General features: G+C 39.6%; 2 protein-coding genes across 2 annotated transcripts; both read left to right on the top strand.

Moving 5' to 3' along the window:
- Positions 1–9,640: 9,640 nt before the first annotated feature.
- On the top strand, positions 9,641–22,558 carry LOC110487450 (ligand-gated cation channel ZACN-like). The gene is made up of 9 exons (XM_036939223.2): positions 9,641–9,821; positions 11,709–11,950; positions 12,060–12,104; positions 12,381–12,487; positions 12,693–12,862; positions 15,194–15,315; positions 16,933–17,143; positions 20,686–20,835; positions 21,644–22,558. The coding sequence occupies exons 1-9, from the start codon at positions 9,734–9,736 to the stop codon at positions 21,865–21,867; spliced, it is 1,359 nt and encodes a 452-aa protein (XP_036795118.2). The 5' UTR covers positions 9,641–9,733; the 3' UTR covers positions 21,868–22,558.
- A 6,441-nt stretch (positions 22,559–28,999) lies between these two features.
- On the top strand, positions 29,000–58,733 carry LOC110485276 (5-hydroxytryptamine receptor 3A). Its single transcript, XM_090197430.1, has 9 exons — positions 29,000–29,196; positions 31,625–31,914; positions 32,022–32,066; positions 32,613–32,719; positions 33,410–33,579; positions 39,417–39,538; positions 55,608–55,818; positions 56,175–56,324; positions 58,417–58,733. Exons 1-9 carry the CDS (start codon positions 29,106–29,108, stop codon positions 58,680–58,682), a joined length of 1,452 nt encoding a protein of 483 aa, XP_090053556.1. The 5' UTR covers positions 29,000–29,105; the 3' UTR covers positions 58,683–58,733.
- The last annotated feature ends 3,828 nt before the right edge of the window (positions 58,734–62,561 follow it).

Below are 62,561 nucleotides of genomic sequence, written 5' to 3'. Positions count from 1 at the left end.
GAGTCTGTTACCAAGACACAACATGACTGGAGATGGCATCTATGTGTTCCTTTAGTGTTGTTATTAGAGTCTGTTACCGGGACACAACATGACTGGAGATGGCATCTATGTGTTCCTTTAGTGTTGTTATTAGAGTCTGTTACCGGGACACAACATGACTGGAGATGGCATCTATGTGTTCCTTTAGTGTTGTTATTAGAGTCTGTTACCGGGACACAACATGACTGGAGATGGCATCTATGTGTTCCTTTAGTGTTGTTATTAATGGATATTAGAGTCTGTTACTGGGACACAACATGACTGGAGATGGCATCTATGTGTTCCTTTAGTGTTGTTATTAGAGTCTGTTACCAGGACACAACATGACTGGAGATGGCATCTATGTGTTCCTTTAGTGTTGTTATTAGAGTCTGTTACCGGGACACAACATGACTGGAGATGGCATCTATATGTTCCTTTAGTGTTGTTATTAATGGATATTAGAGTCTGTTACCGGGACACAACATGACTGGAGATGGCATCTATGTGTTCCTTTAGTGTTGTTATTAGAGTCTGTTACCAGGACACAACATGACTGGAGATGGCATCTATGTGTTCCTTTAGTGTTGTTATTAATGGATATTAGAGTCTGTTACCGGGACACAACATGACTGGAGATGGCATCTATGTGTTCCTTTAGTGTTGTTATTAGAGTCTGTTACCGGGACACAACATGACTGGAGATGGCATCTATGTGTTCCTTTAGTGTTGTTATTAATGGATATTAGAGTCTGTTACTGGGACACAACATGACTGGAGATGGCATCTATGTGTTCCTTTAGTGTTGTTATTAGAGTCTGTTACTGGGACACAACATGACTGGAGATGGCATCTATGTGTTCCTTTAGTGTTGTTATTAGAGTCTGTTACCGGGACACAACATGACTGGAGATGGCATCTATGTGTTCCTTTAGTGTTGTTATTAATGGATATTAGAGTCTGTTACCGGGACACAACATGACTGGAGATGGCATCTATGTGTTCCTTTAGTGTTGTTATTAATGGATATTAGAGTCTGTTACCGGGACACAACATGACTGGAGATGGCATCTATGTGTTCCTTTAGTGTTGTTATTAATGGATATTAGAGTCTGTTACCGGGACACAACATGACTGGAGATGGCATCTATGTGTTCCTTTAGTGTTGTTATTAGAGTCTGTTACCGGGACACAACATGACTGGAGATGGCATCTATGTGTTCCTTTAGTGTTGTTATTATAGTCTGTTACTGGGACACAACATGACTGGAGATGGCATCTATGTGTTCCTTTAGTGTTGTTATTAGAGTCTGTTACCGGGACACAACATGACTGGAGATGGCATCTATGTGTTCCTTTAGTGTTGTTATTAATGGATATTAGAGTCTGTTACCAAGACACAACATGACTGGAGATGGCATCTATGTGTTCCTTTAGTGTTGTTATTAGAGTCTGTTACCGGGACACAACATGACTGGAGATGGCATCTATGTGTTCCTTTAGTGTTGTTATTAGAGTCTGTTACCGGGACACAACATGACTGGAGATGGCATCTATGTGTTCCTTTAGTGTTGTTATTAGAGTCTGTTACCGGGACACAACATGACTGGAGATGGCATCTATGTGTTCCTTTAGTGTTGTTATTAATGGATATTAGAGTCTGTTACTGGGACACAACATGACTGGAGATGGCATCTATGTGTTCCTTTAGTGTTGTTATTAGAGTCTGTTACCAGGACACAACATGACTGGAGATGGCATCTATGTGTTCCTTTAGTGTTGTTATTAGAGTCTGTTACCGGGACACAACATGACTGGAGATGGCATCTATATGTTCCTTTAGTGTTGTTATTAATGGATATTAGAGTCTGTTACCGGGACACAACATGACTGGAGATGGCATCTATGTGTTCCTTTAGTGTTGTTATTAGAGTCTGTTACCAGGACACAACATGACTGGAGATGGCATCTATGTGTTCCTTTAGTGTTGTTATTAATAGATATTAGAGTCTGTTACCGGGACACAACATGACTGGAGATGGCATCTATGTGTTCCTTTAGTGTTGTTATTAGAGTCTGTTACCGGGACACAACATGACTGGAGATGGCATCTATGTGTTCCTTTAGTGTTGTTATTAATGGATATTAGAGTCTGTTACTGGGACACAACATGACTGGAGATGGCATCTATGTGTTCCTTTAGTGTTGTTATTAGAGTCTGTTACTGGGACACAACATGACTGGAGATGGCATCTATGTGTTCCTTTAGTGTTGTTATTAGAGTCTGTTACCGGGACACAACATGACTGGAGATGGCATCTATGTGTTCCTTTAGTGTTGTTATTAATGGATATTAGAGTCTGTTACCGGGACACAACATGACTGGAGATGGCATCTATGTGTTCCTTTAGTGTTGTTATTAATGGATATTAGAGTCTGTTACCGGGACACAACATGACTGGAGATGGCATCTATGTGTTCCTTTAGTGTTGTTATTAATGGATATTAGAGTCTGTTACCGGGACACAACATGACTGGAGATGGCATCTATGTGTTCCTTTAGTGTTGTTATTAGAGTCTGTTACCGGGACACAACATGACTGGAGATGGCATCTATGTGTTCCTTTAGTGTTGTTATTAGAGTCTGTTACTGGGACACAACATGACTGGAGATGGCATCTATGTGTTCCTTTAGTGTTGTTATTAGAGTCTGTTACCGGGACACAACATGACTGGAGATGGCATCTATGTGTTCCTTTAGTGTTGTTATTAATGGATATTAGAGTCTGTTACCAAGACACAACATGACTGGAGATGGCATCTATGTGTTCCTTTAGTGTTGTTATTAGAGTCTGTTACCGGGACACAACATGACTGGAGATGGCATCTATGTGTTCCTTTAGTGTTGTTATTAGAGTCTGTTACCGGGACACAACATGACTGGAGATGGCATCTATGTGTTCCTTTAGTGTTGTTATTAGAGTCTGTTACCGGGACACAACATGACTGGAGATGGCATCTATGTGTTCCTTTAGTGTTGTTATTAATGGATATTAGAGTCTGTTACTGGGACACAACATGACTGGAGGTGGCATCTATGTGTTCCTTTAGTGTTGTTATTAGAGTCTGTTACCGGGACACAACATGATTGGAGTTGGCATCTATGTGTTCCTTTAGTGTTGTTATTAGAGTCTGTTACCGGGACACAACATGACTGGAGATGGCATCTATGTGTTCCTTTAGTGTTGTTATTAATGGATATTAGAGTCTGTTACTGGGACACAACATGACTGGAGATGGCATCTATGTGTTCCTTTAGTGTTGTTATTAGAGTCTGTTACCGGGACACAACATGACTGGAGATGGCATCTATGTGTTCCTTTAGTGTTGTTATTAGAGTCTGTTACCAGGACACAACATGACTGGAGATGGCATCTATGTGTTCCTTTAGTGTTGTTATTAGAGTCTGTTACCGGGACACAACATGACTGGAGATGGCATCTATATGTTCCTTTAGTGTTGTTATTAATGGATATTAGAGTCTGTTACCGGGACACAACATGACTGGAGATGGCATCTATGTGTTCCTTTAGTGTTGTTATTAGAGTCTGTTACCAGGACACAACATGACTGGAGATGGCATCTATGTGTTCCTTTAGTGTTGTTATTAATGGATATTAGAGTCTGTTACCGGGACACAACATGACTGGAGATGGCATCTATGTGTTCCTTTAGTGTTGTTATTAGAGTCTGTTACCAAGACACAACATGACTGGAGATGGCATCTATGTGTTCCTTTAGTGTTGTTATTAGAGTCTGTTACTGGGACACAACATGACTGGAGATGGCATCTATGTGTTCCTTTAGTGTTGTTATTAGAGTCTGTTACTGGGACACAACATGATTGGAGTTGGCATCTATGTGTTCCTTTAGTGTTGTTATTAGAGTCTGTTACCGGGACACAACATGACTGGAGATGGCATCTATGTGTTCCTTTAGTGTTGTTATTAATGGATATTAGAGTCTGTTACTGGGACACAACATGACTGGAGATGGCATCTATGTGTTCCTTTAGTGTTGTTATTAGAGTCTGTTACTGGGACACAACATGACTGGAGATGGCATCTATGTGTTCCTTTATTGTTGTTATTATAGTCTGTTACCGGGACACAACATGACTGGAGATGGCATCTATGTGTTCCTTTAGTGTTGTTATTAATGGATATTAGAGTCTGTTACCGGGACACAACATGACTGGAGATGGCATCTATGTGTTCCTTTAGTGTTGTTATTAGAGTCTGTTACCGGGACACAACATGACTGGAGATGGCATCTATGTGTTCCTTTAGTGTTGTTATTAGAGAAACATGTGGACGTCCTGCCTAGAGAAATGCCTGTGTATATATGAGTCCTGAATTAACACATCTGAGTCCTGAATTAACACATCTGAGTCCTGAATTAACACATCTGAGTCCTGAATTAACACATCTGTGTCCTGAATTAACACATCTGAGTCCTGAATGAACACATCTGAGTCCTGAATGAACACATCTGAGTCCTGAATTAACACATCTGAGTCCTGAATTAACACATCTGAGTCCTGAATTAACACATCTGAGTCCTGAATTAACACATCTGAGTCCTGAATTAACACATCTGAGTCCTGAATTAACACATCTGAGTCCTGAATTAACACATCTCTAAAGGTGAAAGTTCTTGAATTATGGTGGCACTTCATTTCTCTAGATTATTTTAGATTTAAAATGTATTTGGGTACATCTTCCCATTTTAAATCAACTCATATGATTACTTTTAATAATTATTTTACCATTATGATAACTGTGCCAACAGTAGGAGTAGTACACCAGGTCATCAATCCTTTTCGTCAATGCCTGCCCTGTGTGCTGCCAGGGCAAATCTTCTCACCTCCGCCCTCAAGGACTCCTTCACCCTTTACCTGTTCCCCACAGACCCTGGTCCCATATCTCGTTGGACTTTATTACTGGCCTTCCTCCATCCCATAGCAATACTACTATCCTAGTCATAATCGACAGGTTTTCTAAGGCGGCCAGGTTCGTCCCTCTGACTAAGTTACCTTCTGCGAAGGAAACTGCTGAGTTGGTAATTAATCATGTGTTCCGAGTCTTCGGCATTCCTCAAGATATGGTTTCTGACAGAGGTCCCCAGTTCGCCTCAAGGTTTTGGAAGGCCTTCTGCCAACTCATGGGGGCTTCTGCCAGTCTATCTTCAGGGTACCATCCGGAGTCCAACGGTCAAACAGAGAGGATGAATCAAGAGCTGGAAACCACCCTCCGATGTATGACTCGTAACAACCCGTCCACATGGTCGTCCTTCATTGTTTGGGCCGAATACGCGCACAACACCTTGCGCTCCTCCTCCACTGGTATGTCCCCGCACGAGTGTCAGTTTGGCTATGCCCCTCCATTGTTCCCGGACCAGGAGGCAGAAGTCAGAGTGCCTTCAGCCTTGAAGTTTGTCAGACGCTGTCGGCTTATGTGGAGGAAGACCCGTCTTAATCTTATGCGTTCCTCACAGAGGTACCAACAACAAGCCAACAGACGTCGCCGTCCCGGGCCTACCCTGCGCCCCGGCCAGAGAGTCTGGCTCTCCACAAGAGACTTACCACTACGGGTGGAGTCTCGCAAGCTGTCCCAAAAATACATCGGTCCCTTTAAGGTTGCCAAGAGAGTTAACCCAGTTTCTTATCGCCTACACTTACCCAGATCCCTTAAGATTAATCCGACGTTTCACATTTCCTTATTAAAACCTGTTGTTTTTTCTCCCCTTGTCCCGGCAGACAGACCTCCCCCTCCGCCTCGTGTCATTGGAGGCCAGCCGGCTTATACCGTCCATCGGATACTGGATTCCCGCCGGGTGCAGCGGTCCTGGCAGTATCTGGTGGACTGGGAAGGCTACGGTCCCGAGGAGCGCTCCTGTGTTCCTGCCAAAGACATACTGGACCCTGACCTCATTCGTCGGTTCAGGGCCCTCCACCCCGAGAGAGCTGGTAGGAACGTCAGGAGCCGTTCCTAGGGGGGGGATTCTGTCAGGATTTGGCCAGGGTTGTTCCGGTTTTTGGTCACTAGATGCCCCCATTGTGCTTTTTGACCTTTTGTTTTCCCTTGATCCCCATTATTATTTGCACCTGTGCCTCGTTTCCCCTGATTGTATTTAAACCCTTAGTTTTCCTCAGTTCTTTGCTCTGTGTTTGTATGTTAGCACCCAGCCCTAGTATTCTGTGAACTCTTGTTGATCCCGGTGGACTCTCTTGTGGAATTCTGTTTTTGTTCTTGTTTATTTATTTTTGAGTATCTTTTGAGGCTTTTTATGCTATTCCTACCACCTTGTGGATTTACCTTTTTGTCTTGGAGGATTACCTTTGTTCTTGTGGAATTCCTTTTGAGGTTGTGGAGTTACATGTTTTCCTGAAGGACTTCTCTTTTTACTTCATTAAATACACCGTCTCAAGTACTGCTGTGTCTGCCTCATCTTCTGGGTTCTGCCGACTATTCGTGGCTCAGTAGGTTAAGTGACTGTTTCTCACTCCGGAGACCCGGGTTCGTAACCGCTGCTGACACTTTTTATTGATCTATACAAAATATTAAATACTTTAGCTGACTGTCTAGCATAAAATAAGAGATATCTCTAAATCCCCAAAACATCACTACAACTCTACACATCAATACTGGAACAAGGATATTTGCAGACCCTGAGCTTTTAAAACAATGCATACACATACAGTTGTGCTGTATAAAGGACTTGCATTAGGTCATTAATAAACAGTTCAATACAAACAAAGACAGTTATGATATGTAACTATTTGTCATTTTAAAGTGTTTTTCATGGAAGGGACCCAAATGCCACTGTAATTCAAGAATGACCCAAGTGTAAATAAGACGCTGGGTTTGATCTTGAATAATCAAACCCATTAGGTTTCCTCACCATTTAGTGTACACATGGAAAGCTAATTGTCATTCCTGTAAAGCACTGCTCAGCACAAGGCCCTGATTAATCAATCCATTTACAATATTTGTTTTATATTTGTTTATAAAATTGGTCAGAGAGGATATACCAAGTTAGTTGAGTTTATCTCTGCCCAAACCCTGACACATCTACTACTGTAATTTTAACAGTGGTATTTTAGTAGCAATAGCTTCAGAGGAACTGGGCTGGAGAGGGGATGGTTCAGGCCCAACCAATTTGTACTGTATTTGGCAGTGTGCTGGACACCTCTGACTGATTCAGGTCAGGTCAGGGTTACGACTCATTTGTGGCACAAAAATGAGAAGCTAGTTTTGAAGTGGGACCGGTTTGTCGGGTTGAAGTGAACATATTGGAGTAAGGGAACCGTGCTCACATCTACTGTATGCGTTGCTCATTTCACCCCAGAGGACTTCGTTGGCTTAATATATCCAGTGGACTGCAGCACACAGAATGATACTGTCACATCTGCTCCTGCTACTCCCCCTAGTGGACATCCGGTGTCTCCTTGACCTGCAGCCTTTCCCCCAGTTCTCTCCCTCTTCTTCTCTCTCTGTGTGTGATTGTGTGGTTGGAGACAGGTGTGCTGGACTCAGAGCAGTTCCCCACCAGCTGCAACCCGTTCCATAATCAAGACCTCTACAAATACTCAGTCCTGCCACTTCCACTCTGCCAGATCGTAGTCTCCGTTCACTCGGTCATGCGTCTAGCTATTTGTTGTTATTTAAGATCCTGTATCCTGCTGTGCCTATTTCCTTGCCTGACACTGTTTCTCTTCTCACTGCAGTTTTGCCGCTCTAACTCTGGTTCCTGTCTCCTGTTCCACATCTCGCTACCCTGTTCTGGATTCAACTCATCACTTCCTTGGATTCCCCTCCAGACCTGTTTACCCTGTCCCAACCCAGCTCACTCCAACCTCAGCCTCCATAACTGGTTTCCTACAACTCATCACTTCCTTGGATTCCCCTCCAGACCTGTTTACCCTGTCCCAACCCAGCTCACTCCAACCTCAGCCTCCATAACTGGTTTCCTACAACTCATCCAGGCTTTGCTGGATCTGCACTTCATCTCTATTAAGCATTAAGAAGGAAAGAAATTCAACAGATTAACCTTTAACAAGGCACACCTGTTAATTGAAATTCCAGGTGACTACCTCATGAAGCTGGTTGAGAGAATGCCCAATAGCGTGCAAAGCTGTCATCAACGCAAAGGGTGGCTACTTTGAAGAATTGCAAATATAAAACATATTTTGATTTATTTAAATAGTTTGTTTACTACATGATTCCATATGTTGTATTTCATAGTTTTGATGCCTTCAGTATTATTCTACAAATCAGAGTTTATTTGTCACGTGCGCCGAATACAACAGGTGAGATGTTTACTTACAGGCTCTAACCAATAGTGTGAAAAAAAGGTGTGTGTGTAAGGAAATAAAACAGTAAAAAGACATTTGAAAATAACAGTAGCAAGGCTATATACAGACACCAGTTAGTCAGGCTTATTGAGGTAGTATGTACCTGTATGGTTAAAGTGACTATGCATATATGATGAACAGAGAGTAGCAGTAGCGTAAAAAGAGGGGTTGGCGGGTGGTGGGACACAATGCAGATAGCCCGGTTAGCCAATGTGTGGGAGCCCTGGTTGGTCGGGCCAATTGAGGAGGTAGGTACATGAACGTATAGTTAAAGTGACTATGCATATATGATGAACAGAGAGTAGCAGCAGTGTAAAAGAGGGGTTGGGAGGGGGACACAATGCAAATAGTCTGGGTAGACATTTGGTTACCTGTCCAGGAGTCTTATGGCTCGGGGGTAAAAACTGTTGAGAAGCCTTTTTATCCTATACTTGGCACTCCGGTACCGCTTGCCATGCGGTAGTAGAGAGAACAGTCTATGACTGGGGTCTTTGACAATTTTTAGGGCCTTCCTCTGACAATGTAGAAAATAGTCCAAATGAAGAAAAACCCTTGAATGAGTCCAAACGTTTAACTGGTACTGTACATCCACAAGTCCTAATTGTCTCAGACCACGGGGTCTTGGTCAAAACATATTTTGCGAAACACTGACCCAGCTGCTTCATGAGCCACTAGTGAGGAGATAGCAACCTTTCTCCATTACCCAGAGAGGAGACAGCACCACTGAAACCACAATGCTGTCTGGTGTCCATGCATGATGACATTTCAAATAAACCAACTCAATCCCTTTTGTATTATTGTCTGTATGAAGTCTGTATGCTCAACAATATGATAACAGCCTACGGTCCTATTGAGGTCCAGTGAAACATATAGCCAACTATAGGGTTTAGAGGCAGGTGGAGGTGCAGTATATGCACTTCTGACTAGTCACAGTAATTAGTAATTACCTGTCTGTTGTGGCTGTTGTTTACACAAGATGGTGAAATGAATCCTGGGAGGTTCATTTAAAAACTCATTATTTGGGGATTATGGCCAAGCACATCCTGTACAATACCGAGGATAATATTCTAATGTAGACAGTTTGTGGGGGTGTGTGTGGCTGTGGAAGACTGGGGCAACAATGTTAAAGAGCAGAGCCTTTATAAGGGTCAGCCCTGGTGAGGCTTTGGCTTGAGAGGAAAGTAGAAGGCAAGCGGTGATCACTAAGCATCTAAAGGTTTGTTTTCAGTCCTTCTAACAGTTTCATTAGAGGAAACTCGTCTTAATTTATACTAAGACTGTGTGTGCTGACTCTACAGTATGTGCTTTGTGACAGGAGGACGTGCAGGGATGAGACCCATGGACCACAGTGTGCTGAAATGTCTCTTCTCCCTATTCTTGCTAACAGGTAAGATATTGGGCTCCATTTTACTCTTCTTAAAACAGGTGCGAATTGTGCTAGAATAATGTCATCTTTGTTCCTATTAGCAGGTGTGAAGTAAAGAGTGTAAAACACTTATTATATGCGATTCCAAACTGCAATTTTCATTTTTATTTCTTGTCACAAACAGATATTATTAAAGTAATGAAAAAGAAACAAGTCCAATGAAAAATAAAATAAATATAACCCAGCTAGCACATTTGGTTCCTTGGAAGTTGCGGGAACGTATGTTTTTGGTTTTAGATTGGTTGTGGGAACACAGTCATACGTTTCCTGACTGGTAAAACTGAACGTTTTTTAAACATTCTGAGAGCAGAAGTGAAAATGTTATCTGTTCTGAGAACATTTATTTTTAGGTTGCAGGAAGGTTCTGATAACGTTTTACTCTGGTTCCTTGAACATTTTCCTGGGAGTTATTTTTTATTATAATATCGAATGTATTTGATTAAATATGCAGACAGACAGATTAAAAGTTAGTTTACATTTTAATGCCTCTGACAGCCAACTTTCTAGCTCCGTCCATAACTTTCGGACTTTATAGCATTCCCAGAAAGCATGGATTATTGAGTCATTGTTAGTTTTACACTTAAGACATGACTGAATTTGTTTAATTTTTAAGCATACATTTTCATTAACTGTAATTTCGTTAATTAAGCTCGTACATTCCCTCTATCTTGTGCCAACATCAGTTATTTTTAAGCCTTGGTTCCAATAGTTTATATATATATTTTAAGAGATTGACAGTTGTATATGCTCTCTCCAAGGTTTTGTATATCTTATATCATACGAACATCATTTTTTGACTCATATAGATTTCCTCAGGGTTGCTCTGATGTCCAGAAGATTTCAAATCTAAATTTCGTGATATGTAACTTTTAAGTTGCAGGTATTTGAAAATATCTACATTGGTCAGTCCAACATTGCATTTTAATTCTGTCATGGAAATAAATATGTTTCCTGTTAAGCAAGTCATTTTATCAAATCAATTCATTTTATGGTTTCCATTCTTTTAGATTTTCATATGGACCAATTTATCGGAGAATTCTGAAAAGCTATTCAATGATTGTTCCATGGGGTTGTTTTTTTAGGGAGTAATATTTCTTCTTGTAAAATACGTTTCATTTTCTTCTATATTGTTATATTGTTCTGAACTATGAAGTTGTTAATGTTCTTAGCTTTATCCATTGAAAATAGACAAAAACAAAAATAAATACTTTTTTGGGATGAGGATGCATATCTTTTTTACTCATATAACAGACCCCATTTCAAAGGTAACAAGCACTCATTAAGATCAGGTGTGGTCAATTAGTGGGCGCGACCAACACACTTTTACAAGGTAGAGGATAGAGTTTTGTTGATGCTGAGATCAACATCTATATGTTTTTACATAACAATCTTCAAACATTCTCATTACAACAATTTTCTTGTGGTTTTTATAGAAATGTTTCTTGTATTTTTTAAAAATTGTATTACTTTCTCAGAACGTTCCAAATCCAAGCAACTATCCTGCACCATTCCCAGAAAAGTTGTGGGAAGGTTGTAAAATAACCACAGGACAATCAAGCACTTACCAAGCTCTTAAAACATATTGTTCTCAGAACGTAACTGATAATGGACTAGTGATAAGAGTATCAGGTTTAGATACAGTGCAATATGCAGAGAGCATGATCACTTTTCACAGTGAGTCACTACTTTGAAGACATGCAACAACCTCATCCCATTTCATTGTGACTGTGTAAATCATTTATTGTACTGTGTTGTTGAACTATTGAAAAGCCTCTTTGGTTCCTAGAAAAGCGCTATTTAAATCCAATGTTATATTCTGAAATTAAATACCTGTCTCTGGTTCCACAGTCTCTGCATCAGGCACTCTATCCAACGCAGCAGTTCCTACTATCCAACCACTATCTAATACAGCCAGTGCCTCCCAACCAGCCAACACAGCCACTTCATCCAGTGCAACGACACCCTCCTGTACAACACGTCGATGTCTGGCCAGCATGCTGATTGCGAAAGAAGCTCGGAGTCCGCCACAGTCTCCACGGTGCATCTCAATTATCCGTGTGCCGTCAATCGTGTACGAAACTCTGTCTGTCGTAAGTCCCTTTCCTTTCCTTTTAATTGTTTTCTACAATGTGATGAGTTTCAGAGATAACATATTGACATTTCTATCACTGTGTGATGAATTATCCTGTTCCTAATAAGGATACAAAAAACCTCCGCTTCGAGAGTCGTCTGGAAGTCCCGCTGGTAAGTACCCTCTTAGGAAGAAAAAAAAAGGTGCTATAACCTAAAATGGTTCCCCGGCTGTCTTCATAGGATAACCTTTTGAAGAACCCTATTTGATTCCAGGTAGAATCCTTTCCACAGAGGGTTTACCCTGGAACCAAAAAGAGTTTTCCTATGAGGACAGCTGAAGAACCCTTTTGGAACCCCCTATTATAAGAGTGTAGGCACAAAACATCCAGGGACATTCAAGTAAATGTGACATTTTGTAATACCACTCATTATGATTATACACTACAGTCTTGGGAAGACCCTGATTTATCATGGGACACATCAGTCTATCATCATGATGTGGTGGTCCTGCCTGTCAGCAAAATCTGGACTCCTGAACTCCATGTGACTAATAGGTGAGTCCACTTACAACAGAATACAATTACTTATGTTATGTTTCATTTTATAACAGTCAATTTATGTGTAATCTTCTAAATAGCAAGTGAAACATGGACAGAATTAGAGACAGTACTAATATGTTTTAAGTGGCCAAATGTTTAGTTGTGACAGTTTCAGTAGATCAATCCTCAGTTGTCTGTCCTCAACCTCTCATGTCTAAAGAGTGCAAACAACGATGAAGCACAGCAACAAGGATTTGCTGGTGCACAGCAACGGGACTATAGAGCACATGGTCATCATGAACACTGTGGTGGGCTGTGAGGTCAATCTGTACAATTACCCCTTCGCTTCAGATTTCTGTGCCATCGCCCTTAATGTGTGGGCAATTAGTGGTAAGTGCATCATTTCAAACCTCATTTTGTCTGCTAAATGGCTCTTGCACACCATTATTTACCAAAGCTCTTACTAACCAAAAACAACAAACCCAAAAACTTTTTTGTTGTCCCCTACTAAAGATTCCATCTTTAACTAAAGTTATCTCCCAAATTAAATAATGTTAATTCATAAGTTAATAACAAATCATAATTATATTAACAACATGACAAATGCAAGCTCTAATTCGTTGTATAGCCTAGTTGAAGGTGGTGGCGTGAAATAGACACATGCGTGGGTAAATGGTAAGCTTTCACCTAGCCTCAAAGCGGAAGTTCAGGATTTTACAACTTAATGTTAGATGGTTCCTCACCCTAAAAGTAGTATGGGCAAGGAGAAACTGTAATCCATGGTTCGGTTTTCTCTGAACAGCCACTACAAACTTTAGCCACCGCTAACAAAAAATCTATGCGAGTGAAAGGGGAAATCATGCAATTGTCAAAATGTCAATTTTACAAAATATTTTTTTAAATTTGTGGTAGTTTTTCCATCCCCTCCTGAGAACCAAGCTAAAACCGAACAAAGAGCCTAAAATCAAGGAATGAACGAAAGCAAATATGTTGTGGACCGTTACACCCCTAATGCCTATTGATATAAAACATTGTTTTTGTTATAAACTATGGTATGATCTCTGAGTGAGAGAACTGGTATCAAATACAGTGCCTTGCGAAAGTATTCGGCCCCCTTGAACTTTGCGACCTTTTGCCACATTTCAGGCTTCAAACATAAAGATATAAAACTGTATTTTTTTGTGAAGAATCAACAACAAGTGGGACACAATCATGAAGTGGAACGACATTTATTGGATATTTCAAACTTTTTTAACAAATCAAAAACTGAAAAATTGGGCGTGCAAAATTATTCAGCCCCTTTACTTTCAGTGCAGCAAACTCTCTCCAGAAGTTCAGTGAGGATCTCTGAATTATCCAATGTTGACCTAAATGACTAATGACGATAAATACAATCCACCTGTGTGTAATCAAGTCTCCGTATAAATGCACCTGCACTGTGATAGTCTCAGAGGTCCGTTAAAAGCGCAGAGAGCATCATGAAGAACAAGGAACACACCAGGCAGGTCCGAGATACTGTTGTGAAGAAGTTTAAAGCCGGATTTGGATACAAAAAGATTTCCCAAGCTTTAAACATCCCAAGGAGCACTGTGCAAGCGATAATATTGAAATGGAAGGAGTATCAGACCACTGCAAATCTACCAAGACCTGGCCGTCCCTCTAAACTTTCAGCTCATACAAGGAGAAGACTGATCAGAGATGCAGCCAAGAGGCCCATGATCACTCTGGATGAACTGCAGAGATCTACAGCTGAGGTGGGAGACTCTGTCCATAGGACAACAATCAGTCGTATATTGCACAAATCTGGCCTTTATGGAAGAGTGGCAAGAAGAAAGCCATTTCTTAAAGATATCCATAAAAAGTGTTGTTTAAAGTTTGCCACAAGCCACCTGGGAGACACACCAAACATGTGGAAGAAGGTGCTCTGGTCAGATGAAACCAAAATTGAACTTTTTGGCAACAATGCAAAACGTTATGTTTGGCGTAAAAGCAACACAGCTGAACACACCATCCCCACTGTCAAACATGGTGGTGGCAGCATCATGGTTTGGGCCTGCTTTTCTTCAGCAGGGACAGGGAAGATGGTTAAAATTGATGGGAAGATGGATGGAGCCAAATACAGGACCATTCTGGAACAAAACCTGATGGAGTCTGCAAAAGACCTGAGACTGGGACGGAGATTTGTCTTCCAACAAGACAATGATCCAAAACATAAAGCAAAATCTACAATGGAATGGTTCAAAAATAAACATATCCAGGTGTTAGAATGGCCAAGTCAAAGTCCAGACCTGAATCCAATCGAGAATCTGTGGAAAGAACTGAAAACTGCTGTTCAAATACTCTCCATCCAACCTCACTGAGCTCGAGCTGTTTTGCAAGGAGGAATGGGAAAAAATGTCAGTCTCTCGATGTGCAAAACTGATAGAGACATACCCCAAGCGACTTACAGCTGTAATCGCAGCAAAAGGTGGCGCTACAAAGTATTAACTTAAGGGGGCTGAATAATTTTGCACGCCCAATTTTTCAGTTTTTGATTTGTTAAAAAAGTTTGAAATATCCAATAAATGTCGTTCCACTTCATGATTGTGTCCCACTTGTTGTTGATTCTTCACAAAAAAATACAGTTTTATATCTTTATGTTTGAAGCCTGAAATGTGGCAAAAGGTCGCAAAGTTCAAGGGTGCCGAATACTTTCGCAAGGCACTGTATCTGCTTTTCCAGGATGTGGCATGTTCCTGGACTTTGGGAATGTGAGCAAAACTAGTGCAAACCGTGGGGACTGGCTAACCGAGGAGGTGGAACTCAATGCTAAAGGAGGCAGAGATGATCGCAACTATCTTTGGGTTAGTGAGTGTTCCTGGTGATTTCAGTTGTATTTTATTTATGTGGGACATGTAAAGGTACCTTCTTATTTTTATGGGCAAAGCTTAAACATTTACACTCAAAAAACAATACACTTATTCAAAACAAATTATTTCTGCCTGGCTTTTTATTTTATTTATTTAAACTTTATTTAACTAGGCAAGTCAGTTTAGAACAAATTCTTATTTACAATGACGGCCTTCCAAAAGGCAAAAGGCCTCCTGCGTGGACGGGGGCTGGGATAAACACAACACTACATATAGAGAGACCTAAGACAAAAACATAGCAAGCCAGCAACACATGACAACACAACATCATGGTAGCAACACAACATGGTAGCAGCACAAAACACGGTACAAACATTATTGGGCACAGACAACAGCACAGAGGGCAAGAAGATAGAGACAACAATACATCATGCAAAGCAGCCCCAACTGTCAGTAAGAGTGTCTGTGATTGAGTCTTTGAATGAAGAGATTGAGATAAAACTGTCCAGTTTGAGTGTTTGTTGCAGCTCGTTCCGGTCACTAGCTGCAGGGAACTGAAAAGACGAGCGACACAGGGATGTGTGTGCTTCGGGGACCTTTAACAGAATGTGACTGGCAGAACAGGTGTTGTATGTGGAGGATGAGAAGTGCAGTAGATATCTCAGATAGAGGGTTTTATAAATAAGCATCAACCAGTGGGTCTTGCGACGGGTATACAGAGATGACCAGTTTACAGAGGAGTATAGAGCGCAGTGATGTGTCCTATAAGGAGCATTGATGGCAAATCTGATGGCCGACTGATGAAGAACATCTAGCCACTCGAGATAACCCTTACCTACCGATCTATAAATTATGTCTCCGTAATCTAGCATGGTCCTCTGAATCAGGGTTAGTTTGGCAGCTGGGGTGAAAGAGGAGTGATTACGATAGAAGAAAGTCTAGATTTAACTTTAGCCTGCAGCTTTGATATGTGCTGAGAGACAGTGTACCGTCTAGCCATACTCCCAAATGCTTGTATCAACCCCTAAACACACCTGTGGGGAGAGGGGCATGAACAAGGAAAGCTTGCTGGACACTAAGAAAGCTTTGTTGTAGAGCATTTAACAAACTCCTGGGAGGGACCAGCTGACTATAAGACTATCATCTACATATTTTTATTTTATTTTTTTACCTTTATTTAACTAGGCAAGTCAGTTAAGAACAAATCCTTATTTTCAATGACGGCCTAGGAACAGTGGGTTAACTGCCTGTTCAGGGGCAGAACGACAGATTCTGCCCCTGAACAGCTCTGGGATTTGAACTTGCAACCTTTCAACTGCTAGTCCAACTGCTAGTCCAACTGCTAGTCCAACGCTCTAACCACTAGGCTACCCTGCCGCCCCATATAAATGGATGAGAGAGCTTCCTACTGCCTGAGCTATGTTGATGCAAATTGAGAAGAGCGTGGGGCCTAGGATTGAGACTTGCGGTACTCCCTTGGTGACAGGCAGTAGCTGAGACAGCAGATTTTCTGACTTTAAACACTGCACTCTGAGGTAGTTAGCAAACCAGGCCAAAGACCCCCCAGAGACACCAATACTCCTTAGCCGGCTTATCTGTCTGTCTTCACAGGTGTCGCTGAAAATGCGGTCCGAAAACCCGTTTCTGTCCCTGGTCCTGCCCAGTATACTAATCATCTTGGCTGATGTGGGCAGCTTCTCCCTGCCGCTGGGAGAGAGCAAGCGCATCCCCTTCAAGGTTAAACTGGTTCTCAGCTTCATCATGTTCCTCAACATCCTCAAGGACCTTCTGCCTGGAGGAGGCCAGTGCAGCCCCATCATCCGTGAGTGTCCTGTGTGTAATGCACCAGAATGAAACAGCATTTTGTTATAAACGGTGTGTATGTATCAGAGTTATAGAGCGACTGCGCCAAAAAACAAAACATTCCTTTTGCAAACAGCCAATCAAACATTTATTCTATTGTAAAAATTGACTATAAAATGTAAAAACTGACATTTTTGTCATAAAATCAGCCTCTTCCAAAACTGAATTTGGTACCTAAGTGTGTCACAGCGTAAATTAAGGTTGGGTTTGTATTCCAATCATGTCATCAATTCATGCCCCCTTTTGCCCAGGTGGCACCGTGTTGTTTGTGGAAGAGTGGGCAAGTTTGTTTTGCATGGCCCGGTGCCCCTGGTGGGTGGAGATTTCTCCAATGCTGTGTAGCTCAGTTGGTAGAGCATGGTGCTTGCAATGCCAGGGTTGTGGGTTCGATTCCCATGGGGGACCAGCATGGGGATAAAATCTGAAAATGTGTGAACTCATTACTGTAAGTCGCTCTGGATAAGCGCATCTACTAAACATGTCAAATGCAATTGACTAGTTGGAAATGAACCAATGGAATGGTCGAAAATGAGAGAACCCTGCCCACCCGGGGAACTAGGCCATGTCAAATTATTCATATTTCCGCGTGCACCGAGAAACAGTCTTCTTCAGACAATACGGTGTAGATGGGTGGTCTGCCACATATTATGTTTGGCAGGAGCTTGATGTGCAATGCACATATTGAGCGCGAAATACTCTAGTAAAAATGGGCTTCCATAAAATTGTTCAACAATCTTGGGCAGGATATGGATTAACTGTTACATCTCATGCTAGCTACTACTTCTGTGGGCTGTCAACCCTCAAACCTGAGACTGCCTGGTGTTGTTGGTTACACTAGCAAGCAAAGGTAGCTAGCTACATTATTTGATCATGCTAATGAGCCAGGCTAGCTATGACACTATCATGTAACTAACAGTTAGCTAACATTAGCAAGCTAGCTACCTTGATCTTGCAGTTAAAAAAGCTGTTAGCAAGGGATCTTGATTGGCTATCAGGGCAGATCTTGCTAACTATAGCCTATTCATTGCCATTTCAGGTTGGCTAGGATGTAGCCAGCTTGCTTTCAATAATCTTTCAATTCCAACTGGCAAGCCAAAATATCCCTGCTAGTTAACATTAGCGAATGTTAGCTAGCTAGCTAACTAACTATACCTAATTTCAAGTCAGATTTGCAAATTAAGCAGCTAGCAAGCTAGAAAAACAGGTAAAAATTTGATTTTACTGAGTTACAGTTTAAATAAGGAAATCAGTCAATTGAAAAATTCATTAGGCCCTAATCTATGGAATTTACATGACTGGGAATACAGATATGCATCTGTTGGTCACAGATACTTGGATCAGAAAACCAGTCAGTATCTGGTGTGACCACTATTTGCCTCATGCAGTGCGACACTCCTTCACATAGAGTTGACCAGGCTGTTGCTTGTGGCCTGTGGAATGTTGTCCCACTCCTCTTCAATGGTTGTGCAAAGCTGCTGGATATTGGCGGGAACTGGAACATGCTGTTGGAACACAAGTTGATCCAGAGCATCCCAAACATGCTCAATGCGTGACATGTCTGGTGAGTATGCAGGCCATGGAAGAACTGGGAAATGTTCAGCTCGAAGGAATTGAGTACAGATTCTTGTGACATGGGGCTGTACATTATCATTCTGAAACATGGTGATGGCGGCGGATGAATGGCACGACAATGGGCCTCAGGATCTCGTCACGGTAACTCTGATTTCAAATTACCATCGATAAAATGCAATTGTGTTTGTTGTCCGTAGCTTATGACTGCCCATACCATAACCCCACCTCCACCATGGGGCACTCTGTTTACAATGTTGCAAACCGCTCACCCACACAACGCCAAACACGCCGTCTGCCCGGTACAGCTGAAACCAGGATTAATCCATGAAGAGCACACTTCTCCAGTGTGCCAGTGGCCATCGAAGGTATAGGATTTGCCCTATGAAGTCGGTTACGACGCCAGTCAGGTTAAGACCCTGGTAAAGACAACAAGTAGGCAGATGCGCTTCCCTGAGACTGTTTCTGACAGCTTGTGCAGAAATTCTTCGGTTGTGCAAACCCACAGTTTCATCAGCTGTCCGGGTGGCTCGTCTCAGACCATTATGGGATCAGCCGTCTTGCTTCAGGGGAAGATGTGGCGATATGCTGATATCTACAGTATCTAATGATGTTATGTCAAGTTCATAAACCCACTGCCAGGCATGCACACCTGTGATGTTCTATACTGAACAAAAATATAAAACGCAACATGTAAAGTGTTGGTCCCATGTTTCATGAGCTGAAATAAAAGATCCCAGAAACGTTCCACATGCACAAAAAGCTTATTTCTCTCAAATTTTATGCACACATTTGTTTACATCCCGGTTAGTGAGCATTTCTCCTTTGCCAAGATAATCCATCCACCTGACAGGTGTGGCATATAAAGAAGCTGATTAAACAACATTCCACAGCATTCCAATTCCACAGGTGCACCTTGTGCCGGGGGACAATAAAAGGCCACTCTAAAATGTGCAGTTTTGTCACAAAACACAATGTGTTGTAGGACCGCTGAGCTGACTGAAGACCGCGGGCATTCAACTCGCAGTAGTTGATATCGTTTCCACGGTAACATGTATTTACATCACATGATGAAGCTTTGAAACTATGTTGCAAGGTACATTCGCAGCAAGGTTATGTAGAACGAGTATCACATGAAACATTCCAGGCACTGGTTCTTGCCATCTTGGCATACTTTTGATTTGACAGAGAACTATATGCTAGCCTAAGGTTAGACAGGCTAGCCTAAGGTTAGACAGGCTAGCCAGCTCCCCCCAGTTTGGCAAAACATATGGTCGATAAGAGTTTCTATTCGCCTCTTCTTTTCTACTTTAGCCTACACACAGAACTGAATTAGATGACCATCTTGAGATGGCGAGTCACTCAGGTGGGGTGAAACCACAACCCAAAGACAACTTTTGTTTGGCTTCAATCACGACCGCTAGCATTTCATAATGAGACAAATCTAAAACGAGGCCAAATCAGGAAGTTCAGCCGCCCTTTAAGAATGTGCAGAAAGCTCACTCCACAGCTAGCTTGAAATGTTGCCGAGGGAGCTATCAAATTGGATATTTTTCTATAGCTCAATTGTTTGGTACGGTGTCGAGGTGGACGGCTGATGTGTGTTTGGGAGCAGTGATCCTGAACAGCAACAGTGATCCTAGTGATCCGTTGGGAGCAGAGATCCTGAACAGCAACAGTGATCCTAGTGATCCGTTGGGTGCAGAGATCCTGAACAGTGATCCTAGTGATCCGTTGGGAGCAGAGATCCTGAACAGCAACAGTGATCCTAGTGATCTGTTGGGAGCAGAGTTTCACTATTTCCAGCCCGGTATGTCACAGGGACAGTAAAGAAAGATATACTGGTAGCAGCACACTGATGTCGGTTTCATGTATACAGGACCTCTCTGCCACCATATAACACTCACACATCTCTCTCGTTGTTCTCCATAGGAAAGCACTTCTGTTTCTGTTTGGTCATCCTGGTGTTGAGCACGTTGCAGTCTATGGTGCTCACACGCCTGGCTAAGTGTGGCACTCTCTGGCCCTGCAGCCTCTCCAAGTCCAAAGACTCACTGCTTAAAGACACAGACAATGAAGAGGGTAAACGTTTTCATTCTTCTGTCATCTCAGTTATCCACAGAGCAAGATATATTTTTTTCTGGTTGCCAAAGAAGACGTTACCAAACCTCCTTATTAGGGCTGCCAGAGTTAATCAGTTAACTCAAGTTAACGTTATCATTTCAGTGCACAATATTTTATTTATTTACTATTAATTGCATTGTGTGAAAGTGTTGAATACACTGAAAACATCATACATAATCTATACAGCAAAAATGTACAATACCATGTAAAAATAAGTGGACATTGAGATGAAATAATGCCCTTTCTTTGACCTAATTTTACTAACTGTTACATTAGACAGAATCAAGACGTCAATATTCTTAATGTTTCTTTGTATTTAAAAATCCTAAAATTACAGCTCCCTTTGGAATGTATTTCCCCTCCCCCAGTTAATTGTTGACAGCCCTAGTCTCTATGCAACCATTTATAACCTGACCATGATGTCATAATGACTTTATTGCAATCAGTCTACATTAAGGGGTACCCCATTTAAATATATGCTTATAGGGGTAATTTAAACCATTTACTGACACTGTTACTGTTTGAGAGTTTTTATTTTTGCCATCATTTCCAATTGGTGGTCAAATATGACACCCGTTGGCACTTTTAGGGTTAAAAAAAATAAAATCATCACCATAAACAAGTCGAGGTATTTTGTTAATGCACAACCATTCTTACTCTCTAGCTGCAGTTGACGTCTTTCCCAGCATATTTCTCGCATGTCCACAAATAATGATGTTAATCATGTTATCCCTTTTCCTCTCATTTACTTTGTCTGATATTAAAGCCTCAGAGGAAGAGAAGAATACAGCCCTCCAGAAGGTGGTGAAGTTTCTCAACAAAATGGCTGCACAAGACCACAAAAATGCTATACACCATCGCTTTGCCAACAAAGTGGACTTGATCTGTTTCTGTATCTATCTCACCGTCCTCATCGTTTATGCAGTCGTCATTTTATATTTCTCCTTTGGTTCTCGATGTGAGATCAACCATTTAGAATTCTGGCATTAAATTATTTATTTGCGTTTAACAATGATATGTAAATAAATATAAAGTATGTGTGTATTCTTCAGTAGAGATTTAACAATATTTATTTCAAAATGTTTGAGCTAAGAATTAAATTGATTAGGACTATGCATCCTACCTTTGAAACACCTCTGCATATCTATCCCTTTTCCATTCTTCCTGTGCCATCCAAATTCCTGCATAGCCTACTGGTCAACGTACTGTAGTCAAAAATAATGCGAACGATGATGGTCAGTGATGAAGATGCGTCTAGCAACTTGCTGGTGCCGAGGCCCAGCATGATGACTCAATCACGATTTATGATATTGTCTGAATGACAGACCATCTGGGGGCTATTACAGGGGTCAAACACCTTATCTGTGGCAATCTCGATGAAAACACATTCCCATGGAAGTCCTGGGGGTCACTGACGCCAGGATAAGATGTAAAGACGGATGAAACTTGAATCGACTAAATGAATGTTACTGTGTGAATGAAATTGTCATGTTTGGATTGTTTCAAGAGTTCATAAAGGGCTATGTATTTTTATATGTTTTATAATACTATGCTATGTATTTTTCTACGCTGTTAAGACTTAGGATATTTTATATTCTCTTTATCGTGAAGATTACTGGTATGTACCATTTGCTAATTGTATTCTTATTGCGTAACTGTAATAAATCGGATTACTTTCAAATAGATACAAACCGTAGTCCTCACATTTGAGTAATATTCCTTGAATTATTATTTGGTGGAATGTCTAATGGTAAATGGTATTCACAATATACATAGCATATATATCTCTAACTGTGCATCTCTGAGCTAAGGTTAACTCAATAATGTAATGCTAGGACATCGATTGCAAGATATTACCTCCTTGTCTCTTAGCCTCTTAATGATTGCCTAATGGTAAACCTACACACATCTTACAGTATTCCGAATGGTGACACAAGGCTTGCAACCTTGGCAATACCCACTGGATACGATAATGGGCCCATAGTGTTCACATGATAATGGAGTCAGGTGGTATATCATAGTAGGGTCATAGACCCCTACACTAATTCTGTCATCCTCAGACGAAGTGAATGTTCACTATTCTACATTACCAGGTTGTTAGCTAGCTAGGTAACATGACTAAACAACCCACTGGGCAAAAACTGGTTGAATCAATGTTGTTTCCATATCATTTCAACCCCCCAAAAATGAATGTAATGACATTGAATCAACATGGAAAACCGATAGGATCAGCAGAAAGTCATCAACATTAAGGGCATTTTTTTTTTCACCCAGCTTTTAAACCAAATCCAATGACGTGGTGACATTTGTTGTTGAATTCATGTTAGTTGACAACTCAACCAAATTTAAATCAAAACTAAACGTTGAACTAACATCTGTGCCCAGTGAGAATGTTGTTTGTTATCAAACCCCCAAAATAGCGACCCACAACATGGTTATATACAATGCGCATAACAAGAATAACAAGTAGCCTCTTAGAGAAAAGGGTTCCAAAAGGGTTCTGCGGCTGTCCCTATAGGTGAACCCTTTTTGGTTCCAGGTAGAACCCCCTGTGGAAAGGGTTCTACATGGAACCTTAAAGGATTGTACCTGGAGCCAAAATGGGTTCTTCAAAGGGTTATCCTATGGGGACAGCCTTGTTATCTAAGAGTGTAATATGGGGCACAACTTTTGAACGGTGTGGGCTACAGACACACAGTTTTCAGCAGTGGAAAGGTGCAAACATGATTGTGATGAAACCGTGCTCCGTTTGTCCTCTATGGCAGTCAGGGGTTGACCCTTAATGAATACATGGAAAGGGGACTGTAGCTGTAGTATAGATGCAGTGTGAAGGCCTTATATTATCTCCTAACTAAGCAGGTTCTCAACCTTCCTGTTTCAAATTTAAGAGTATTATCTGATGAGAACGCTTTAATTAAATATACCGGTGCTGTTGAGTGGAACAAACTATGACAGCAAGTCAGAGCCATGCCGACCACAACTTCATTTAAAGAGAATGTTAAAAGCTGGCGAACTGCAGCCCCCCAAATGATTCCTTCTCGTTTGAGTTTGAGCAGAGACTGTGTGTATGTTTTGTGTCCATCATAACATTCAATAATACATTAATTGCATTTCATCTTGCACCATGTGATTAATTACCAATCCTAAACATGTATTTTTCACCCTCTACAGTATGCTGTTATTGCTGCCTGCAGCATGATCTCTTTTACAGTTGTTGGTTGGAGCAGGTCTCCAGAGCCGCTGAGCCGGAGGAGTTTGTATTAAAGGCCTCTGCATGGTCAATCTGACAGCTGCAGTGGTTGTACAGCACTTACTGCGATACGGGCTCCGCAAAAGTCAGAGCAGACATACAATAGATTTTTGGGGGGGATTTGTATCATTTGATTTACACAACATGCCTACCACTTTGAAGATGCAAAATATTTTTTATTGTGAAACAAAAGAAAACTTGAGGGTGCATAACTATTCACCCTCCCCAAAGTCAATACTTTGTAGAGCCACCTTTTGCAGCAATTACAGCTGCAAGTCTCTTGGGGTGTCTATAAGCTTGGCACATCTAGCCACTGGGATTTTTGCCCATTCATCAAGGCTAAACTGCACACCCTCCATACGAAGCCTCTGACCCGACCACATTGGCGGTTCAAGCATAAATTGGCTTTTAATCCTGTTGTAGTCATTGCAGCCAGCAGGTCAAATGAACAACGAAATGAATGAGTCTCTCAGAAAAACTAGTCATGACTCTCGAGTCAGTAAAAAGAGTCATTAAAAATAACAAATTGTTCGCAAACTGCACATCACTACTGGAGAGACCCTACTTATTTGTACAGTAGTTGGCAGTGTGATGGACCCCTCTGACTGATTCAGGTCATATTCAAATCAGAGTAATTGTCTGTGAGTAAATCTGGAATGTGGTTCAAGTTGAGGTATAGAGAGCAGCCATTCAAGGTCAACCTTTTCTGCAACAGTAAATTCCTAGGGGGTACCTCCATGGTTTATCTTCTATTCTTTTACATTCTTAACATGGACATTCAATTGTGTGATAAAAAATAACCTTTAAATATAACTTCTATATATTCTGTGATGCAGCAACCTACTACAATCTTTTTGTTATTGTTGAATTTTACACAGTGTTAAATGATGATCATATTTGACAAAAAGGGAAATTGTAATCAGTGTTTTACTGTTGCATTGAGCATTAACATATACATGTCCTAAATCTAGACTACAGTTGACCACACATCTGTTGTGCATTAACATATACATGTCCTAAATCTAGACTACAGTTGACCACACATCTGTTGTGCAACACTTCCCCTTACTGGAGAAGAAACAAATGTCTGTAGAAAACGGTTTTGTCGAAAAAATATTGTTGACAAAAAAATATACATAACAACACTCAGCTGTCAAAACAATCAATATTATAGTGGTTTGTTTTGATTATATGATATTAGTAGCTGTAAATGAAATTTTCTTCCAAGCTGTGCACAATAGAGTTAAGTGGCCATTTACTGACTGATGGATCCTGCTGTAAATGTTCACAATAGCCAGCCAAGGAGACAAGCATGGGGACTAGTCTTGATAAATCCATCAGACAGATGTTGGTTTACACTGAATCTCCGTTTGGATATTGGTTAGGCTACAACTAGGCTGGAGGAAATGTTAGCTAAATTGAGTGCTGCTCATGATCATCTTGTGTAGTTGGCTCATTTATTAGAACATTTTGTTATTTAGTTTAACAAGTGGATTATTTTGCTCTTCACTCGCGGTCGCTTAGTATCCCAGGCCTACTCCTGACCAGAATCCTGTGCCTTCACTGACTTGTCTGATAATCAATCAATGTGATTTTGTTTCACTGAATCTCCGTCTGTATAGGCTATCTGGTTAAATTATTTCTGTTTGGGCAAATAAGTGGAGGTGGTTTAGCTCAATTATTTGTTTGGTCATCTGTCACTGATCAGAAACATTTAGCATGCAATGATGTAGTCTAAATCCAGAGTTGGCCTATTGTTTGGCTCGATCGCGTATACGCGACTCTAAAAACCCGCGGAGGTTGTGAAATATGAACACGAGACTCACACGCTTTTGAAAATAGGATTACTATTATTTTCTATCAGTATCACGATGAAGATAAGACCAGACACCAGCTCCCTAACAAAGTGGACTGAGTCTCGTTTAAAAATGGGCTCGGTTTAAAAATATCACTTTTTTTATATGATGGCGGTTCCACGTACTTTCCCTTGACAAGTTGTGTGGGAAAAATACTATTTGTATTTTATTCTGTTATATTCTTACTATAAAGTATATGTATGTTGACTGTGATCGGGTAGGTGTGTCTTGTCTGTTAAATGAACAAAATAACAAACTATTGATTTTATTTGGCTGTACAGCCCCGTAACATAGGTCTAATTAAACTCGAAATATGCTATTATGTTCTTTTTAAAATATTTTTTATTCGTCATGTTTCTTAGGACCTGCCTAAACAAATTAATAATATACATACAGTTGAAGTCGGAAGTTTACATACACCTTAGCCAAATACATTTAAACACACACATTACCGGGGGCAAACTACCTGCCCTCCAGGACACCTCCAGCACCCGATGTCTCAGGAAGGCCAAAAAGATCAACCACCCGAGCCACTGCCTGTTCACCACTCTACCACCCAGAAGGCGAGTCAGTACAGGTGCATCAAATCTGGGAACGAGAGACTGAAAAACAGCTTCTATCTCAAGGCCATCAGACTGTTAAACAGCCATCACTAGCATACTGACCACTTTAATAAATGGAACACTAGCCACTTTAATAATGGCATTTTAATAATGTTTACATATCTTGCATTACTCATCTCATATGTATACTGTATTCTATATTATCTATTGCATCTTAGCATCTGCTGCTCTGACATTGCTCATCCATATATTTATATATTCTTATTACATTCCTTACTTAGATTTGTTGTGGAATTGTTTGATATTACTTGTTAGATATTGCTGCACTGTCAGAACTAGAAGCACAAGCATTTCGCTACACTCGAAATACCATCTGCTAACCATGTGTATGTGACCAATACAATTTGATCTAGCTGATATAGGTGTAAGGTGTAATCATTAGTCCAACAGTTGCAAACAAGAGTTTCTGTTGGACAGATTCAGATATGTTTATCCCCATTTCAGTCCGTTTTCTTCCATTTCAGAAATGTTTTTCAACAGAATCGGTGGAATGGGTGCAGTCCTGATCACACGTAAACACAGTTACATTTCATAGCAGCCAGATCATAGAATTCCTTCTCGCATCTCCTACTCAACTTTTTCCTTTGCTTGGTAACTAGGTAACATAGCATCCCTCTCTGTTTGAGCCAGGTGTTTGGATAGGCTAAACTAGCTAGCTGCATTCGCTAGCTAAGTGAACGTGAAAAAAATACTAAATATAACTAGCTCTCTCTCTCTCTCTCTCACTTGCTTCTCCATTCTTTAAGAAATCTATTTGTTCAAAACTGTTCTACTGTTTTTTTCCTCTCTATTTGAGTCAACTATTCACCGCATTTTATGCACCGCAGTGCTAGATTCATTCTCTGATCTGTAGCTTATGCTTTCAGTACTAGATTCATTCTCTGATCTGTAGCTTATGCTTTCAGTACTAGATTCATTCTCTGATCTGTAGCTTATGCTTTCAGTGCTAGATTCATTCTCTGATCTGTAGCTTATGCTTTCAGTACTAGATTCATTCTCTGATCTGTAGCTTATGCTTTCAGTGCTAGATTCATTCTCTGATCTGTAGCTTATGCTTTCAGTACTAGATTCATTCTCTGATCTGTAGCTTATGCTTTCAGTACTAGACTCATTCTCTGATCTGTAGCTTATGTTTTCAGTACTAGATTCATTCTCTGATCTGTAGCTTATGCTTTCAGTACTAGATTCATTCTCTGATCTGTAGCTTATGCTTTCAGTGCTAGATTCATTCTCTGATCTGTAGCTTATGCTTTCAGTACTAGATTCATTCTCTGATCTGTAGCTTATGCTTTCAGTGCTAGATTCATTCTCTGATCTGTAGCTTATGCTTTCAGTACTATATTAATTCTCTGATCTGTAGCTTATGCTTTCAGTACTAGATTCATTCTCTGATCTGTAGCTTATGCTTTCAGTACTAGATTCATTCTCTGATCTGTAGCTTATGCTTTCAGTACTAGATTCATTCTCTGATCCTTTGATTGGGTGGACATGTCAGTTCATGTTGCAAGAGCTCTGATAGGTTGGAGGAAGTCCTCTGGAAGTTGTTATAATTATTGTGTAAGTCTATGGAAGGGGGTGAGAACCACAAGCCTCCTAGGTTTTGTACTGAAGTCAATGTAGCCAGAGGAAGACAGAAACTAGCTGTCCTCTGGCTACACCATGTTTTTGAATTTTGAATTTCACCTTTATTTAACCAGGTAGACTAGTTGACAACAAGTTCTAATTTGCAACTGCGACCTGGCCCAGATAAAGCAAAGCAGTTCGACACATACAACAACACAGAGTTACACATGGAGTAAACAAACATACAGTCAATAATACAGTAGAAAAATCGGTCCATTGGTCCATTATCATCAGATCGCCTTGTGACTTTATGCTTTGGGCCCAAAAACTTCCCACCTGAGCCAGATGAAATTCCAAGCGTTTAAAAAAAACAGCTCTTACACAAAAAGGGCATTATTATATCATATTTTCGTGAATTTCAGTGTTATTTCGACCTCATAGCGTGGAAATAGCATGAAAAAAAATGGGAAATAACGTTTTTTTTTTTAAAACTACACTGGGCCTTTAAACCTAATAATCTATAGGGTTTAATGACAGGTGGCAGTATGTCCGCTTCTGATCAGTCAAAGGTAGTAATTACATGTCTGTTGTGGTTGTTGTTTACACAGGATGGTGAAAGGAATCCTGGGAGGTTAATTTAAAAACTCATTATTTGGGGATTATGGCCAAGCACACACTGTATAATATCAAGAATCATAATAACATGTAGACAGTTTGTGGGGGTGTGTATGTTCTCATGGAAGACTGCCGTGACCACATGTTCCAGAGCAGCCTTTATAAGGGTCATCCCAGGTGTGGCTTTGGCTTGAGAGGAAAGGAGAAGGCAAGTGGTGATCACTAAGCATCTAAAGGTTGGTTTTCAGTCCTTCATCTAACCGTTTCATTGGAGGAAACTCGTCATTTCTAGTACAACTGTGCAACAATGTCTAACTGACCATGTACTTTGTGACAGGAGGACGTGCAGGGATGAGACCCATGGACCACAGCGTGCTGAAATGTTGTCTCTTCTCTCTACTCTTGTTAACAGGTAAGACATTGGGCTCCATTTTACTCTTTTTAAAACAACACAAATTACACCAGAAGAATGTCATCTTTATTGTTCCTATTAGCATTTGTAAAGTATTCAGACCCCTTGACTTTTTCCACATTTTGTTACGTTACAGCCTTATTCTAAAATGTATTAAATAATTTTTCCCCCTCATCAATCTACACACAATACCCCATAATGACAAAGCCAAAACTGGTTTTAAGAAATGTTTGACCCCCTCCCCCAAAAAACAAGAAATATCACATTTACATAAGTATTCAGACCCTTTACTCAGTACTTCGTTGAATCACCTTTGTCAGCGATTACAGCCTGAAGTCTTCTTGGGTATGAAGCTACAAGCTTGGCACACCTGTATTTGGGGAGTTTCTCCCTTTCTTCTCTGCAGATCCTCTCAAGCTCTGTCAGGTTGGATGGGGAGCATCGCTGCACAGCTATTTTCAGGTCTCTTCAGATATGTTAGATCGGGTTCAAGTCCGGGCTCTGGCTGGGCCATTCGAGGACATTCAGAGACTTGTCCCGAAGCCACTCCTGCGTTGTCTTGGCTGTGTGCTTAGGGTCGTTGTCTTGTTGGAAGGTGAACCTTCACCCCAGCAGTCTAAAGGTCCTGAAAGCTCTTGGGGGATTTTTCATCAAGGATCTCTGTGTACTTTGATTCGTTAATCTTTCCCTCAATCCTGACTAGTCTCCCAGTCCATGCCACTGGAAAACATCCCCACAGCATGATGCTGCCACCACCATACTTCACCGTAGGAATGGTGCTAGGTTTCCTCCAGACGCGACGGTTGGCATTCCGGCCAAAGAGCTCAATCTTGGTTTCATCAGACAGGGGAATCTTGTTTCTCATGGTCTGAGAGTCCTTTAGGTGCCTTTTAGCAAACCCCAAGTGGGTGTTTTACTGAGGAGTGGCTTCCATCTGCCACCTGCAGAGATGGTTGTCCTTCTGGAAGGTTCTCTCGTCTCCACAGAGGAACTCTGGAGCTCTGTCAGAGTGACCATCTGGATTTTGGTCACCTCCCCGACCAAGGCCCTTCTCCCCCAATTGCTCAGTTTGGCCGGGCGTCCAGCACTAGGAAGAGTCTTGATGATTCCAAACTTCTTCCATTTAAGAATGATGGAGGCCACTGTGTTATTGGGGACCTTCCATGCTGCAGAAATGTTGTTACCCTTCCCCAGATCTGTGCTTGACACAATCCTGTCTCTGAGCTCTTCGGACAATTCTTTCGACCTCATGGCTTGGTTTTTGCTCTGACATGTTTTTGCTCTGACAACTGTGGGACCTTATATGGGGTGGCAGGGTAGCCTAGTGGTTAGAGCGTTGGACTAGTAACCGAAAGGCTGCAAGTTCAAATCCCCAAGCTGACAAGGTACAAATCTGTCGTTCTGCCCCTGAACAGGCAGTTAACCCACTGTTCCTAGGCCGTCATTGAAAATAAGAATTTGTTCTTAACTGACTTGCCTAGTAAAATAAATATAGATGTGCCTTTCCAAATCATGTCCAATCAATTGAATTTACCCCAGGTTGACTCCAATCAAGTTGTAGAAACATCTCAAGGATGATCAATTTCGAGTCTCACAGCGAAGCGCCTGAATACTTAGGTTAGGTTTTTTATGATTTATAAATTTGCAAACATTTCTAAAGACCTGTTTTCACTTTGTCATTATGGTGCATTGTGTGTAGATTGATGAGGATTTTATTTGATTTGATCAATTTGAGAACATAACAAAATGTGGAATGAGGGAAAGTTGTCTGAATACTTTCCGAATGCACTGTATGTACAAAAGTATGTGAACACCTCTTCAAATTAGTGTATTCCGGCTATTTCAGCCACACCTGTTGCTGACAGGTGTATAAAACCAAGCACACAGCCATGCAATCTCCATAGACAGACATTGGCAGTAGAATGCCCTTACTGATGAGCTCAGTGCCTTTCAATGTGGCTCCGGTCAACTGTAAGTGCTGTTATTGTAAAGTGGAAACAGCTAGGAGCAACAACGGCTCAGCCGCAAAGTGTTAGGCCACACAAGCACACAGAACGAGACCACCTAGCGCTAAAGCGTGTAGTGTCTAAAAATGGTCTGTCCTCGGTTGCAACACCAATCTGCCTCTGGAAGCAACATCGGCACAATAACTGTTTGTCGCGAGCTTCATGAAATGTCCACATACTTTTAATCATGTAGTGTATTGGGGAGATAATGGACTAGCGATAGAGTATCAGGTCACTTTTGACAGATATTGAGTCACTACTATGAAGACATGCAACAACCTTATCCCATTTAATTTAGATTAAGTTGGTCATTTATTGCACTGTGTTGTTGAACTATTGGAAGGCATCATTGGTTCCTGGAAAAGCACTATATAAATCCAATGTACTATTCTGAAATGATATACCTGTCTCTGGTTCCACAGTGTCTGCAGCAGACCCTCCATCCAATGCAGCAATTTTAGCTAGTGAAAAGACTCCAGGCAATGCATCCAATACAGCCAATGCAGGCCAAGCACCTAATACATCCAACACAGCCAGTACAAACCAACCATCCAACACAGCCACTTCATCCAGGGCAACGACACCCTCCTGTACAACACGTCGATGTCTGGCCAGCATGCTGATTGCGAAAGAAGCTCTGAGTCAGCCACAGTCTCCATCATGCATCTCAAATATCAGCGTGCCGTTAATAGTGTATGAAACTCTGTCTGTCGTAAGTCACTTTCTGTTCCTTTTAATTTAGTTTTGTACAATGTGATCAGAGATAATGATATAACTGTCAATAGGTTATGTGATGAGGAATTATTCTCTTCCTAATAGGACACAAAAAACCTCCGCTTCGAGAGTCGTCTGCAGGTCATACTGGTAAGTACACATCAAACATCAAGGGAGACATTCAAGTAAATGTGCCATTTTGTAATACTTCTCATGACTATGATTCTTCCCCCAAGCCATAAGACTGCTGAACAATGAATCAAACGGCCGGCCGGACTATTTACATTGACCCCCCTCCTTTTGTTTTTACTCTGCTGCTACTCACTGTTTATTATCTATGCATGTCAAACTTTACCCCTACCTACATCTATAAATGACCTATGACCTAGACTAACCTGTACCCCCACACACTGACTCGGTACCGGTACCCCCTGTATATAGCCCCCACACTGACTCGGTACCGGTACCCCCTGTATATAACCTCCACACTGACTCGGTACCGGTACACCCTGTATATAGCCTCGTTATTGTTATTTTATTGTGTTATTTTTTACTTTAGTTTATTTAGTAAATATATTCTTAACTCTTGAACTGCATTGTTGGTAAAGGGCTCGTAAGTAAGCATTTCACGGTAAGGTCTAAACCTGTTGTATTCAGAGCATGTGACAAATAACATTTGATTTGATTTAAAACTAGTCTTGGGAAGACCCTGATTTATCATGGGACACATCAGTCTATCATCATGATGTGGTGGTCCTGCCTGTCAGCAAAATCTGGACTCCTGAACTCCATGTGACTAATGGGTGAGTCCACTTACAACAGAATACAATGACTTATGTTATGTTTCATTCATTTTAGGAGGCTTGGTGACGGAAAAGCACACTTCTAGATTTATCTCAGTCTTATTAGTATCATGGTTATTATATTTCTTCCGCCTACTCTAGAGTTTAAACGATTTAAGTTACTAACACGAAACCAACTTCCAAATGTCCAGACTGAGTGCTTGCATTCAGAATTGTTATAACATTTAGACTTTTAGAACTATAACCATTTTAAATGATCATAAAAGCTCCATAGGGTTGAATGGAAAGCATTTTAAATATGCCACTGCTCTTACACCAGTCAAGCTATCGACACCAACCAGCGTTTACATGTTCAAACTGAGCCAACTTAGATTGTTTTTATACAGATTTGTTATACTATTTATACTTTCTGAACTATAACCATTTAAATTAACATGGGTTTGAATGAGAACCATAGGAATACACAGTAAGCTATTCAAAATGTTTATCAACTATAAGCATTGCATAAATTAGCATGAAATAAAACTCACCAACAATAACTCTTGAACTGTTCAAGCTAGAGACGCCAAACCGACGTTTACATGTTCACTAGATCAATCTTCAGTTGTCTGTTTAGAGTGGCCAAATGTTTAGGTGTGACAGTTTTAGTACATCAATCCTCAGTCTGTCCTCAACCTCTCATGTCTAAAGAGTGCAAACAACGATGAAGCACGGCAACAAGGATTTACTGGTGCACAGCAACGGGACTATAGAGCACATGGTCATCATGAACACTGTGGTGGGCTGTGAGGTCAATCTGTACAACTACCCCTTCGCTTCAGATTTCTGTGCCATCGGAATCAATGTATGGGTATTTAGTGGTAAGTGCATCACTTCAATCCTCATTCTGTCTGCTAAACCGCTCTTGCACACTTACTTACTTACCAAAGATCTTAATAAAAACAAGATGTTACTAAAAACAACTAAAACATTTTTAAATCTGTGTAGCCTACTTCAATTCAGTATATAATGCAATTCAGTTTATTTGTCATCTTTGGAATTTTCTATGCTCCCTGACTGTCTAGTTTTTATTTTTGGGCTGGACACAGTAAATATTATTTTTGGTGGTTTTTTAAATTGATTTTTAGTTGAATTTATTTGGGGGAACAGACATATACAACAAAATGTACAATGTGGACCCAGAGGATATCACTTGAAAGTATTCATTAAAACGTGTTTCCAAAGTGGTCCTCAATGGTAAAAACAATAACACATATAATGATTAAAAGACCAGACAAAATTATAAACAACCATAAATACATTAATTTATATTGACATCCCAGAAAAGTGGCACTGTTCACTGCCCTTCCCCCTAACCTTAAAAATCAACCATATTCATTTCACATTAAAACAATCTGTTCATTGAACATCATACCGATCCTTCAAATAAATACACCTGACCAGCGATCCTTCAAATGAATACACCTGACCAGCAGTAGGGGGCACAAGGGGCAGTGGAGTGGTTTCTCTTACTTAGACAACCTTGTCCAAATGAAACATTTTGCCTGCTTTTTAAAGCTATTTTTACTTTCTATTTGCTTGATCTCCAAGAGAAGACTATTCCACAGACAAATGTCTGTATGGAAAAATGTGCTCCTCGCAGTACTGTTTACTCTTGGGATTTTACAAGACATAACACTAGCTCTGGTATTGAGACTGTGTTGGTTATAGACCATTTCAATGTGTTTTTTTCATATAACCTGGAGCACGATTATTTAAGATGTCAAACATATGATTAAGTTTAAGTTGGTCCACTCTGGACTCCAAAGGCAACAAGCCCACCTCCCAGAACTCCTGTACCCCTATGTGGGTCCTAGCGGGGACATTCAGCATATACCTGATAACATTATTTTGCATGCCCTGCATTCTCTTTTTCAGCTTTTTTGACAGCCCACTATACCAAGCAGAGCAGGCATAATCAAAATGACACTGAATCAAGGTTGAGAGAAGCAGTTTCTTAACTTTAATGTTAAAATATCTAGTGTTACGATATAATAATGTCAATTTGTTTGCCATTTTAGAAAGAATTTTAGCAGCAATCAGGTCTCCAGAAAGGGATTGATCTAGGAACACACCAAGATAAGTTACACTTGTTTGAGATTCAATCTCCTTGTCTGCACAGTTTACCGTTATCTTGTCAGCCCTAAGCAATCTACGTTTTGTTCCAAACAAAATCGATTCAGTTTTTCACAAATGTAGTGACAATTTGTTGTCAGACAACCAATCTCGAACAAAATGCAATTCCTTACTCAGGGTCTTCTTTATGTAAACTGTATCCTTCCCTGATTTTTATTTATTTCACCTTTATTTAACCAGGTAGGCTAGTTGAGAACAAGTTCTCATTTACAACTGCGACCTGGCCAAGATAAAGCATAGCAGTGTGAAAAGACAACAACACAAAGTTACATGGAGTAAACAATAAACAAGTCAATAACACAGTAGAAAAAAAGAGTCTATATACATTGTGTGCAAAAGGCATGAGGAGGTAGGCGAATAATTACAATTTTGCAGATTAACACTGGAGTGATAAACACTGATTAACACTGGAGTGATAAATGATCAGATGGTCATGTGCAGGTAGAGATAGGTGAGGTTTGCAAAAGAGCAGAAAAGTAAATAAATAAAAACAGTATAGGGATGAGGTAGGTAAATTGGGTGGGCTATTTACCGATTACGTATTTACCGACTACGTACAGCTGCAGCGATCGGTTAGCTGCTCAGATAGCAGATGTTTGAAGTTGGTGAGGGAGATAAAAGTCTCCAACTTCAGCGATTTTTGCAATTCGTTCCAGTCACAGGCAGCAGAGAACTGGAAGGAAAGGCAGCCAAATGAGGTGTTGGCTTTAGGCATGATCAGTGAGATACACCTGCTGGAGCGCGTGCTACGGGTGGGTGTTGCCATCGTGACCAGTGAACTGAAATAAGGCGGAGCTTTACCTAGCATGGACTTGTAGATGACCTGGAGCCAGTGGGTCTGGCAACGAATATGTAGCGAGGGCCAGCCGACTAGAGCATACAGGTCGCAGTGGTGGGTGGTATAAGGTGCTTTAGTAACAAAACGGATGGCACTGTGATAAACTGCATCCAGTTTGCTGAGTAGAGTATCGGAAGCTATTTTGTAGATGACATCGCCGAAGTCGAGAATCGGTAGGATAGTCAGTTTTACTAGGGTAAGTTTGGCGGCGTGAGTGAAGGAGGCTTTGTTGCGGAATAGAAAGCCGACACTAGATTTGATTTTAGATTGGAGATGTTTGATATGAGTCTGGAAGGAGAGTTTACAGTCTAGCCAGACACCTAGGTACTTATAGATGTCAACATATTCTAGGTCGGAACCATCCAGGGTGGTGATGTTAGTCGGGCGTGCGGGTGCAGGCAGCGAACGGTTGAAAAGCATGCATTTGGTTTTACTAGCGTTTAAGAGCAGTTGGAGGCCACAGAAGGAGTGTTGTATGGCATTGAAGGTTGAAGGTTAGCACAGTGTCCAAGGAAGGGCCAGAAGTATACAGAATGGTGTCGTCTGCGTAGAGGTGGATCAGGGAATTGCCCGCAGCAAGAGCAACATCATTGATATATACAGAGAAAAGAAGCTGATACCAGTATGGCTGAATCATCAGCATAAAACAAGAGTTTGTACTACTGTATCTGGCATATCATTAACGTATATAAGAAATAAGAGAGGCCCTAAAATGGATCCCTGCAGTACTCCACAGGATATTTCTTTGGCCTCTGACAAAACATCACCATTACATACTTGTGTTCTGTTGGTCAGATAGGTGGATAAGTCAAGTATCAGTGGAATGAGACGTTCTAAAGCCAGATTGGAGTTCATAAAGAAGTTTGTGCTCCAGAAGGTATCCCTCAAGTTGATTAAAAACTTTGTAAGGTGGTGAGGATTGACACAGGCCATTTGTTTTACTGCTCTTCTTGTGGAGCGGAACCACCCGGGCTGTTTTGAGATTCTTGGTAAAATGTACCACTGCTAATAGAAAGGTTTACAATATGCGTTATCATTTTAGCAGTGACACAAGCACTATCCTTTATGAATCTTGCAGGAAGGTTATCCAGCCCAGTTGCTTTGTTTGTGCTCATTAAGCATAGAAGATTTGAAACATTGTCCTCTGTTACCATGCACAGCTCAAACAAATCATTTGTGATACCTTTGGTATGGTAAAAGTTGTTAATGAAAGACTGGCCATAGTGTCCAGAGCAGGTGGGTAACTTCTTAACCAGAGATGAGGCTATAGTGGTAAAAAAATGTGTTAAAATCATTTGCAACCTTTGCCTGCTGATAGCATAAAACATCAATATCCAGGCCAATACTACAGGATTTTACCTTATGGGGAGTTTTTAAGCCAATGTCCTTTAAAATTTTCCACAGTTTACGAGACAGATGTAAGTTGTCATTAACAGCTTCTATATAATGTTGGGATTTGCCCTTTTCCATTTTGTATCTTGCCTGGTTTCTACAGTTAATATAACCGTCATAATCTTGTTGTAGATTTGTCCTTCTGAATCTGGCCAGGTAGCGATGCCTTTTCCTTATGAGGTCTAAGATCTCAGAAATGATGCATTTCCCTGACCGCTGTTTGACTGGAATTTGTTTAAATCGGAGCCAGAGATTCGAGTGCAGACAGAAACAGATCTTTAAAAAGATACCAAGCTTGATCAACATCATCACAGTTTAGTACAGGAGACCAATACAAAATGTCAAGTACTTCTACAAAATGTACTTTTGAGTATTGTTTCATAGACCGTACCTTCATGTGTATTTATTACCTGCCTCTAGTAGTATTTTGGATTTCTTATGGGTACAGTAGGTTACCTACCGTATGATCACTAAAACCAATATTTAAGACTCCTGACTGACAGATGTTCTCTTGATCTGATACAATAATCAAATCCAAAGTTGATTTACTGTCAATACACACCCGGGTTGGCTCAACAATCAGTTGTTTTAGTCCAAATAACTGATTAAAGTTATATAGGGCATTTACTAGTGTACTTTTCTTGGGTGATAACTGCACATTTGTATTAAAATCACTAAACAGAATACATTCTCTATCAGAAAATACAATTCGATTCAAGTAAATCATAGAAATGGTTCTGCTTAGGAGGCTGATAGCACACACCAACAAGTTTAGGACGACATTAAGGAAGATGTATATCTACCCATGCAACCTCAAGACCATCCAGGTCAACTCTATGAATGCTATAACCTGATAGCTCAACCTCATCGTCCTCAATTGACCCATCGAGCCATGTTAGGGGGCTGGAAACAGTGAATATCATTTTGGTACTTGTTAGTGGGCTGGACACAGTGAATATTATGTTGGTGCTCATTAGTGGGCTGGACACAGTGAATATTATTTTGGTGCTCATTAGTGGGCTGGACACAGTGAATATTATTTTGGTGCTCATTAGTGGGCTGGACACAGTGAATATTATTTTGGTGCTCATTAGTGGGCTGGACACAGTGAATATTATGTTGGTGCTCATTAGTGGGCTGGACACAGTGAATATTATTTTGGTGCTCATTAGTGGGCTGGACACAGTGAATATTATTTTGGTGCTCATTAGTGGGCTGGACACAGTGAATATTATTTTGGTGCTCATTAGTGGGCTGGACACAGTGAATATTATTTTGGTGCTCATTAGTGGGCTGGACACAGTGAATATTATGTTGGTGCTCATTAGTGGGTTGGACACAGTGAATATTATTTTGGTGCTCATTAGTGGGCTGGACACAGTGAATATTATTTTGGTGCTCATTAGTGGGCTGGACACAGTGAATATTATTTTGGTGCTCATTAGTGGGTTGGACACAGTGAATATTATTTTGGTGCTCATTAGTGGGCTGGACACAGTGAATATTATTTTGGTGCTCATTAGTGGGCTGGACACAGTGAATAGTATTTTGGTGCTCATTAGTGGGTTGGACACAGTGAATATTATTTTGGTGCTCATTAGTGGGTTGGACACAGTGAATATTATTTTGGTGCTCATTAGTGGGCTGGACACAGTGAATATAATGGTTCACAAACATGTTGGATTGATTGGATCAGTCCTTGGATTTTTGGCTGTTTTTTCTCCGTTTCAGGAAGGAAAAAAATACCATTACACCATTGTTTGTAAATTATAATAATAATGATCGACAATATTTACTGCAAGTTATCGTCCAAATGAACGCCTGCCAGAATTAATCAAACAGCTTCTTAGGGCCATGATTGACAGCTAGTATGAACTTGAGAAACATTGCTTTGATATTGATGACCTTAGAACCTGATACCAGAGCCACTGTAAGAATGGATCCTATCAGTGATGTTGTTACACCAAAGTGGCTCCCTCAGAAATATTAGTTAGGCTACTACCACTGTAGTAGGGTTTAAAACGTTGACTACTTTACTCAAAATCATTTCTCATTTTAAACTGTTTTTTTTTTATGTGATGGTTTTTCCATCCATTTAGTTTTTCCCATCCTCTCCTGAGAACCCAGATAAAACCGAACCAAGAGCCAAAAATCATTGGAATGAACAGGAACCAAATATGTTGTGAATCGTTACACCCACAATGCCTATTGTTAGAAACCATTTTTTTGTTGTTATAAGCTATGTTATGATCTATGAATGACTGAACTGGTTTCAAATATCTGCCTTTCCAGGATGTGGCATGTTCCTGAACTTTGGGAAAGTGAGCACAACTAGTGCAAACCGCGGAGACTGGCTAACCGAGGAGGTGGAACTCAATGCTAAAGGAGGCAGAGATGATCGCAACTATCTATGGGTTAGTGAGTGTTCCTGGTGATTTCAGTAGTTTATGTGACATGTAGAGTAAAGTATCTATATATGGGTTAGTGAGTGTTCCTGATGATTTCAGTAGTTTATGTGGGACATGTAGAGTAAAGTATCTTTATCTATGGGTTAGTGAGTGTTCCTGGTGATTTCAGTAGTTTATGTGACATGTAGAGTAAAGTATCTATCTATGGGTTAGTGAGTGTTCCTGGTGATTTCAGTAGTTTATGTGACATGTAGAGTAAAGTATCTTTATCTATGGGTTAGTGAGTGTTCCTGGTGATTTCAGTAGTTTATGTGACATGTAGAGTAAAGTATCTTTATCTATGGGTTAGTGAGTGCTCCTGGTGATTTCAGTAGTTTATGTGGGACATGTAGAGTAAAGTATCTTTATCTATGGGTTAGTGAGTGTTCCTGGTGATTTCAGTAGTTTATGTGGGACATGTAGAGTATCTATCTATGGGTTAGTGAGTGTTCCTGGTGATTTCAGTAGTTTATGTGACATGTAGAGTATCTATCTATGGGTTAGTGAGTGTTCCTGGTGATTTCAGTAGTTTATGTGGGACATGTAGAGTAAAGTATCTTTATCTATGGGTTAGTGAGTGTTCCTGGTGATTTCAGTAGTTTATGTGACATGTAGAGTAAAGTATCTTTATCTATGGGTTAGTGAGTGCTCCTGGTGATTTCAGTGGTTTATGTGACATGTAGAGTAAAGTATCTTTATCTATGGGTTAGTGAGTGCTCCTGGTGATTTCAGTGGTTTATGTGACATGTAGAGTAAAGTATCTATCTATGGGTTAGTGAGTGTTCCTGGTGATTTCAGTAGTTTATGTGGGACATGTAGAGTAAAGTATCTTTATCTATGGGTTAGTGAGTGTTCCTGATGATTTCAGTAGTTTATGTGGGACATGTAGAGTAAAGTATCTTTATCTATGGGTTAGTGAGTGCTCCTGGTGATTTCAGTAGTTTATGTGGGACATGTAGAGTAAAGTATCTTTATCTATGGGTTAGTGAGTGTTCCTGGTGATTTCAGTAGTTTATGTGGGACATGTAGAGTAAAGTATCTTTATCTATGGGTTAGTGAGTGTTCCTGATGATTTCAGTAGTTTATGTGGGACATGTAGAGTAAAGTATCTTTATCTATGGGTTAGTGAGTGTTCCTGGTGATTTCAGTAGTTTATGTGGGACATGTAGAGTAAAGTATCTCTATCTATGGGTTAGTGAGTGTTCCTGGTGATTTCAGTAGTTTATGTGGGACATGTAGAGTAAAGTATCTTTATCTATGGGTTAGTGAGTGTTCCTGGTGATTTCAGTAGTTTATGTGGGACATGTAGAGTAAAGTATCTTTATCTATGGGTTAGTGAGTGTTCCTGATGATTTCAGTAGTTTATGTGGGACATGTAGAGTAAAGTATCTTTATCTATGGGTTAGTGAGTGTTCCTGGTGATTTCAGTAGTTTATGTGGGACATGTAGAGTAAAGTATCTTTATCTATGGGTTAGTGAGTGTTCCTGGTGATTTCAGTAGTTTATGTGGGACATGTAGAGTAAAGTATCTTTATCTATGGGTTAGTGAGTGTTCCTGGTGATTTCAGTAGTTTATGTGACATGTAGAGTAAAGTATCTTTATCTATGGGTTAGTGAGTGTTCCTGGTGATTTCAGTAGTTTATGTGACATGTAGAGTAAAGTATCTTTATCTATGGGTTAGTGAGTGTTCCTGGTGATTTCAGTAGTTTATGTGACATGTAAAGTATCTTTATCTATGGGTTAGTGAGTGTTCCTGGTGATTTCAGTAGTTTATGTGGGACATGTAGAGTAAAGTATCTTTATCTATGGGTTAGTGAGTGCTCCTGGTGATTTCAGTAGTTTATGTGACATGTAGAGTAAAGTATCTTTATCTATGGGTTAGTGAGTGCTCCTGGTGATTTCAGTAGTTTATGTGACATGTAGAGTAAAGTATCTTTATCTATGGGTTAGTGAGTGCTCCTGGTGATTTCAGTAGTTTATGTGGGACATGTAGAGTAAAGTATCTCTATCTATGGGTTAGTGAGTGTTCCTGGTGATTTCAGTAGTTTATGTGGGACATGTAGAGTAAAGTATCTTTATCTATGGGTTAGTGAGTGTTCCTGGTGATTTCAGTAGTTTATGTGACATGTAGAGTAAAGTATCTTTATCTATGGGTTAGTGAGTGTTCCTGGTGATTTCAGTAGTTTATGTGGGACATGTAGAGTAAAGTATCTTTATCTATGGGTTAGTGAGTGTTCCTGGTGATTTCAGTAGTTTATGTGGGACATGTAGAGTAAAGTATCTTTATCTATGGGTTAGTGAGTGTTCCTGGTGATTTCAGTAGTTTATGTGGGACATGTAGAGTAAAGTATCTTTATCTATGGGTTAGTGAGTGGTCCTGGTGATTACAGTAGTTTATGTGGGACATGTAGAGTAAAGTATCTTTATCTATGGGTTAGTGAGTGTTCCTGGTGATTTCAGTAGTTTATGTGGGACATGTAGAGTAAAGTATCTTTATCTATGGGTTAGTGAGTGGTCCTGGTGATTTCAGTAGTTTATGTGGGACATGTAGAGTAAAGTATCTTTATCTATGGGTTAGTGAGTGTTCCTGGTGATTTCAGTAGTTTATGTGGGACATGTAGAGTAAAGTATCTTTATCTATGGGTTAGTGAGTGTTCCTGGTGATTTCAGTAGTTTATGTGGGACATGTAGAGTAAAGTATCTTTATCTATGGGTTAGTGAGTGTTCCTGGTGATTTCAGTAGTTTATGTGACATGTAGAGTAAAGTATCTTTATCTATGGGTTAGTGAGTGCTCCTGGTGATTTCAGTAGTTTATGTGACATGTAGAGTAAAGTATCTTTATCTATGGGTTAGTGAGTGTTCCTGGTGATTTCAGTAGTTTATGTGACATGTAGAGTAAAGTATCTTTATCTATGGGTTAGTGAGTGTTCCTGGTGATTTCAGTAGTTTATGTGACATGTAAAGTATCTTTATCTATGGGTTAGTGAGTGTTCCTGGTGATTTCAGTAGTTTATGTGGGACATGTAGAGTAAAGTATCTTTATCTATGGGTTAGTGAGTGCTCCTGGTGATTTCAGTAGTTTATGTGACATGTAGAGTAAAGTATCTTTATCTATGGGTTAGTGAGTGCTCCTGGTGATTTCAGTAGTTTATGTGACATGTAGAGTAAAGTATCTTTATCTATGGGTTAGTGAGTGCTCCTGGTGATTTCAGTAGTTTATGTGGGACATGTAGAGTAAAGTATCTTTATCTATGGGTTAGTGAGTGCTCCTGGTGATTTCAGTAGTTTATGTGACATGTAGAGTAAAGTATCTTTATCTATGGGTTAGTGAGTGCTCCTGGTGATTTCAGTAGTTTATGTGACATGTAGAGTAAAGTATCTTTATCTATGGGTTAGTGAGTGCTCCTGGTGATTTCAGTAGTTTATGTGGGACATGTAGAGTAAAGTATCTCTATCTATGGGTTAGTGAGTGTTCCTGGTGATTTCAGTAGTTTATGTGGGACATGTAGAGTAAAGTATCTTTATCTATGGGTTAGTGAGTGTTCCTGGTGATTTCAGTAGTTTATGTGGGACATGTAGAGTAAAGTATCTTTATCTATGGGTTAGTGAGTGTTCCTGGTGATTTCAGTAGTTTATGTGACATGTAGAGTAAAGTATCTTTATCTATGGGTTAGTGAGTGTTCCTGGTGATTTCAGTAGTTTATGTGACATGTAGAGTAAAGTATCTTTATCTATGGGTTAGTGAGTGTTCCTGGTGATTTCAGTAGTTTATGTGACATGTAAAGTATCTTTATCTATGGGTTAGTGAGTGTTCCTGGTGATTTCAGTAGTTTATGTGGGACATGTAGAGTAAAGTATCTTTATCTATGGGTTAGTGAGTGCTCCTGGTGATTTCAGTAGTTTATGTGACATGTAGAGTAAAGTATCTTTATCTATGGGTTAGTGAGTGCTCCTGGTGATTTCAGTAGTTTATGTGACATGTAGAGTAAAGTATCTTTATCTATGGGTTAGTGAGTGCTCCTGGTGATTTCAGTAGTTTATGTGGGACATGTAGAGTAAAGTATCTCTATCTATGGGTTAGTGAGTGTTCCTGGTGATTTCAGTAGTTTATGTGGGACATGTAGAGTAAAGTATCTTTATCTATGGGTTAGTGAGTGTTCCTGGTGATTTCAGTAGTTTATGTGGGACATGTAGAGTAAAGTATCTTTATCTATGGGTTAGTGAGTGTTCCTGGTGATTTCAGTAGTTTATGTGGGACATGTAGAGTAAAGTATCTTTATCTATGGGTTAGTGAGTGTTCCTGGTGATTTCAGTAGTTTATGTGGGACATGTAGAGTAAAGTATCTTTATCTATGGGTTAGTGAGTGTTCCTGGTGATTTCAGTAGTTTATGTGGGACATGTAGAGTAAAGTATCTTTATCTATGGGTTAGTGAGTGGTCCTGGTGATTACAGTAGTTTATGTGGGACATGTAGAGTAAAGTATCTTTATCTATGGGTTAGTGAGTGTTCCTGGTGATTTCAGTAGTTTATGTGGGACATGTAGAGTAAAGTATCTTTATCTATGGGTTAGTGAGTGGTCCTGGTGATTTCAGTAGTTTATGTGGGACATGTAGAGTAAAGTATCTTTATCTATGGGTTAGTGAGTGTTCCTGGTGATTTCAGTAGTTTATGTGGGACATGTAGAGTAAAGTATCTTTATCTATGGGTTAGTGAGTGTTCCTGGTGATTTCAGTAGTTTATGTGGGACATGTAGAGTAAAGTATCTTTATCTATGGGTTAGTGAGTGTTCCTGGTGATTTCAGTAGTTTATGTGACATGTAGAGTAAAGTATCTTTATCTATGGGTTAGTGAGTGCTCCTGGTGATTTCAGTAGTTTATGTGACATGTAGAGTAAAGTATCTTTATCTATGGGTTAGTGAGTGTTCCTGGTGATTTCAGTAGTTTATGTGACATGTAGAGTAAAGTATCTTTATCTATGGGTTAGTGAGTGTTCCTGGTGATTTCAGTAGTTTATGTGACATGTAGAGTAAAGTATCTTTATCTATGGGTTAGTGAGTGTTCCTGGTGATTTCAGTAGTTTATGTGACATGTAAAGTATCTTTATCTATGGGTTAGTGAGTGTTCCTGGTGATTTCAGTAGTTTATGTGGGACATGTAGAGTAAAGTATCTTTATCTATGGGTTAGTGAGTGCTCCTGGTGATTTCAGTAGTTTATGTGACATGTAGAGTAAAGTATCTTTATCTATGGGTTAGTGAGTGCTCCTGGTGATTTCAGTAGTTTATGTGACATGTAGAGTAAAGTATCTTTATCTATGGGTTAGTGAGTGCTCCTGGTGATTTCAGTAGTTTATGTGGGACATGTAGAGTAAAGTATCTCTATCTATGGGTTAGTGAGTGTTCCTGGTGATTTCAGTAGTTTATGTGGGACATGTAGAGTAAAGTATCTTTATCTATGGGTTAGTGAGTGTTCCTGGTGATTTCAGTAGTTTATGTGGGACATGTAGAGTAAAGTATCTTTATCTATGGGTTAGTGAGTGTTCCTGGTGATTTCAGTAGTTTATGTGACATGTAGAGTAAAGTATCTTTATCTATGGGTTAGTGAGTGTTCCTGGTGATTTCAGTAGTTTATGTGACATGTAGAGTAAAGTATCTTTATCTATGGGTTAGTGAGTGTTCCTGGTGATTTCAGTAGTTTATGTGACATGTAAAGTATCTTTATCTATGGGTTAGTGAGTGTTCCTGGTGATTTCAGTAGTTTATGTGGGACATGTAGAGTAAAGTATCTTTATCTATGGGTTAGTGAGTGCTCCTGGTGATTTCAGTAGTTTATGTGACATGTAGAGTAAAGTATCTTTATCTATGGGTTAGTGAGTGCTCCTGGTGATTTCAGTAGTTTATGTGACATGTAGAGTAAAGTATCTTTATCTATGGGTTAGTGAGTGCTCCTGGTGATTTCAGTAGTTTATGTGGGACATGTAGAGTAAAGTATCTCTATCTATGGGTTAGTGAGTGTTCCTGGTGATTTCAGTAGTTTATGTGGGACATGTAGAGTAAAGTATCTTTATCTATGGGTTAGTGAGTGTTCCTGGTGATTTCAGTAGTTTATGTGGGACATGTAGAGTAAAGTATCTTTATCTATGGGTTAGTGAGTGTTCCTGGTGATTTCAGTAGTTTATGTGGGACATGTAGAGTAAAGTATCTTTATCTATGGGTTAGTGAGTGTTCCTGGTGATTTCAGTAGTTTATGTGGGACATGTAGAGTAAAGTATCTTTATCTATGGGTTAGTGAGTGTTCCTGGTGATTTCAGTAGTTTATGTGGGACATGTAGAGTAAAGTATCTTTATCTATGGGTTAGTGAGTGGTCCTGGTGATTTCAGTAGTTTATGTGGGACATGTAGAGTAAAGTATCTTTATCTATGGGTTAGTGAGTGTTCCTGGTGATTTCAGTAGTTTATGTGGGACATGTAGAGTAAAGTATCTTTATCTATGGGTTAGTGAGTGGTCCTGGTGATTTCAGTAGTTTATGTGGGACATGTAGAGTAAAGTATCTTTATCTATGGGTTAGTGAGTGTTCCTGGTGATTTCAGTAGTTTATGTGGGACATGTAGAGTAAAGTATCTTTATCTATGGGTTAGTGAGTGTTCCTGGTGATTTCAGTAGTTTATGTGGGACATGTAGAGTAAAGTATCTTTATCTATGGGTTAGTGAGTGTTCCTGGTGATTTCAGTAGTTTATGTGACATGTAGAGTAAAGTATCTTTATCTATGGGTTAGTGAGTGCTCCTGGTGATTTCAGTAGTTTATGTGACATGTAGAGTAAAGTATCTTAATCTATGGGTTAGTGAGTGCTCCTGGTGATTTCAGTAGTTTATGTGGGACATGTAGAGTAAAGTATCTCTATCTATGGGTTAGTGAGTGTTCCTGGTGATTTCAGTAGTTTATGTGGGACATGTAGAGTAAAGTATCTTTATCTATGGGTTAGTGAGTGTTCCTGGTGATTTCAGTAGTTTATATGGGACATGTAGAGTAAAGTATCTTTATCTATGGGTTAGTGAGTGTTCCTGGTGATTTCAGTAGTTTATGTGGGACATGTAGAGTAAAGTATCTTTATCTATGGGTTAGTGAGTGTTCCTGGTGATTTCAGTAGTTTATGTGGGACATGTAGAGTAAAGTATCTTTATCTATGGGTTAGTGAGTGTTCCTGGTGATTTCAGTAGTTTATGTGGGACATGTAGAGTAAAGTATCTTTATCTATGGGTTAGTGAGTGGTCCTGGTGATTTCAGTAGTTTATGTGGGACATGTAGAGTAAAGTATCTTTATCTATGGGTTAGTGAGTGTTCCTGGTGATTTCAGTAGTTTATGTGGGACATGTAGAGTAAAGTATCTTTATCTATGGGTTAGTGAGTGGTCCTGGTGATTTCAGTAGTTTATGTGGGACATGTAGAGTAAAGTATCTTTATCTATGGGTTAGTGAGTGTTCCTGGTGATTTCAGTAGTTTATGTGGGACATGTAGAGTAAAGTATCTTTATCTATGGGTTAGTGAGTGTTCCTGGTGATTTCAGTAGTTTATGTGGGACATGTAGAGTAAAGTATCTTTATCTATGGGTTAGTGAGTGCTCCTGGTGATTTCAGTAGTTTATGTGACATGTAGAGTAAAGTATCTTTATCTATGGGTTAGTGAGTGTTCCTGGTGATTTCAGTAGTTTATGTGGGACATGTAGAGTAAAGTATCTTTATCTATGGGTTAGTGAGTGCTCCTGGTGATTTCAGTAGTTCATGTGGGACATGTAGAGTAAAGTATCTTTATCTATGGGTTAGTGAGTGGTCCTGGTGATTTCAGTAGTTTATGTGACATGTAGAGTAAAGTATCTTTATCTATGGGTTAGTGAGTGTTCCTGGTGATTTCAGTAGTTTATGTGACATGTAGAGTAAAGTATCTTTATCTATGGGTTAGTGAGTGCTCCTGGTGATTTCAGTAGTTTATGGGACATGTAGAGTAAAGTATCTTTATCTATGGGTTAGTGAGTGTTCCTGGTGATTTCAGTAGTTTATGTGACATGTAGAGTAAAGTATCTTTATCTATGGGTTAGTGAGTGTTCCTGGTGATTTCAGTAGTTTATGTGGGACATGTAGAGTAAAGTATCTTTATCTATGGGTTAGTGAGTGTTCCTGGTGATTTCAGTAGTTTATGTGACATGTAGAGTAAAGTATCTTTATCTATGGGTTAGTGAGTGCTCCTGGTGATTTCAGTAGTTTATGTGGGACATGTAGAGTAAAGTATCTTTATCTATGGGTTAGTGAGTGTTCCTGGTGATTTCAGTAGTTTATGTGACATGTAGAGTAAAGTATCTTTATCTATGGGTTAGTGAGTGTTCCTGGTGATTTCAGTAGTTTATGTGACATGTAGAGTAAAGTATCTTTATCTATGGGTTAGTGAGTGTTCCTGGTGATTTCAATAGTTTATGTGGGACATGTAGAGTAAAGTATCTTTATCTATGGGTTAGTGAGTGTTCCTGGTGATTTCAGTAGTTTATGTGACATGTAGAGTAAAGTATCTTTATCTATGGGTTAGTGAGTGTTCCTGGTGATTTCAGTAGTTTATGTGGGACATGTAGAGTAAAGTATCTTTATCTATGGGTTAGTGAGTGTTCCTGGTGATTTCAGTAGTTTATGTGGGACATGTAGAGTAAAGTATCTTTATCTATGGGTTAGTGAGTGTTCCTGGTGATTTCAGTAGTTTATGTGACATGTAGAGTAAAGTATCTCTATCTATGGGTTAGTGAGTGTTCCTGGTGATTTCAGTAGTTTATGTGGGACATGTAGAGTAAAGTATCTTTATCTATGGGTTAGTGAGTGTTCCTGGTGATTTCAGTAGTTTATGTGGGACATGTAGAGTAAAGTATCTTTATCTATGGGTTAGTGAGTGTTCCTGGTGATTTCAGTAGTTTATGTGACATGTAGAGTAAAGTATCTCTATCTATGGGTTAGTGAGTGTTCCTGGTGATTTCAGTAGTTTATGTGACATGTAGAGTAAAGTATCTCTATCTATGGGTTAGTGAGTGTTCCTGATGATTTCAGTAGTTTATGTGACATGTAGAGTAAAGTATCTTTATCTATGGGTTAGTGAGTGGTCCTGGTGATTTCAGTAGTTTATGTGGGGCATGTAGAGTAAAGTATCTCTATCTATGGGTTAGTGAGTGTTCCTGGTGATTTCAGTAGTTTATGTGGGACATGTAGAGTAAAGTATCTTTATCTATGGGTTAGTGAGTGTTCCTGGTGATTTCAGTAGTTTATGTGGGACATGTAGAGTAAAGTATCTTTATCTATGGGTTAGTGAGTGTTCCTGGTGATTTCAGTAGTTTATGTGACATGTAGAGTAAAGTATCTTTATCTATGGGTTAGTGAGTGTTCCTGGTGATTTCAGTAGTTTATGTGGGACATGTAGAGTAAAGTATCTTTATCTATGGGTTAGTGAGTGTTCCTGGTGATTTCAGTAGTTTATGTGACATGTAGAGTAAAGTATCTTTATCTATGGGTTAGTGAGTGGTCCTGGTGATTTCAGTAGTTTATGTGGGGCATGTAGAGTAAAGTATCTCTATCTATGGGTTAGTGAGTGTTCCTGGTGATTTCAGTAGTTTATGTGGGACATGTAGAGTAAAGTATCTTTATCTATGGGTTAGTGAGTGTTCCTGGTGATTTCAGTAGTTTATGTGGGACATGTAGAGTAAAGTATCTTTATCTATGGGTTAGTGAGTGTTCCTGGTGATTTCAGTAGTTTATGTGACATGTAGAGTAAAGTATCTTTATCTATGGGTTAGTGAGTGTTCCTGGTGATTTCAGTAGTTTATGTGGGACATGTAGAGTAAAGTATCTTTATCTATGGGTTAGTGAGTGTTCCTGGTGATTTCAGTAGTTTATGTGACATGTAGAGTAAAGTATCTTTATCTATGGGTTAGTGAGTGTTCCTGGTGATTTCAGTAGTTTATGTGGGACATGTAGAGTAAAGTATCTTTATCTATGGGTTAGTGAGTGTTCCTGGTGATTTCAGTAGTTTATATGGGACATGTAGAGTAAAGTATCTTTATCTATGGGTTAGTGAGTGTTCCTGGTGATTTCAGTAGTTTATGTGGGACATGTAGAGTAAAGTATCTTTATCTATGGGTTAGTGAGTGTTCCTGGTGATTTCAGTAGTTTATGTGGGACATGTAGAGTAAAGTATCTTTATCTATGGGTTAGTGAGTGCTCCTGGTGATTTCAGTAGTTCATGTGGGACATGTAGAGTAAAGTATCTTTATCTATGGGTTAGTGAGTGGTCCTGGTGATTTCAGTAGTTTATGTGACATGTAGAGTAAAGTATCTTTATCTATGGGTTAGTGAGTGTTCCTGGTGATTTCAGTAGTTTATGTGACATGTAGAGTAAAGTATCTTTATCTATGGGTTAGTGAGTGTTCCTGGTGATTTCAGTAGTTTATGGGACATGTAGAGTAAAGTATCTTTATCTATGGGTTAGTGAGTGTTCCTGGTGATTTCAGTAGTTTATGTGACATGTAGAGTAAAGTATCTTTATCTATGGGTTAGTGAGTGTTCCTGGTGATTTCAGTAGTTTATGTGGGACATGTAGAGTAAAGTATCTTTATCTATGGGTTAGTGAGTGTTCCTGGTGATTTCAGTAGTTTATGTGACATGTAGAGTAAAGTATCTTTATCTATGGGTTAGTGAGTGCTCCTGGTGATTTCAGTAGTTTATGTGGGACATGTAGAGTAAAGTATCTTTATCTATGGGTTAGTGAGTGTTCCTGGTGATTTCAGTAGTTTATGTGACATGTAGAGTAAAGTATCTTTATCTATGGGTTAGTGAGTGTTCCTGGTGATTTCAGTAGTTTATGTGACATGTAGAGTAAAGTATCTTTATCTATGGGTTAGTGAGTGTTCCTGGTGATTTCAATAGTTTATGTGGGACATGTAGAGTAAAGTATCTTTATCTATGGGTTAGTGAGTGTTCCTGGTGATTTCAGTAGTTTATGTGACATGTAGAGTAAAGTATCTTTATCTATGGGTTAGTGAGTGTTCCTGGTGATTTCAGTAGTTTATGTGGGACATGTAGAGTAAAGTATCTTTATCTATGGGTTAGTGAGTGTTCCTGGTGATTTCAGTAGTTTATGTGGGACATGTAGAGTAAAGTATCTTTATCTATGGGTTAGTGAGTGTTCCTGGTGATTTCAGTAGTTTATGTGACATGTAGAGTAAAGTATCTCTATCTATGGGTTAGTGAGTGTTCCTGGTGATTTCAGTAGTTTATGTGGGACATGTAGAGTAAAGTATCTTTATCTATGGGTTAGTGAGTGTTCCTGGTGATTTCAGTAGTTTATGTGGGACATGTAGAGTAAAGTATCTTTATCTATGGGTTAGTGAGTGTTCCTGGTGATTTCAGTAGTTTATGTGACATGTAGAGTAAAGTATCTCTATCTATGGGTTAGTGAGTGTTCCTGGTGATTTCAGTAGTTTATGTGACATGTAGAGTAAAGTATCTCTATCTATGGGTTAGTGAGTGTTCCTGATGATTTCAGTAGTTTATGTGACATGTAGAGTAAAGTATCTTTATCTATGGGTTAGTGAGTGGTCCTGGTGATTTCAGTAGTTTATGTGGGGCATGTAGAGTAAAGTATCTCTATCTATGGGTTAGTGAGTGTTCCTGGTGATTTCAGTAGTTTATGTGGGACATGTAGAGTAAAGTATCTTTATCTATGGGTTAGTGAGTGTTCCTGGTGATTTCAGTAGTTTATGTGGGACATGTAGAGTAAAGTATCTTTATCTATGGGTTAGTGAGTGTTCCTGGTGATTTCAGTAGTTTATGTGACATGTAGAGTAAAGTATCTTTATCTATGGGTTAGTGAGTGTTCCTGGTGATTTCAGTAGTTTATGTGGGACATGTAGAGTAAAGTATCTTTATCTATGGGTTAGTGAGTGTTCCTGGTGATTTCAGTAGTTTATGTGACATGTAGAGTAAAGTATCTTTATCTATGGGTTAGTGAGTGGTCCTGGTGATTTCAGTAGTTTATGTGGGGCATGTAGAGTAAAGTATCTCTATCTATGGGTTAGTGAGTGTTCCTGGTGATTTCAGTAGTTTATGTGGGACATGTAGAGTAAAGTATCTTTATCTATGGGTTAGTGAGTGTTCCTGGTGATTTCAGTAGTTTATGTGGGACATGTAGAGTAAAGTATCTTTATCTATGGGTTAGTGAGTGTTCCTGGTGATTTCAGTAGTTTATGTGACATGTAGAGTAAAGTATCTTTATCTATGGGTTAGTGAGTGTTCCTGGTGATTTCAGTAGTTTATGTGGGACATGTAGAGTAAAGTATCTTTATCTATGGGTTAGTGAGTGTTCCTGGTGATTTCAGTAGTTTATGTGACATGTAGAGTAAAGTATCTTTATCTATGGGTTAGTGAGTGTTCCTGGTGATTTCAGTAGTTTATGTGGGACATGTAGAGTAAAGTATCTTTATCTATGGGTTAGTGAGTGTTCCTGGTGATTTCAGTAGTTTATGTGACATGTAGAGTAAAGTATCTTTATCTATGTGTTAGTGAGTGTTCCTGGTGATTTCAGTAGTTTATGTGACATGTAGAGCAAAGTATCTTTATCTATGGGTTAGTGAGTGTTCCTGGTGATTTCAGTAGTTTATGTGACATGTAGAGTAAAGTATCTTTATCTATGGGTTAGTGAGTGCTCCTGGTGATTTCAGTAGTTTATGTGATATGTAGAGTAAAGTATCTTTATCTATGGGTTAGTGAGTGCTCCTGGTGATTTCAGTAGTTTATGTGACATGTTGAGTAAAGTATCTCTATATATGGGTTAGTGAGTGCTCCTGGTGATTTCAGTAGTTTATGTGACATGTAGAGTAAAGTATCTTTATCTATGGGTTAGTGAGTGCTCCTGGTGATTTCAGTAGTTTATGTGACATGTAGAGTAAAGTATCTTTATCTATGGGTTAGTGAGTGCTCCTGATGATTTCAGTAGTTTATGTGACATGTAGAGTAAAGTATCTCTATCTATGGGTTAGTGAGTGTTCCTGGTGATTTCAGTAGTTTATGTGACATGTAGAGTAAAGTATCTTTATCTATGGGTTAGTGAGTGTTCCTGGTGATTTCAGTAGTTTATGTGGGACATGTAGAGTAAAGTATCTTTATCTATGGGTTAGTGAGTGTTCCTGGTGATTTCAGTAGTTTATGTGACATGTAGAGTAAAGTATCTTTATCTATGGGTTAGTGAGTGTTCCTGGTGATTTCAGTAGTTTATGTGACATGTAGAGTAAAGTATCTTTATCTATGGGTTAGTGAGTGTTCCTGGTGATTTCAGTAGTTTATGTGACATGTAGAGTAAAGTATCTTTATCTATGGGTTAGTGAGTGTTCCTGGTGATTTCAGTAGTTTATGTGACATGTAGAGTAAAGTATCTTTATCTATGGGTTAGTGAGTGTTCCTGGTGATTTCAGTAGTTTATGTGTGACATGTAGAGTAAAGTATCTTTATCTATGGGTTAGTGAGTGGTCCTGGTGATTTCAGTAGTTTATGTGGGGCATGTAGAGTAAAGTATCTCTATCTATGGGTTAGTGAGTGTTCCTGGTGATTTCAGTAGTTTATGTGACATGTAGAGTAAAGTATCTTTATCTATGGGTTAGTGAGTGTTCCTGGTGATTTCAGTAGTTTATGTGACATGTAGAGTAAAGTATCTTTTTCTATGGGTTAGTGAGTGTTCCTGGTGATTTCAGTAGTTTATGTGGGACATGTAGAGTAAAGTATCTTTATCTATGGGTTAGTGAGTGTTCCTGGTGATTTCAGTAGTTTATGTGACATGTAGAGTAAAGTATCTTTATCTATGGGTTAGTGAGTGTTCCTGGTGATTTCAGTAGTTTATGTGGGACATGTAGAGTAAAGTATCTTTATCTATGGGTTAGTGAGTGTTCCTGGTGATTTCAGTAGTTTATGTGACATGTAGAGCAAAGTATCTTTATCTATGGGTTAGTGAGTGTTCCTGGTGATTTCAGTAGTTTATGTGGGACATGTAGAGTAAAGTATCTTTATCTATGGGTTAGTGAGTGTTCCTGGTGATTTTAGTAGTTTATGTGACATGTAGAGTAAAGTATCTTTATCTATGGGTTAGTGAGTGGTCCTGGTGATTTCAGTAGTTTATGTGGGGCATGTAGAGTAAAGTATCTCTATCTATGGGTTAGTGAGTGTTCCTGGTGATTTCAGTAGTTTATGTGACATGTAGAGTAAAGTATCTTTATCTATGGGTTAGTGAGTGTTCCTGGTGATTTCAGTAGTTTATGTGACATGTAGAGTAAAGTATCTTTTTCTATGGGTTAGTGAGTGTTCCTGGTGATTTCAGTAGTTTATGTGGGACATGTAGAGTAAAGTATCTTTATCTATGGGTTAGTGAGTGTTCCTGGTGATTTCAGTAGTTTATGTGACATGTAGAGTAAAGTATCTTTATCTATGGGTTAGTGAGTGTTCCTGGTGATTTCAGTAGTTTATGTGGGACATGTAGAGTAAAGTATCTTTATCTATGGGTTAGTGAGTGTTCCTGGTGATTTCAGTAGTTTATGTGACATGTAGAGCAAAGTATCTTTATCTATGGGTTAGTGAGTGTTCCTGGTGATTTCAGTAGTTTATGTGACATGTAGAGTAAAGTATCTTTATCTATGGGTTAGTGAGTGCTCCTGGTGATTTCAGTAGTTTATGTGACATGTAGAGTAAAGTATCTTTATCTATGGGTTAGTGAGTGCTCCTGGTGATTTCAGTAGTTTATGTGACATGTAGAGTAAAGTATCTCTATCTATGGGTTAGTGAGTGCTCCTGGTGATTTCAGTAGTTTATGTGACATGTAGAGTAAAGTATCTTTATCTATGGGTTAGTGAGTGCTCCTGGTGATTTCAGTAGTTTATGTGACATGTAGAGTAAAGTATCTTTATCTATGGGTTAGTGAGTGCTCCTGGTGATTTCAGTAGTTTATGTGACATGTAGAGTAAAGTATCTCTATCTATGGGTTAGTGAGTGTTCCTGGTGATTTCAGTAGTTTATGTGACATGTAGAGTAAAGTATCTTTATCTATGGGTTAGTGAGTGTTCCTGGTGATTTCAGTAGTTTATGTGGGACATGTAGAGTAAAGTATCTTTATCTATGGGTTAGTGAGTGTTCCTGGTGATTTCAGTAGTTTATGTGACATGTAGAGTAAAGTATCTTTATCTATGGGTTAGTGAGTGTTCCTGGTGATTTCAGTAGTTTATGTGACATGTAGAGTAAAGTATCTTTATCTATGGGTTAGTGAGTGTTCCTGGTGATTTCAGTAGTTTATGTGACATGTAGAGTAAAGTATCTTTATCTATGGGTTAGTGAGTGTTCCTGGTGATTTCAGTAGTTTATGTGACATGTAGAGTAAAGTATCTTTATCTATGGGTTAGTGAGTGTTCCTGGTGATTTCAGTAGTTTATGTGTGGCATGTAGAGTAAAGTATCTTTATCTATGGGTTAGTGAGTGTTCCTGGTGATTTCAGTAGTTTATGTGACATGTAGAGTAAAGTATCTTTATCTATGGGTTTAGTGAGTGGTCCTGGTGATTTCAGTAGTTTATGTGGGACATGTAGAGTAAAGTATCTTTATCTATGGGTTTAGTGAGTGCTCCTGGTGATTTCAGTAGTTTATGTGGGACATGTAGAGTAAAGCATCTTTATCTATGGGTTAGTGAGTGTTCCTGGTGATTTCAGTAGTTTATGTGGGACATGTAAAGATACTTTACTCTTCCTGTTTTATAAGGCAAAGCTTGAACAACAATTACACCCAAAAAAGACAATACGCTTGAATCAACATTAGCTAGATGCACACAACCGATGGTGAAGGATGTGGACTCATTAACATTAGAGTTCTGAAAACACCTGACAGTTTGATTTTGAAGTGTAATGCTCTTCCCTTTCAATGTCAAACTAACGTTTAGATGCAAAAACTCTTTCTCTCTTGCCTACCTGTCTGTCTTCACAGGTGTCGCTGAAAATGCGGTCTGAAAACCCATTTCTGTCCCTGGTCCTGCCCAGTATACTGATCATTGTGGCAGATGTGGTGAGCTTCTCCCTGCCACTGGGAGGGGGCGAGCGTATCTCATTCAAGGTTACACTGGTTCTCAGCTTCATCATGTTCCTCATCATCCTCAACGACCTACTGCCTGGAGGAGGCCAGTGCAGCCCCATCATCCGTGAGTATCCCGTGTGTAATGCACCAGAATGAAACAGCATTTTGTTATAAACGGTGTGTATGTAACAGAGTTAAGAATGTTCCATAAGCTTATTTCACAGCTAGCTTGAAATGTCGCCAAGGGAGCTATCGAATTTGATATTTTTCTGCAGCTCAATAGTTTGTTTGGTATGTTGTCAATTTGGGAGCAGTGATCCTAGTGATCCGTTGGGTGCAGAGTTTCACTATTTCCAGCCCGGTATGTTACAGGGACAGTAAAGAAAGATATACTGGTAGCAGCACACTGATGTCGGTTTCATGTATACAGGACCTCTCTGCCACCATTTAACACTCACACATCTCTCTCGTTCTCCATAGGAAAGCACTTCTGTTTCTGTTTGGTCATCCTGGTGTTGAGCACGTTGCAGTCTATGGTGCTCACACGTCTGGCTAAGTGTGGCACTCTCTGGCCCTGCAGCCTCTCCAAGTCCAAAGACTCACTGCTTAAAGACACAGACAATGAAGAGGGTAAACGTTTTCATTCTTCTGTCATCTCAGTTATCCACAGAGCAAGATATATTTTCATGGTTTCCAAAGACATTAACAAAACGTCCTTATACAACCATTTATAACCTGACCATGAAGTCATAATGACGTTACTGCAACTAGTTTTACTGGGGACCCCATAAATTACTTTCATCATCATCATCAACTAGTCAAGTTGTATTTTAATGCTCAACCTTTTAATTCGTACCCTTTAGCTGCAGTTAAAGCATGCAGTCTTTTCCAGCATATTTTCTTGTTAGCATCATTTGTCTGGCGTTTACGCTGGTCCAGACAGTTACTCCATTTGATCTTTAATCTGTCACTGAAAACTATGTCATGAATGGTTTAAGGTTTAAATGAAGGATGTGCCGAGTACAAAACTAATATCGGACAAAACGAATATCATAACGGATATGGAAACTTCCAGATGCAATAATGATACAAGTCTTTTTTGTAGTTACCTGTGAACAGAACATGTTCAGCTGCCAGCACGCATCTGTGTCACAAATAGTGTGAAGAGTTGTAAATAGCCTAACTAAATCGCCTGTAAAGAAACGGGCGGGGTATAGGTTAAGGCTGCTGTCACGATTGGATTAGAACAAGCGCATCTCTCCCTCTCTCACTTCCTGACTGTCATTCCCCGGCACCAGTCACACGTGCCGGGTTCACGTGCTTATCGATACTTCCTAACTTGTTGTAGTTGTACACCACGGGAGGTTGGTGGCACCTTAATTGGTGAGGACAGGCTCATGGTAATGGCTGGAGCGGAATGAGTGGAATGGTATCAAATACATCCAACACATTGTTTCCATTCCATTAGCTCTGTTCCGGCCAGTATTATGAGTCCTCCGGTCAGCTGCCTCCTGTGTTATACACCTACCTAGAGAATAACCTTTTAACCACTTTCAGGAACAAGTGTTCTGTCAACAATGTCACTAAATAATGTAGGAACTCTAAACAAGTGACAGCAACCCTGGCTATTGGCGCCGTACAGACAACATCAGCTGCTATAGAATCACACAGGGTCACAGATACAGTATCAGTGTTTCCGGCCCAGAATAGAGCCAAACTTTAACCATAACATTCAACACTGGCAGACATTTGATACTGGCAGTTTAACAAGTCATCAACAGATATGAGTTTAATATTATTCATCTTAAATTCCTCACTAAATCCTGTGCATTTTTAGCTGTCGGGATAGTTTCTTAGCTTTGATCAATGTGTGAATGAGTGAAGGAACATACAGATGCGTTGTGAGTTGTGCTCTTTGTGACAGCGCAGTAATTTGTGAATGAGGTATGTTCTTTACCTGCATTTAAAGCACACGTCTGGGTTTTCTGATCTCGAGTAAATCCGATTATAACAATCAACTGTGATAAAACGAATACGGTTACAAATAGTTTTAACAGAAATGTCTTCATTTTTTATCTCTTATTTAGTAGTGTTTTATTTAAGTAATAAGGCCTGAGGGGACGTGGTATACTGTATGGCCAATATATCACGGCTAAGGGCTGTTCTTAAGCACGTCACAACGCAGAGTGCCTTGATACAGCCCATACCCGTGGTACAGTGCCTTGCGAAAGTATTCGGCCCCCTTGAACTTTGCGACCTTTTGCCACATTTCAGGCTTCAAACATAAAGATATAAAACTGTATTTTTTTGTGAAGAATCAACAACAAGTGGGACACAATCATGAAGTGGAACAACATTTATTGGATATTTCAAACTTTTTTAACAAATCAAAAACTGAAAAATTGGCCGTGCAAAATTATTACAGTTTTATATCTTTATGTTTGAAGCCTGAAATGTGGCAAAAGGTCGCAAAGTTCAAGGGGGCCGAATACTTTCGCAAGGCACTGTATATTGGACATATACCACAAACCCCAGAGAGGCCTTTTTGCTATTATAAAACTGGTTACCAACAAAATTAGTGCAGTAAAAATGTATGTTTTGTCATACACGTGATATACGGTCTGATATACCACGGCTGTCAGCCAATCAGTATTCAGGGCTCGAACCACTTATTTTCTAATAATTTATATATCATTTTTTTCCTCTCTCTTACTTTGTCTAGTATCCAAATCTGATATTACTGTCATCAAACTGAAAGCCTCTGAGGAGAAGAAGAAGAATACAGCCCTCCAGAAGGTGGTGAAATTTCTCGACAAAATGGCTGCACAAGATCAGAAAAAAGCAAGACGCCATCGCCTTGCCAACAAAGTGGACTTGATCTGTTTCTGTATCTATCTCACTGTCCTCATTGTTTACGCAATCATCATTTTATATTTCTCCTTTGGTTCTTCATGCGAGATCAACCATTTAGAATTCTGGGAATACTAAATTGTTAATTTGCTTTTAACAAAAATATTAAAAGAAATGGTGGTCATATGATAGAGAAAGCATTCCTATATCGTTCCTATTGTGGTGTCTGTGAGAGCATGGGCAGCAGCATTGAGGCAATCTCCATTTTGAAGTAGTCCATTTTCTTCTTCTACTATTTCTATGAGTTGGTAAACAAACTGAAAGGGTGCATCCTGCCACATGTAGTGAACAGGTATAAAGTTAAGGTTGATGATTTACTGCCACATGTAGTGAACAGGTATAAAGTTAAGGTTGATGATTTACTGCCACATGTAGTGAACAGGTATAAAGTTAAGGTTGATGATTTACTGCCACATGTAGTGTACAGGTATAAAGTTAAGGTTGATGATTTACTGCCACATGTAGTGAACAGGTATAAAGTTAAGGTTGATGATTTACTGCCACATGTAGTGAACAGGTATAAAGTTAAGGTTGATGATTTACTGCCACATGTAGTGTACAGGTATAAAGTTAAGGTTGATGATTTACTGCCACATGTAGTGAACAGGTATAAAGTTAAGGTTGATGATTTACTGCCACATGTAGTGAACAGGTATAAAGTTAAGGTTGATGATTTACTGCCACATGTAGTGAACAGGTATAAAGTTAAGGTTGATGATTTACTGCCACATGTAGTGAACAGGTATAAAGTTAAGGTTGATGATTTACTGCCACATGTAGTGAACAGGTATAAAGTTAAGGTTGATGATTTACTGCCACATGTAGTGTACAGGTATAAAGTTAAGGTTGATGATTTACTGCCACATGTAGTGAACAGGTATAAAGTTAAGGTTGATGATTTACTGGCACATGTAGTGAACAGGTATAAAGTTAAGGTTGATGATTTACTGCCACATGTAGTGTACAGGTATAAAGTTAAGGTTGATGATTTACTGCCACATGTAGTGAACAGGTATAAAGTTAAGGTTGATGATTTACTGCCACATGTAGTGAACAGGTATAAAGTTAAGGTTGATGATTTACTGGCACATGTAGTGAACAGGTATAAAGTTAAGGTTGATGATTTACTGCCACATGTAGTGAACAGGTATAAAGTTAAGGTTGATGATTTACTGCCACATGTAGTGAACAGGTATAAAGTTAAGGTTGATGATTTACTGCCACATGTAGTGAACAGGTATAAAGTTAAGGCTGATGATTTACTGCCACATGTAGTGAACAGGTATAAAGTTAAGGTTGATGATTTACTGCCACATGTAGTGAACAGGTATAAAGTTAAGGTTGATGATTTACTGCCACATGTAGTGAACAGGTATAAAGTTAAGGTTGATGATTTACTGCCACATGTAGTGAACAGGTATAAAGTTAAGGTTGATGATTTACTGCCACATGTAGTGAACAGGTATAAAGTTAAGGTTGATGATTTACTGCCACATGTAGTGAACAGGTATAAAGTTAAGGCTGATGATTTACTGCCACATGTAGTGAACAGGTATAAAGTTAAGGTTGATGATTTACTGCCACATGTAGTGAACAGGTATAAAGTTAAGGCTGATGATTTACTGCCACATGTAGTGAACAGGTATAAAGTTAAGGTTGATGATTTACTGCCACATGTAGTGAACAGGTATAAAGTTAAGGTTGATGATTTACTGCCACATGTAGTGTACAGGTATAAAGTTAAGGTTGATGATTTACTGCCACATGTAGTGAACAGGTATAAAGTTAAGGTTGATGATTTACTGGCACATGTAGTGAACAGGTATAAAGTTAAGGTTGATGATTTACTGCCACATGTAGTGAACAGGTATAAAGTTAAGGTTGATGATTTACTGCCACATGTAGTGAACAGGTATAAAGTTAAGGTTGATGATTTACTGCCACATGTAGTGAACAGGTATAAAGTTAAGGTTGATGATTTACTGCCACATGTAGTGAACAGGTATAAAGTTAAGGTTGATGATTTACTGCCACATGTAGTGAACAGGTATAAAGTTAAGGTTGATGATTTACTGCCACATGTAGTGAACAGGTATAAAGTTAAGGTTGATGATTTACTGCCACATGTAGTGAACAGGTATAAAGTTAAGGCTGATGATTTACTGCCACATGTAGTGAACAGGTATAAAGTTAAGGTTGATGATTTACTGCCACATGTAGTGAACAGGTATAAAGTTAAGGCTGATGATTTACTGCCACATGTAGTGAACAGGTATAAAGTTAAGGTTGATGATTTACTGCCACATGTAGTGAACAGGTATAAAGTTAAGGTTGATGATTTACTGCCACATGCAGTTATGGAATGTTTGCTCACAATAATTAATTGGCTGATCCCTACTGATGACCCGAATGGAATCATGTGATCCTTCCTGAGTCCTTCCTTCAAAATGGTTCAAGTCCCATGCTGCTGCCAATGCTAATACAGGCGTTTGGCCACAAGAGGTCTCTATCACTCTCTATGGTTTGGTCATCACAAATTTGGCAAGAACTAGCAAAAAGCTACCGTTTGAGCTTCTGTGTGGGAAAAAAAATGTATTTGTGTATTCTTCACTAGAGCTTTAAGTTTCAACATGTTTAAAAATAGATAGTCATATGTGGAATAATGCATTTAGCAATTAGAATTCTAATGAATACATGTAATGGGGATTGTAGTGCTATAATCCCCCAGAATAGAGGCCTAGAACTCTAATGAATACATGTAATGGGGACTGTAGTGCTATAATCCCCCAGAATAGAGGCCTAGAACTCTAATGAATACATGTAATGGGGACTGTAGTGCTATAATCCCCCAGAATAGAGGCCTAGAACTCTAATGAATACATGTAATGGGGACTGTAGCTGTAGTATTAGTAGTGTGGAAACAAATCAACAGTGTGTTATTTCCTATAGAGGCAGTGTGAAGGCCTTATATTATCTCCTAACTAAGCAGGTTCTCAACCTCAGGCTGAGATATCAAATAGTCTCTCGATCATCTCCTCCACCTGCGCTGGGCTGTATTTGTGGTATCTCTCAGGGCGTTTGGAGAAATCATGGTCACATCTGTGTAAAGGACCATAATAAATGAATACCACTGTACCAGCGTTCTGTATGAAATTCTTACTGCACATCAATATTGAACAGTGGTGAATTAAAAATATACTTGACATACAGTGCCTTGCAAAAGTATTCATCCCCCTAGGCGTTTTTCCTATTTTGTTGCATTACAACCTGCAATTTAAATGGATTTTCATTTGGATTCCATGTAATGGACGTACACAAAATAGTCCAAATTGGTGAAGTGAAATGAATAAATCAAATGTAAAAAATATAGAACGGAAATGGCTATGAAGCCCCTAAATAAGATCTGGTGCAACCAATTACCTTCAGAAGTGACATAATTAGTCAAATAAAGTCCACCTGTGTGCAATCTAAGTGTCACATGATCTCAGTATATATACACACCTGTTCTGAAGGGCCCAGATTCTGCAACACCACTAAGCAAGGGGCACCACCAAGCAAGCGGCACCATGAAGATCAAGGATCTTTCCAAACAGGTCAGGGACAAAGTTCTGGAGAAGTACATATCAGAGTTGGGTTATAAAAAAATATCAGAAATTTTGAACTTCCCATTAAAAAAATGGAAAGAATATGGCACCACAACAAACCTGCCAAGAGAGGGCCGCCCACCAAAACCCACAGACCAGGCAAGGAGGGCATTAATCAGAGAGGCAACAAAGAGACCAAAGATAACCCCAAAGGACCACTTTAAGCCGTACACTCCATACAGCTGTGCTTTACGGAAGACTGGCCAGAAAAAAGCCATTGCTTCAATAAAAAATAAGAAAACACTTTTGGTGTTCACCAAAAGGCATGTGGGGGACTCCCCAAACATATGGAAAAAGGTACTCTGATCAGATG

Source organism: Oncorhynchus mykiss, chromosome 13 (genome assembly GCF_057628025.1).
Source record: "Oncorhynchus mykiss isolate SJ-2025 chromosome 13, ASM5762802v1, whole genome shotgun sequence".
Lineage (NCBI taxonomy): Eukaryota > Metazoa > Chordata > Actinopteri > Salmoniformes > Salmonidae > Oncorhynchus > Oncorhynchus mykiss.
This window is presented reverse-complemented; position numbering and strand designations above follow the sequence as displayed.

Coding starts and splice junctions, on each gene's coding strand:
- LOC110487450 (XM_036939223.2), top strand. CDS start 9,734: ATGTGCTTTGTGACAGGAGGACGTGCAGGGATGAGACCCATGGACCAC. Junction 9,822..11,708: donor CTCCCTATTCTTGCTAACAG/GTAAGATATTGG, acceptor CTGGTTCCACAG/TCTCTGCATCAGGCACTCTA. Junction 12,488..12,692: donor GAACTCCATGTGACTAATAG/GTGAGTCCACTT, acceptor TCATGTCTAAAG/AGTGCAAACAACGATGAAGC.
- LOC110485276 (XM_090197430.1), top strand. CDS start 29,106: ATGTACTTTGTGACAGGAGGACGTGCAGGGATGAGACCCATGGACCAC. Junction 33,580..39,416: donor CAATGTATGGGTATTTAGTG/GTAAGTGCATCA, acceptor CTGCCTTTCCAG/GATGTGGCATGTTCCTGAAC. Junction 56,325..58,416: donor AGACACAGACAATGAAGAGG/GTAAACGTTTTC, acceptor TACTTTGTCTAG/TATCCAAATCTGATATTACT.